A 71389-nucleotide genomic window follows, 5' to 3' on the forward strand; every position below is an offset into this window, starting at 1 on the left:
CCCAAATTGAAATCTTGCTCTTTTCAGAGCTGTCGTTGCCTCAGAGTTGCCCAAGCCTAGATTTCCAAGCAAATGGGAATGACGATTTGCCAACTAACCAGAGGGTTACAAGCAACTTGTGTACATTGATACAGCAGAAGTGGGAGCCATTTCTTGTATGACAGGCGGGGTATATATATTCCAAACAGTTTATCTTAATTAACATAAACTAGATTTAGCAGTCAACCAATAAGGAATCTCCACACTTAATGAATTGCTGAGGTTACTTCACAAACCACTCCCTCTGCAAAATGCCAGGCACCATCTTGACTTGTTTACAGACTCTAACAATGATGAGTGTCCCATTACCTAGACGTGTAGTGAGGTTGAAGTGACTGTCACATTCTTCACACCATGCCTGGCACTTAGTAAACCTTTAGAAAATGTCAGCTATTATTTTAATGCTCATAATACTGCTTTATAATTTGAGGCTTTTAAAAAGACAGTCTTTACTCTCCCCTGTGTTATTCATAAGAAAGAAGAAAAATAGTATGAAAGTTAAAGATAGACCATTGAGGTTGATTTAGGATTTAAGTTTAAAGAACATTGAAATAAAAATCCCCAATATATTATTATTATTATTATTATTATTCATCTTATTATTATTATAATTATTATTATAATAAATACACATGACAATAGAGTGTATTTTAAAAAACAATATTTTATATTTTTAATAGAACACAATGCCTTTATTTTTATTTTTTTATTTTTATGTGGTGCTGAGGACCGAACCCAGGGTCTTGCACATGCTAGGTGAGCACTCTACTGCTGATCCACAACCCCAGCACAGCTGGAAATCCCTGCAGGTGCTGGCAGTGATCTGTCCCCTGCTGTCCTTGATGTCCTCTCTGGAGGTGGGTGCTGCTCTCCTCACCACTGAGCCACATTCTCACACGAAGCCTTACCCTGGCTGCGGAGGGAGCCCAGAGTGCCCAGTGCGGGGTGAGCCTGTGGGACGTGGTTCAGAGGTGACAGTAGATCAATTTTGATACATTGTCATCAAGGAAAGTCCAAAACCGAGGCTTGCGCTGGGAGTCATTTTTTATGCTGAGGTCTCCTGAGTCACTTTCTCCTCACCTCAGCAGACAGGCCCAGCCACAGAAACACAGCTTTGGCTGAGGAGGCATGCGAAAAAGCCAGGCCTTACTCCCCTACTTGCAGGGCATTCCCGAGCACGATGCTGCACCCACCACAGGGCAGGTGCTATCTACCGCCAGACAGGGGAGAGACTCACAGCCTTCTGCTTTCCTTCCTGCCCCCCCGGCTCTGCACACTGGGGTGTTGCAGTCCCTTAGTGTCAACATCCCGGAGCCGTGGCACAGTGGCCCCTACCTGAGCGCAGATGGCCTAGCATCTGCTGCAGTGGACAGAGGTGGGCTCCAGGACCGCTCTGTGAGCTCAGTGGAGAGCAGGCAGGGGACCGAGGCTTCATGGTGCGCCAGGAAGCTGCCCTCTCTCCTTGTCCTCTGCTGGCCTCTGCCCTGCCTCCTCCAGAGAAGACGTCAAAGACAGCAGGGGACAGACCACAGCCCACACCTGCAGGGATGTCACTGATCTTGAATGATGCTGCTATCTTCAGGAGGGCACCAAGTCGTCACAACAGCATTTCTCCAAGTCACTTTCCAAACACTCCACGTGGCTCTTGGACACGACACGGGAGGGCAAGTGGTGGCCGTGTTCTCCACGTCCTCAGGGCCAGCCCAGGATGGCAACATGCCATCTGCAGAAGAGGAAGCTGCAGGCTCCTGAAGGTGTGGCAAGGTGAGGGGCCCAGACCTTGCCGCAGAGTCACCCTGAGAGGCCCCCTGTCAACTACCCTCTGCAGAGGTAGTAGGAAAACACTTCTCTGGTGTTGGCAGTGTGAACTGGAGTGGCTTTTTGGGGGGAGGACCAAACGCAGAGATCTACTGCAATTTCAGATGTGCATAAGCCCTCCGTGCCAGCAAGGCATCTGGTCGACCTTACAGACGCATCTGCAATGAGCACAGAAGGAAGCTCAGGGAAGCCCGCCGGCTTCCCAGGGACATGACCCCAGGAGGGCTGGCTCTGTCCATTCCTGGGCTCCTTATAATGGAACTCTATGCAGCCCGGAAGTTAAGAGGCAGGTCCAGGCCTCAGAAGAGCACTAGATGTATGAAACAGATGCCAAAGGCCACCTCTGTGCTGGAGGGTCTCTGCTGCACACGTGCAGATGGAGCCTGTCCCTGGAACCACAGATGCCTCATCTTCACACATACCCTGGGCTTGGTTGTGGTCCTGCCTCGTGCAGCTGCCTGTTCAGGGCAGATAACACAATCTGCCAGCCCTCCGTGCTCCTCTGTGATGAGCAGGACACCAGGACCTCGTCACAACAGGAACTGAGCAATGGCTTCAGCTTGAGGATCACTCCTGATGGTTCTCAGGGGCCAAGAAATCACAGCATCCACTCTGTGGTTTGTAATATGCAAACTGGATTTATTTCCTTACATGAATTTAGAAGGCTTTCCACGTGAAGTGTGGGGCCCTGTCCTCCCTCTCCGAGGATCTGATAGTCCCATATAAGCGTAAAGGGAATGGGGACTTTCCTGTGTCCCTAATTTGTCTGCAGACCCAGGTAGAACTGCTCACACCCAGTAGGCCCTCAGTATTTTAAATCAGTGATGTATTTCCCTGAGAGGTAATCCCCTGTCCCTGCACCCAGGTGTCATCCCTGTTCCTGACATCTTGCCCTGGCCAGTCTAGTACTCTGAACCCAGGAGACACAAGCAAGTTCTGGGGTGAGAATGGGGGTTCTCTCAGTGGATGGAGATGCTGCAGGCAAATTAAGCACAGCCTGGAGCTTCCCACATATTTATTAAAGTCTGTGTGCGGCAGAACAGCGTTTCTCTTCCTTCCTACTCCCTGAGAACCACCCGCTGGCTTAGGGTCTCAGTATCCATCCCAGGCCACTCTGAACAGGAAATTATTAGTTACATAATGTAATATTAAGGCCATAAATCTCCCCAGTAGCAGCAGCCATAAACCCTGGTTTTTATTATCCAGTTACTGCATGGACCCTGACTGAACCCTTATCGTGGCACAATTATCCCACAATTACTGCTGTATTTTTCAGTAAACAGCATGCCAGGAGCAGCAATTCTGGTGCTCATAAATATATAAACAAACACCGGAGCAAGGCCCCACAGCTACGGGAAGGAGACAGGATAGGGTGCAGGTGGTCACAGCCGCAGCGCTGGGTTCTGTGACACTCGGTCGTCTGCCATGCAGATGGGTCCCTGGCAGCTGCCCCCTCATCCCAGCAGGGTGCAGGAAGCTGTGGGCAGCAGAAGGACAGGGTGTTGGGCACAGGCCGGCCTGGGTCAAGCTGCAGGCCAGAGTGTGGGGGCTCGCTTTGGGCACAGCGGCTGCCGGGTGGGCACAGCACTCGTGCTCATTGTCCCCCTATAGGGACTGCTGGTGGCCCTTTCAGGAGCCAGGGAATGTGAGTGTCACACAGGGAACTCAAACTCTCCTTGTTCTCTGTTCTTTTTTTTTTTTAAAAAAAATATCCATTGTGTCTTTATTTCTAACTATCCAAAATGGGAAACCTCCCCACAGCCCATCAGGAGGAGGGCAGAGGAGGGCACAGTCACACCAGGGAGGACTATCGGTGGCATGAAGGACAGAGCTAACAGCACAGATGGAGCTCGACATGGCGGAGGGACAGCAGCCTTGGGCCAGAGGGCAGAACTCCTAGTTCCGAGACCTTCTAGAGCTGAGGAACAGAACTTGGTTTTGAGAAATCAGTCTGCTGTGTACCGGGGTAGGGGGCAGGAGGGACGTCAAGTGCTGGCACATTCTGTATCCTGATGGGGCTCCTGGGTGCTTCTGCCAACTCACCAACAGACTTCCCCTGGACTCGAGTTTCAGACAAAGTTGGAGGCAAAGGGACAGAGACCTAGTGGCTGAGAGCTTGGCAATATGCAGGCTGGTGTCCCCAGCCACACCAAGGCATGGGCTATGGGTGAAGCCAGTTCTCCTCCAAGGTCATTGTTCCGACAACTCTGTGCTGGTCCTAGGATTTGGAGGGACAGGTGGCAAGAGCATTCCAGGGACCCAGACGTGCTCCTGAGGGGTGCGGCTTGGACTTAGGCTTGGGATCAACCCACTAAACTGGGGTACAACCACAGCTCACTTCAGGGCGTTTGCACTTTGGAAGCATTTCCTTGTCTTTGATCTGTCCTCCACCCCCAGGTGACACTGTGAGGCAGACAGGACAAAGGACTTGGTTCTTGTTGAAGGAGCAGCCACCTGAAGCCCAGAGGATAGGCAGCTCAGACCAGGCCTGAGCGGTGACCAAACCCCAGGTTGGCAGGTCCTGGCTCCTTCTGTTCATCTTCTCTTCAAAATTAAAAGATAAATAGAAAAGCAAGTCTCCTAAAGAGCATCATTGTTCTGAGGCAGAACATTGGCATCATGGTCAGCAGAACAATGAGCCCCAAATATCCACATCATAAGCCTCAGAACCTGGGAGGGTGTCGGGCTCCGCTATGGGGGGCTTCAGGATGCAAAGGGAATTAACGTTAGAAACCGGCTGACCTTGAACTGGCTGACTTGAAGCAACTAACCTTAAACTGAGGGACTATGGAAGACAAGGTGTGCCCAGTGGTCACAAGGCTACCTGGAGATAGAAAGGGCAGGCGAGTCAGAACAGGAGAAGTAGCAGGAGGAGAGGCCACCAAGGCCTCCAGGGGAGGCAGCAGCCATAAGCCAGGACCATGGGGGCCACTGGAAAAGGCAGGTGATGGGCAGCCCTGGAGCTGCAGAAGGAGCCCCTGTCAATGCTCCAGACACTCCAGCCCACGGACCCACTCTGGCCCTCTGATCCCCAAGTCATGAGGCACAGTCTAAGTCTGGGGTTTGCAATCTCCGCAGCAGAACATTCATACAGAAATCCTCAGGGAACAGGAGCCCCCTCTCTGCCCTAGGCTGGGCTACCAGCTCCTTCGGCAGGTGACACTCTAGTCCTCACTCTGGCATCCAGACCTGTAACCAGAGGCTGCTGAGCGGCCTTCAGCCTCCTGATGACCTCATCTCAGGTGAGTGCCACCTGAAGGTCTCCCTGACCTGTGTTCTCTGGGAGGATCAGGTGGGGCCCCAGGGCACTCTCTACAGCTAATGGAGTATTACAAACCCAGACTCAGGAAGGCGACAGTGGCTTCTAGCAGGCCACGCTGCTGCGCATCTGCTGTGCTGCTGTTTAAATTGAACATGAGCTTTTTATAAATCCTATTTGCATTATCTCATCGAGCAATCATTCCCTGGAACATCATAAAGCAAACATTAATTAGGGCTCCAGTTGGTGCCAGGTCCTGCAGAGCTCTTAGCCATGCCACAGGCCATCCCGAGCAGACTCTCATTTGAGAGCCAGCCCAGGTCTCCCAAGCAAAGTCCACGCTGCCTGGCGCCTTTGGCAAAGAAAAGGACACCAAGAGCTGAAGGGCAACAGCCCAGGACACAAAGCAAGCCCACTGAGGGCCAAGAACCAGCCCACCATGACCACAGTTTGGGGCACTCAGCCAAGTGACCACACCTGCCCCTAGGCAAAGCACCCTCTAAGTCCACCACACCAAAGCCCTGCCACACTGCCCAGCTCCAAAAGACATACACATGGTCCAGTGGCCACAGGATGATGTAGTCACTTCAGCCAAGAGACACCATGAGCAGCCCAGACTTAGGAATCAGGCGGCTAAAGGCTTCTCTGACCATCTGTTTCTTCATCTGTATTAATTACTGCCTTTTGCTGCCTGCACCCCTTGGCCCATCCTCACCTCTGGGACCTCATCCCTATCCGCACATCTTCCCAGGCTGTGACCATCCTATGCCACTCTTAGAAGGACCCTGGGGATATTTGGGCACACAGGGTGATCCAGGGTGACCTCCTCATCTCAGGCTCCTGGACTTAACCCCACTTTCAGAGTCTCTGCCTTTGAGGTGACAAGCTCACAGGTGTCAGGGATATGGGCATCCAATAAGGACATGATTCAGCCCAGCACAGAAGAGCATGTGGACGAGGTATCCTGCCCTCACTCAGCCTGCAGAGGGATGTCCTGACCCCCTCCCGGAGTGGTGCACTCAGGGGCACAGCTCTAGGTTGGAGGCCAGGGAGAACAAAATATCCCCCAGAGAGGGCCATGGTCACTTCCTCCAACAGCCCACAGAAGTGAAGTCAAATTCAGGAATATGTGAGACTAAGACGGGAAGCTGGGGGGCACAGGCACCATGGAGATCCTGGAGTGCGGGCCTGAGCAGGTGACCAGAGGCCTTGGCACCCACTGCACTCCTGGTTTTCTACTCTGGGGAACCCGTGGCATCCTGCATCAGGGGACACGGGTGCAGCCCGGTGGGCCACAGGATCTGGGGTGAGCACTCTGGGCTCTGCCTTGGCCCGTCACTGCAGCCCTGAAGGTACACCCTGGGGCCTGTGCTTTTTATAGAAAGCACAGCCTGGGCCAATGGATAGCTGATGTGCCATTTTTGCAGGCCCACCTTGGAGAATGGAGTCTTGGGTGCATGGGCTTTAAGGGAACAAAACCAAGTTCTGGCTGCTTTTAACCATCTCTCCAGCAGGCCAGTTGGCAAATGAGGCAGATCTCAAAACTGCTGAAGTCACTGGGTTCTGTTGGTGACAAAAGCTGGGACAAGGCTCTGCCTCAAGGGGTCAGGGTCCAGCACCATGGGCAGGGACTGATCAGCTGGCCAGAGCACCCCTCCCTCCCCTGTCATCCCTCTGCCCAGCTCTCTTCTCTTCCTCTTTCTCTTTCTCTCTCCCCTCATTTCCAATTGCCTTCAAGGCCAAGAGAAGCAGCTGTGAAAGGCCTGACATTGAACCCTGTGGGGTACTTACCAGTCTCACCAGCAGAGGGTCTCCCGGTGACCCTGAGTCATTAGTAACATAAATTCTGATCCTGGCTTTTGATTCCAAGGCCCTGGATGTGGCAACTGGGGTAGAAGGCAGGGTCGTGCTTGAGGCTGGCTGAGAGGTCATGAGCCCATTCCTGTGACGAGGGGAGAGGGGCCCACTGCTCACCAGGGGCTGAGGAGATGGTGACCAAAATGCCTGCACAGGGACCTTCTGTCTCTGAGCACAGAGGAAATGGCATAGCCTAAACCAATGCCTTGGAATTCCCCTGGGAACAGTGGCTGTGGGAGGAGGAAGATGAAAGGAGACTGGTGCAATTGGGATGCAGAACACAGGGTTCCAGAAGCCAGGCGTGGCGGAGGAAAAGCGCCAGGCAGACACCAGGAGAAGGAGACGGGAAGGGCAAGCTGCCCTTCAAGACTGAGAGAGGCCCAGTGTGAGCCCAGGTTAGATCAGCTTAAAGGGAAAGCACAAGGCTGAGCCACTTGCCCCTGCGAGGAACAGGCTTGCAGAGGGCATGTGGCCAGACACCTGGGAAGCAAGAGCCAGGACGTTCTCCAGATTGAAGAGGGGTCAGAGACAGCTGCAGGCAGCAGTGACTGAGGCTTGAGGGCCAGCAGAGTGACTGGCAGGAGGGAAGTGTCAAGCGGGCACTGTCCTGCGAGTCCTGGGGCAGCCAGGGTCCTGGCAGGGAAATTCAGCCCAAGGGCTCTAGGGGAGGACAGCAGAGGTAGGCAGTTTGCCAGGGTCTGGATCCTGGCTCTGTCACCTAGTGCTGCGGGACCTCAGCCAAGTCCCTTAACCTCTCTTGTCCTTGGTTTCTCCACCTGCTGCCCACATGACAAGACTGATTAAGGACCCCACCAGTACATGCAAAGCACACAGGAGACCCGCGCAGAGCCAAAGCCACACGTGTGTTAGCAAGGAGCCCCTGCAAGGGCGGGTCAGGCAGACAGGACACCCGAGACCAGGCCTGGGCACAGTGAGGCTGGGGTTAGACACCTGCTTTCCTAAGTCACTGGGGTGACCAGGAAAACTGGTTTAAGTGGGAGGTTTTTCCCAAGTGAGAGCACGTTCTCTGTCCTGGATTCGGCACAGGGCAAAGCCAAAGCCAAGAATATCCCCTCTATCCTTGCCCAGCCCCGATAGGTGCTGAATCCTGGGACAGGACTTCACCTTGGATGAACACTTCAGGGCAGAAGCAGCACTCCAGCACTGTTGGTCTAGCCTCCTGATGAGGCAGCCCCTGCTGACCCCTCCTGCTGAGCTCTGCTGCTGACCCCTCCTGCAGACCCCACCTGATGACCCCTCCTGCTGACCCCTCTTGCAGACCCCACCTGATGATCTCTCCTGAAGACCCCTCCTACAGATCCCTCCTGCTGATCTCTCATGCTGACCACTCCTGCTGACCTCTGCTGCTGACCCCTTGTTTCGGTCAGCTTTTTCACTGCTGTGACTAAAGGATTTGACCAGAAAAACTGTAGAGGAGGAAAAGTTTATTTGAGGGCTCACAGATTCACAGGCCTTAATTCATAGAAGGCTGGCTCCATTCCTAGGGGCTCGAGGTGAGGCTGAACATCATGGCAGAGTGTGTGGCCCAGGGAAGCAGCTGACATCAGGGTGATCAAAAAGCAGAGAGAGCCACAAACATGTACTCAAAGACATGCCCCAGTCCCTACCTCCACAGCCACACCCCACCACTCGGTTAATCCCATGGGCTGTAACCCGAACATGTCTCCTCCAAACTTTCCTGCATTGTCTCACATGTGACCTTTCAGGGGACACCTCACATCTAAACCATAACACCCCTCCTGCTGACCCGCCTGCTGGCCCGCCTGCTGGTGCTGCCTGTGGACCCTTCACCTCCCAGGCTGGCCACAGACACGGCTGGAGCACTAAGTGGTTGATGACATTCTCAGATCTCGCAGTAGCTGACTGGGGGACGCAGCCGGCAGCAGTTGGAGGTGTGGTCCAGGACAGCAGTGAGGTCCTCAGCCGAGGAAATGGAGTGGACTCAGTTAACTCAGTCCAGGTCATTCTGCTTGACTCAGGGTGGCAGCATCCTGACAAGCCCACTTTAGTGGGACACGTGTGTGATGCAGCTCACCTGTGATGATCCTGGCCCAACCTCGCCTGCCTTCAACACAGCCACTCACAGCCACCCACAGCTGCCAGCAGCGCCCAACCCTAACCCTATTTTTTCATAAAATATTGGCTGTCTTGGGCAGGTCACCTTGGAAAAGGCAGCTCTTGTGTCACCGTGAAGTTGAAACATTCCACGTTGAACCCTCCCCGTGGGAAGTGGCTCTACTCTCCCACTCATCTTGACTCTCCCCCTGATCACCAGCAGTCCTAGGAGACTCCCACAGCATGACAGGTCAGCTGGGGCAAGTTGCCTCATGAAGGTCAAAGTCTAACCTTGAAGCCAAGCCCCAACTGACCAGTGGCTTAAGGACTAGGAAGACAGGTACGAAGGCCCCTCTTCCTGTTTCAGGGGCGGCATCTCCAGCTCCTGGGCTCCTGAATTTGGGGAGAAGGACTCGGGCTGAGCAGAGCCATCTCTTGCCAAGAGGCTGGACTTCATAGCAAAAGCATCCTCAGCTGACCAGGCCACTGTCCCTAGAGCCCCTCAGGCAGAGGCTGCCAGCAGATTGGACCCACCGGGTCCTTCTGATGCACTCAGTCCCAGCCTGGCTTTCACTACAGCCACGTGACTTCCCAGGGTGCACCTGGGGACCACCAGGAGGTGCAAGTGTTTCCTGTCCCTGCCACCTGCCCTCCTGAGTCCCCAGTGGCCACACCCAGGGCACCTCTATGGGCAGGATTCCTGGTCTCCTCCTGGCCTCATGGGCTCTGTGGGAGACCGAGGCATTCCCCCTCCCTGATGGGCCTCACCATGACCTCTCACCATGATTGGGCCCACCCAGTGTTATGACAGAGGCCTGAAGGCAGTAGCAGTGACCTAAACACCAGTGGGCCCAGGCACAGGGTCCCCTGCCCCACCTGCCCTTTGCCCGTGGCCTCTAGGCCTCATCGCCCCACCCTGGCTGCCTTTTTCCCTCTGCCTCCCTCTGTCCCACCCGGGCCTAGAGGAGCTGGCTCTCTACTCCCCTGTCTTCACCCAGGATAGCCCCGGGGGCTCCCTGGAGCTGGGCTGAACTGGGGGCCTTCCTGCCTCTGGGCCCCACCCTACCTCCACCTTAGCTTTGACTAGGAAACCTGTGAATGGGACTTCTTTCTTGGCCCCTTGAGAAGTAAATCTACACCACGGAAATGAATCCTCAAAGAGCTGGAGCCTATCCCGGCCTCAGGGCCAGTCGTTAGCACCTTGAGTGGCCTACCAGCCTCCCCAGTGCCTCCCTCTCAGGACTCAGCAGACCCAACGCCATCCTCCCAGCTCTCTGGCATGCACCTTGCCTCCTTCCATGCTCCCCAGAACCTGTCCCCTGCTTCCTGAGGTGCCCTGCCTGTGCCCTGCCCTGGTGCCATGGTAACACACTCTAGAACAAGGGGCCACTGCAGAGCAGAGAGGCAGCCTGCACATCCCTGCCTCTAGGACCACTGAGGCCCCGGTGGGGGCCCAGGGAGCCTTGCCCCACCCCGATTCACCCTTTGCTGGGGTGCAACCTGCCTGCAATTCAGGATCCAACCACCATGGAAGTCCAGCCTTGGGTCAGGCGGAGGCGGCCCAGCACAGGGCTGCTTGCTCCTGCTATTCCGATTCTGGTGGAGATATACGGCTTTCCTCCCATTCCTTCCCTGTGAGTGCCCATGTCCTCATCCCTCCCATCACCCTGGTTGCCAGTCACGGGCGATCATCACGCCAGCCCTACCCCCTCAACCAAGGGATTTGTGCTACAGAACAACCACAAGGCTCAAAGCTCACTTAAGTTGTCAACCAACCAGGAAAAGACACCTTCCAAAGAGGCAGGGTCTGTGGCTGGAAGGACAGTCCACCACCTTCCCTGGTCAAGCACCTACTCTGCACTGAGGCCAGAAGAGTGGCCCCCCTCTCAGTCCTCTCTGCACCAGTCCCACAGCCCTCTCTTCTTAGAAGACCCCAGAGCTCTGGTCACGCAGCAGAGGCTGCTGGTTGCCTGCCGGACCCGCTGCGCCCTGCTCTGGTCTTAACACAACCCAAACTTTACTAAGGCATCATAGAGTCGGCTGAAAGTGCCAGGCCATGGCAGTCTCCCTGGCAGCTGGAGTGATCCCCTGACACACTGTGAGCCGGACTGAGCAGCAGCCATGGCAGGGCTTCAGGGGAGATGGTAGGGGCTGCCGGGCTGATGTAAGGAAGGACTGCCACTGGGAGGCAGCCAGCCACAGTTCATCCTCAGGTTCTGGAGGCCAGAATCCCAAAATCAGCCCCACTGGGCAGAAATCAAGGTGTTGGCAGGGCCACATTTCTGAAGGCTCCAGGGCTGTCCCATGCCCCCAGTGGCTGGTGGTTTGTACAGTTCCTGTGGCCACACAGCCCATCTCCACCTGCCCCGTGGCCACTCTGCCTGCTTCTCCTCCCTCTCCTGAGGACACTTCTGATGGTGTTTGGGGCTCACCTGTAGTGTCCTCGTCTCGAGATCCTACACTGGCCCCGTATACAACAGCCGAGTTCCGCGAGGCCACATCTAAGGCTCCGGGGTTGGGATGTTGTGCCTCTGGGCTCCATAGTTCAGCCCACTCCAGCTCCTGACGGGGACAGGATCAGTCCACTGTGCCTTCTGCCCCTGTCCTCTCCCTGCTCTGGCATGACCACAGACACCGTGCAGAGGCCCCTGGTTGGGGGTGAGAGTGGACATCTGGGGCTGAGATCACTGGGAGGCTGTGTCCTACCGGCTCCCTCCAACCAGGGTAGGATAGTTTCCAGGGGCCTGCCTCAGGGCTCCCTGCTACAGGAGAGAGACAAACACTGGTTTTCTTCAACCCACAGCTCAGTGGGGTTTTCTGTTCGACCTGGTGCAGGCCCTTAGCAGGGGCCCATGGCCAGGTGGCCAGGGCCTGGAGAGCCACAGGGGATGAAGCCAGGACTAGCCCTCCCCATCACTGTCCTCAGCAGATTTCCCACCTGATTACTACTCACTCTGGGCTCAGGGCTGTCCTTCAGGAAGGAGGATGGCAAGCATGCGGGCCTGACAGGTGCCCAGAGAGGAGGGGCCCTCCTGAAGAGGGACACGCTGGGCCCTGCCAAGGCATCTGCAGGGCCTGGGGCCTGAAGCCTCCCTGTTCCCCAGACTCAGCTGCTGGCTGACAGGGGATTCAGGCATGGGCACGTACCATTGCTGCATTGGACAGGCTCTGAGCCCCACATGGCCTAGGGATCATGGCCTAGGACGTGACACACTGTCCACCACACTGTCCCTGTGACCACTCAGAGCTACGTCTTCAGAAAATGATCTGTTCCGAGGCCTCTCACCAAGTGGGTCTCTGATGAGCGCTCGACTCACACGGGACCCGCGTCCCCATCTGGCCTCTGCACACTGGGCCCTCCTTGGCCATCTCTTCAGGTCTCTCTCCTCCTCCCTCATCTGTGAGTGGCCCTTCCTGGTCCTTTCTGAGGCAGAGGCTCTGTGAGGTTGGCTTCACAGGACCCGAGAGGTGCCTGGTGAGGCGCGTGGCCGGGGTACGCTGGCCTCCCTCGTCACTCTCTCAGGCACCAACAGCGTGCCTGGCTTGGGCTGTCCCGCCAGAGCTCCCTGGCAGCCACAGGAGTGCTGGAGCCACCAGGCCCCTGTCACAGGAATCAGGCTGACACTGCTTAAGGGACCTGCTTCGGGTACAGCAGGCACAGTGACCCAGGTAAGGTGGCACAGTGAACAACTGAGCCCGGTGATTGGAGTCAGGAGTGTCTACTGCTGTAGTGGTTGGGCTGAATGGAGCCTGGTGGGGCTGGGGAGTGACATGTCAGAACAATGTAATAGGGTTGATGATGGCTGCGGCACGTGATGCCAACCCGCATGCATAACAGATTCAAGCGACCTGCTACCCAGAGAAGGACTCTGGAGTGTCCATCAAATCCCAGACCCACACACGCATGGATGAGCACACATACTCTCTCTCTCTCTCTCTCTCTCTCTCTCTCTCTCTCACACACACACACACACACACACACACACTCATACACACATGGGAACACCTGGGATGCAGGCAGAGAAGAGTTGATGATATTCCAGTCCCTCTTTCCTCGTCCATCATACGCACCCCTTTCAGCCTGGTTGGCACGACTGGGTCACCTTGGCTCAGGTCAGCACCATGGTTTGTGTATATTTGATATTTAGAAATGATTTGGATTTCCCCTTACACTGGCCACTGCAACCAGGAGTGAACCGCCGTCTTCAGCACGTCAATTACCGCTTCCTTAGAATGGTTTCCACAAGTGGAAACAAGTAAGTGAGTTTGTGGATTTTTAAAGTGGATGTGTGTCTGTTGGACCAAATTATCTTCCAAAGGATCTGCCAGCTCCCTCCCAGTGGCATCTGCACTGTCTGTTTCCTCTCTGGTGGCAGCTGAGATTTCTGTCTTTGAATTGACGTCACCAAACATGAGGTGAAATGTGTCCTCGGGGTGTGGGATTGTTTTTATTTATCCTGCTTTTGAAAGACTGGCTTTCCCATCTGTCTGAGTCTTTCACGAGATCTGGAAGATTCCAAGCCCTGGGCTTCGAGTGCTGCCTCTTCTGAGGCTCGACCTCTCCTCTGGGCTTCCTGTTGGGTGGATGACTTCAGGAAGGCTGCCTCGGTCACGTTCTGGGTGCTGTCACCTGTCCTGCTGCTCCTGCTCGGCTGTTGCCTTGCTGTGTTCCTGCTTCATCCCCCCCCCCATGTCACCCTGCTATCTTTTCTTCATAATGTCATGTTCTTGGTTTATGGCGTTCTTCTTCCCTTTATCTCCTGAAATACTTTAAACACACTTGCTTTAACGTTCCTTTGAAGTCGGCCTATTTTCTATGCTTCCCGGTGTGTAATTTATCACTTCATTACCCTGCTCTCTCCTGCGCAGGCCTGAGCTCAGCTCCCACTGCAGCAAGGACGCTCTGCCGGGCCCCCTCAGGACCAGCTCATCCACTCTGTGGACCCCGAGGACCAGTTTTCACTGCCCTCAGGGAATGTTCTACTCTCAGTTTTGGGTACTTGAGGTGTTCACATGTGCAGTGAAGCCTGTGAGTGTGCACATGTGTGATGGAGTAAAATGGGACAGGAGAGGTGGGAGGATGCCTGGTTCGGTCCATGTCCTGCAGCCACCACCTCCAGGGAAAATTGATGGGATTCTGACATGTATCTGCCCATTCTAGCCACCAGGACCCCCTGGGCCGTGGGCTTCCTTGGCTCTGCACCCCACCCCTCAGCTGCTTCCTGTCAGGACAGGGCTCCTACTCCAGTCCAAGTCACTGAAATCACCTCCCTCACCCCAGCCTGAGGCCACGGTCCTTCTGGTATGAAAAATACCCCATTAACCTGCTGCAGGCCACGGGTCCCAGTGGCCTAACCCATGGCGGTTGAAGCACTCTTGAGGGTTCCACCCTTAACCAAGCATGGGGCCAGCCTCCTGCAGAGAGCCCTCTTCAGCACCCTAGTGAAATCCAGTACCCTCCTGGTCCCCTCAGGAAGCAAAGCATGCTGTTGTGGGTTGAACTGTGTCCCCAAATATTGTGGTGACGTCCCAGCCTCCAGACCCTGCAAAGGTGTCCTCACCTGGATATCAGGTCTTTGCAGGTAAAGTCCTGTTTGGCTGAGACACCTACCAGAGAGGACGGGCCTCCCTCCAGCATGACCACGGTCCTCGGGAGAGGAGGACAGAAACAGGGGGCACGCGCACAGGGAGAGGCCACATGCAGGTGTGAACAGAGTGGAGGCCAGCCTCCCCAGCCACACAGCTCAAGGACTGCTCCAAGCCACCTGCAGGCCCTGAGACAGGAGTAGGGCTCCTCGGAGCTCCAGAGGCTCCACCTGCCCACACCTGAAGTTGGGCTTCTGACCCCAAAACCAGGAGGGAAATATTCCCATTATTTCATGCACCAGTTAGGGGTGCTTTGTTAGGAATCCCCTCACCAGGAGGCCACGGAGTTTGATCCCAGCCTTGCTGTGCTCAGGTGCCTGACTAAAAACCTCCCAAGCCTGTCTGCAGAGACGCTGCTCTGGGAACCACAGATGCTGCTTCAGGAAGAACGAGATGAGGCAAGTTTTAAACATGTAGCACCTGAACCAGGTTGGGCAAGTCAGCCATGAAAGATGGAAAATAAATCACTTGAACCTGGAAGGACTCTAACTGAGATGGTTTTATGTATGATCTCAAATTTCCAGTCCACCTCCAAGAAAGCAAACCAGAAATCCAAGACTTAGTGATAAAGTGTGGCTTATGAGGGAGAGTCAGAATTGTAAGAGAAGGGCCAGGGGTCTAACAAAATGGTTTGTCCCTCACTATACAGTGACAAAGTAACATGACCACTACGTATTTTATCTTAAAATGAAAACATTTATGGCACCTGTATCATGTAATGGTATGAATACAAGGGGCCCCCGAAAGCTCATGTGTGAGACATGTGAACGAGTTCAGAAATTAAATGATTGGATCACAAGAAATGACCTGATCAGTGGATGATCCCCTGGCTGGATGTCTAGGTGGTGACCATTGACAGGCAGGGTGGGACTGAAGAAGGTGGGTCACTGGGGATGTGACATTGGGGTTTGCATTTTGTCCCTGCTGAGCATAGCTCTCTCTGCTCTATGGTGCCAGGTTCTGAGCTGCTTTCCCGCATTCTGCCCTCCACTAGCCTCATCTTGGGCCCAGAGCCATGGGCGGCCCTACCATCGACTGACCCTCTGAAACTCCAGGTTTCAGACCTTTCCTCCTCTAAGTTGTTTTGTGGAGTCTCGTGGACCCAGTGGTGGAAAGCAGCCAACATCTACAGCCACTTAATGGTTCCCATATTCCCAGCGTCCACTTAGCTGGTGATGCCTGGCAGGGTTCCACGGCATCTCCCTCTTCCCAGAAGGCTGGCCATGCTTTGAGGAGAGTCCTGAGCAAATGGAAGAGCAGGGAGCACTTCAGAGCTTTGGGTCTGTTTTCGACCATCATCCAACCCTCTTCACACACTCTCCAGTCCCACGTCCTCTGACTGGCCATTGGTCTGCTGTTTGGCTGGATTCTAGACACTCTAAGAAGGGTCCGGGAATCTGTAGAGTTCCAGAAGATCCAACAGGTCCTGTCTCTAACTCTTGTTCAACAGGAGGAATATGTTCTAACTATCCCAGACTGAAAGTCTGGCCAGAGTCAGGGCTATAACATGGGCACCTTGCTGTAGTGCTCTCCTGCCTGTGTGTCAGGTCCTCCCTGCCACCCCTGGTCAGCTGCTCTGTCCTCAGTCTCAGGGCCACCAGCCAGGCCAGGCGGGCTTCTCGTCAATGCAACTCTCACCCTGCACACATGCCCCGTGCTCCCCTTGGCCACCCCTCTGTATGAGCAGCTTTGACCTTATTGTCCCCACTAACTGCAGAACCCTTAACCCAGGCAGTCACCCAGCAGGTGATAGTCAGCACTCCCCCGGCTGTGTGTGTCCAAGTTCCAAGTAAATAAGCCATTTGTCCCCAGGCTGATTTTTATCAAAGCCCATCTATTTTCCAAATTAGGGCTGAGTCATTTATAAAGTGTGCAAGTGTTTGGATTTTAGTAGCAAATATCCATCCATTTAGAATAAATGATTAAAAGGCACTAATTAAATTCCTCAGATGAGGGATTCCAAGGCCCTGAGAATGGCTCAGTCTGTGGCTCCCGGCCCCATTGTCACATCACCTAAGTAGGGCACTGAAATGGGAGAGAGGGCTGCTGTCCAAAGCCTGCACTAGTGGGGGATGGGAGGGTGGTGCTCAAGCCCCCTCCCCAGGGCTGTGGAGAGCCTCTTACCTCGGGTGGTCTCACCGGGCAAACCCTTGGGAGCAGGAGAACCCTCCTGGCCCCCAGGACCTGAGACAGCAGGCGTTCCTTCAAAGCGGCACACAGTTCTGCAGCCTGACACATGTTGGACTCTATCCAGAGGTTGTAAGACTGTCTTGGCTCCTGTCTTGGACAGGAGGGGACAGAAGACTGCAATAGGCCAACCCACCAGGAGAGATCAGAGACCCTCCCCGGTTCCACTCCTTTGCTGGCCAGAAGGTGCCAACACGGGCATTTTATTGTTTCTTCCTCCAGCCAATGTCCACCCTCTCAACAGGGAACACATGTTGGGTGTCACAAGGTGTTGCCAGGACCTCAGACCCCTCCAACCCTCTGATGCCTCTGAGGGCCCTTGTCAACTCTGGGTTCATCATCCCTCCCTGTGTGGGAGTCTCCCAGAGGCCACTGCCACAGGAACAACATAGCTTCCCTCTGCTCCCCCAGCCTCCTGCCTCTGGCCTGCCCACCCCTAGGGCCCTACCTTGGCTCGTGTTCCTGCCAGCCTCAGGGTCCCTAACCGTCCTCTGCCTGGCAGAGCCCAAACAGGCTTCAGGCTCTGCCCTGCCACAGGGCTCCCAGCCAGGGGATCCCGGCCACAGGGCAGCGCCCTGCCTCATGCTCTGGGCTGTCAGGCCCAACTGTTGAAGGTCTTCCTGGCCAGGTTACAGGCCTCGTTTGTCCCACCCCCAGCCCTGCGTGCCACCTCAGGGGACATGGGAGGAAGGAGCTAATAACAGACCAATCAGTGGATGGTGCCTCCAGGACCCCCCCTCATGCCACACCCTCTGATGTGCAGGTGACGAGGATGGGCAGTGGCAGCGGGAGAAGAGGGCCCCTGGTGGTCTCCCTCAGAAGCAGTCACCAGGTCCTGTCACCTCAGGAAGACCCAGAAAACTCAGGGCTCAGCAGTGTCACCCTGAGAAAAGCTGGAGCAGGAGGACATGGCTAGATGGCGACTGCTGGACCCTGGCAATTCCCAGCAGCCGCAGTGGCCACCCGTGTCTAGCCTGTCCTCCCCTGGGTTGTCACACCTCTTCAGATGGCTCCCAGGAAGCCCACTAGGATAACCCTCTCCCCCATCTCCAGGAGCTGATCTGGGGACACTCTTGCAGGAACAATGTTGCAGAGCTGTGTACTCGTGGACTTGACCCCAATTAATATGACTGGACAGTAGTGGTATTGTCACCAAGCTCATCCATGTGTTGTGTTGCTGGAGCCCCTGTCCGTCAGCACACTGAGGGAGCCCACTGGGGATGTGAGCCATCTGAGGGGCTGAGGGGGCCACGTCCAGAGCCGATGCCCAGCCCCCTGCCCCAGGCCGCTCCTCACAAGGGCCCTTGAGGACAGAAGCCCCACCTACCTTTCAGCCACAGGGATGCTCAACTTGATTGGGTAACCTGCTCGGGTCAGAGGGCTGAGTTCAATCCCAGGATGGTCAGAGTCCTGCGTGTTTGGTGGGCACAAGGGTTTGATTTTAAGACATCACCAGACACTGGACAGCCTCAGGCTGGAGCCTCCCAAGCTTCGGGCTTCTCAGCTCAGAACTCGGGCTCCTTATGAACACAGGAGAGAGGACAGGACTGTCCTTCAATGGGGACACTAATGGGATCTGACAGTCTTTGTAGCTGCACCCCAGGGCCCCAGTGGGAAGCTCTGCGGGCCTCACTCTGCCTCCCTGAGGAGCGTGGTCTTACAGATGGCTCTTCCCACAAACTTACTGATTCTCTCCCTGAGGGCAGGTCCCAGGTGGGGCAAGGGGCAGCCGGGGGGCATGGGAGATGGCAGGAGTTCCATGGCAGGCCCACACTTGCTTTCCAGCAGATCTCTTTTGCTCCCAGAACCCTAGAAACAATCTCCTTGGAGTTTGAATTAAGGACAGGCCTGCAGCCCTGGAGCTGATTCTGATGAAGGAGTCTCAGCCCCAGGAAGACATACAGCGGGGAGAATGGGATGAGAAGTGGGGTGATCTGAGCTCATCTGGTTCCTGGGCTCGCTGAGGCCAATACAGGCAGACAGGCTGCCCCAGAGCTGTTCCAGGTCCTTTCAAAGAATGAAACCAAGAGTGACCTAGGGTTGTGGCCACAGAGCAGGTACTGGTAGCATGTCCCCTTAGCAGCCATGTCCCCACAATCTTCTGCAAGTCACTGGGCCTCAGCTTCTTCCACTCAGTGGTGTTAGCACCCACTCCTCTCCAGGGTCAAAGGGGAGGCTGCTGAATTGCCTGAGACTAGGGCAAGGCACCTTCCTTGAAGGTTGCTCTTCACAGTGTTCTAAGTGCCCAGGCTACCCAGTGGCAAGGTGCCCTCAAAAGAATCACTTGGGTTTCTGGCTTAGGTTTTGGATGCAAGCCAGATGTGGTGGTGCACTCCTGTCATTACAGGAGCTTGGAGGCCACGAACAGCCTGGGCACCTTAGCAAGACCCTGTTTCAAACTGAAATAGAAAATAAAACCATGACCTGAGGTGCAGCTCAGTGGTAAGGCACCCCTGGGTTCAATCCCTAGGGCAAAAACAAGACAAAAATCTTGGTGCAAACCCAACTTCTGCTCCTTCTAGGCTGGAAGGGCTGCCTAGGCGTTCAGGTAGAGTGTGCAGGAGTCCAGCCGGGGCCGCGGTGGTACTCACTAGGCAGGGCAGCTCTCGCCGCAGGGACAGAGGCTGAAAAATTTGGCCTCCCCTGGCCCACTCTGCACAGGAGGTGGGTACTGTCCTCACCCAGGGGATGACAGATGGGGAACTGAGGCTCAGGGAAGTACATCACTTTCTAGGCCTGCGGCACCCATGAGGACTTGAGCAGGCACTTGAAAGTGGACGAGCTGCCCTTAACCTCACAAGCTTTTTGCTAGGTCTCTCTACCACAGCTCCACAGACCCTGGGGACATTCTGTGCAAGCTCCATGTCAGCAGCATTCTGCTTCTACTAGTAGATGCCCCTGGCTGTGACCACCAAAACCTGTCTACATTTAAAGCACACAATCAGAGGTTTAGGTCAACCATTAGCATAGTCAATGGCCCAACACTATTACGCTCCCAGGGAACTGAGTGGGAGGGGAGGAGGAAGAAGCACCCACCCCAAATCCCACACAGTGTCCCCTACCCCAACTCCTGCCCCAACCACTCACCATCTCAGGTCCTAATGCAGGTGACCATTGTCCCTGTGTAACAGTGTAACAGTGGCCCACTTTATGCTTTGAATACAACCCTCGCTGCTCTGCCACTGCTACTTATTTTTGAAATGGCCACTTTTCTGTCCCTCCTCTTCCCTTTCCCCTCCCTAATCTCAGGGGGAACAGGATCACCTTTTTTCCCCATCCGAGGTGGAATTATCTGTCCTGAGTACACACCCGCCATAGGAATGAAGTAATCCAGACCTTGGGGGTGGTACCAGAAGATCTCAGAAATTTGGGACTATCTCCCAAATTAACAAGTGGATTACAACTCCAGACAGAGAATCCAAGGAATGAAGCCTTTGAGTCACCTCTTTAAAAGCCCCTGCTGATGGGCAGAATCACAGCCTCTGGGACAGAAGGCCCCTGGTTCCTCCTTTGCTAGCAAAACAATAAATCTATTTTTCTTTTTCTCAAAATCATGTCTTCATTATTGGCTTGGCGTCAGGTAAAGGACCGAGCTTTTGGCAACACCGACACCTGCAGCAGCGGCTCTGGGTGCTGCTGCTCTTACCAGTGAAGAGAGAAAACTAAACCTGTTCTTTTCCCTCCACAGGCTGCCTCCTCTGGGGTCCCTTGGGCACCTGTTCTGGACAATTCCTCTTGTTCCCTCTTCTTTTCTGTTGAGCAAGTGCAGTGGGGGTGGCTCTGCTGGAGGTGGGGGCAGGTGGAAAGGAGTGTGTACATCCCCCGGGGGACTCCCCTGAGTCGGCACCCCAGGAGGGTCACCATGTCTCTTGTCTCAGAGCTTCCAGGGTGCTTGAGGAGACAACCTCACAGAGGCAGAGCCCACAGGACCTGGATCCTCACAGGACAGGTCCCTTGGAGCCAGCAGAGTCCTGTCACCACTGTCTCCCAGGCAGGCTCCACAGACACGCTCCCCCAGACAGCTCAGAACTCAGGTTTCCTGGACAGGTAGGAGGCTTTCTGCCTGCTCTGCTCCAGAAACAAAAGAGACAGAGTGGCGGCAGGTGCCTGCGCCTACATGAGAATGCGTGGGAGGGGAGGGAATTACCACTGAAGCACAGCCAAGAGAGGCCGGGAGATGGAGATCAAGTGTGGCTGGATCCAAAGGCCCTGGGGAGGGTGGCCTTGCGTAGCTGCAATCCCTAGAGCACTGTGACTGCCACCTCTCTCCCTCTGTCCCCACCTGAACATGGCACTCTCCTAGTGTATGCCCATTTCAGGGTCTATCTCCTCTTTGTATAAGGATGAGGGCCCTGCCCTGATGCACAGAGGCCTCACCCTAACACCTCTCCAGTCCCCTATTTCTGCCCGAGGGCCCAGCCTGACATGGACCAGAGGACTCACTCCACCTGGTATGAGGAGCAGGGGCAGCATTGGAGGCCCTGGCTCTCTGCAAGACAATGCTGCAGTCAGGTCCTCAGGCCCAGCCAAACCACCTGTCAAAGATGGCCACAGATGCCTGCTGAGTATGTGCCCTGGGCCTCTTGTCCACTGTGTACAGTCTAATGCCCCCAGCAAGCTGTCTGGCACTTCCCCAGGTCTGGGCAAAGCAGTCCCTGTCAATGTGACCTTCATTTGTATTTTGAATGACAAATGGCTGCAGGCACTCTCAGCCATCACAGTGGACCTGTGAGGACAGGGTCTATGGCTCTTAAAGGATGGAGAGGAGACTCTCCACCCCTGCAAACAACGGCCAAGGAAAACGTCCAAGAACTCCGAAGAACCTGAGGATCCTTGTCCACCCTGGGAGCCAAGTCCTCATTTACTCCAGGATGCTGGGATTCCCAAATGCTCAGGTAGGAAGTAATCATTCAAAACATGTAAATTATGTTACCCCAGGAGCTTAATAGATTAGCCATCGACTTCTCCCTCCTGTTGGATCTTAACCTTCCACAGAAATTAATCACCAGGTGGGTCAAAACAGCCACCAATGATGAGCATGTTCTGTTCGCAGTGTGGGGAGAGATTCTGGCCAGCCCCTGGAAGGGGAAGGGCCTCCCCATCTGCACTCCCCTCGTCCCTCCCTGAAGCCCCCTGTCCGCCTGCCTCTTCCTTCACAGCCACTACCCGAGAGTAGGAAGAAAGCTCTGCCATTTACCAGATGCCAGCCCCTACCACTGGAGGGATAGGTCAGCCACACAGTGCTAGAGAAGGGCTCTGTCCCAGGGAGACAGGGGAGGAGGGTAGGTTCAGCGCTCATGGTCAGCTGCCAGGGCAAAGAACTTCCCACAGCTATTCTTTTGTATATTTACATCCAGAACACTTATTGAGCACCTATGGTATGCTCAGAGTTGCATTGGTGCTCAGGATATGGAAGCCAGCAAGGTCGAGTCACTGCCCTTAGATGAGGCCCAGTCTAGTGGACACACACTAGCACCTGGTCCCAGGAAGTGCACCTGCTCCTAGGGAGAGCAGGAGGGCCCCTGGAGAATGGGCCCCTTGGCTTTGTCTGAGGCATGAATTGATGTTTGCCATGGAAGACTGGTCGGAGGAAAGGCCCAGGCCAGTTCAAAGGCAGGATGGTCCCTGGGCCAGCAGGACCCTGGTTCAAGGACAGGGCAAGCCACTCCCCAGCACCTGCCTCCCAGACCCAGAACTCTTCCTTTGCAGCAGTTATGCACAGGAGCAGCTATTGCTGCTCTGGCTGCTGTTACTGCTGCAGGTTTCCCGAGGGGCAAGGCCAGAGGCTGGAGGCTGGGCTGAAGATCATCCATTCTGCCCTTGGTGTCCACAGGTTCTGCATCCACAGATGCAGCCCACCATGGAGGGACAATGTTCTGTGAAAACATTGAGTCATTCTGAACCTGGGGAGAGTTTTTCTTATTATTCTCTAAACAACACAGAATAACAACTATTTACTAGCATGTGCATTCCCTAGGCATTATACAGAACCTAGAGATTACTTCAATTGCAGGAGCATTAGTGACCATGTACACTGTTCTGTAAGGGGCCTGAGCATCCATGGGGCACCTGTAGATGCTGGGTGAGCAGCGGGGGTGCAAAGGGGAAGGGGATTGAACCAAAGACAAGACAGCCTCCTTATTCTTCTGGTCAGAGTTGTTGGGGTTGATGGTTGACCTTGGCCTGAGGCTCTCACCAGCTATCTCCAGGGCCAACTCTTCACCACTAACCTCTTCACATGGAGACTTGGCCCCCCTATGAGTCCACTCTTGGTTCCTGAATTGGAGCCCTGTGGCTGTGAAGTGCATCCCACATGCCAGGCCCACAGAGGACGAGGATCAGTGGCCACACAAGGGTTTGCCAACAGCTCATTGGGGGCATAAGTGTTTTACTTTGGAGACTCAAGGGTGGCACTGGGACCCACATGAGAAGCTCAGATTCACCTCTGTGCCATATGTCTTCCAGCACAGGCCTGGGCTGTGCTCCAGCACCTGTCCAGCCAGCCAGCCACCAGGCAGGGCTTGCACCAAGCTCCAGCTGCAGCTGTTGATGCCACAAGCCTCAGAACTGAGGGCAGCAGGCAGAGGACAGGGCACATTTAGCATTTCTCCATGATGGGCCTAGGATGATCTTCAGGCCCAGGGTCCAGATGAAAGCACCGCCTCCAGGCCCTTTTCTCCCTGCAGCCTGAGACCGGCTGCCAAGGGGACACTGCAGCAGGACAGCAGGAGCAATGCATTGATTTGCTGAGGATACCAGTGAAGAGCCAGTATTGACAAGTATGGGCAACTGTCAAGGATGGTTTTGCTTCTGCAAGAAAAAATAAATAAAAGATTCTGCTAAAATGGCAAGTATTTACAACCATATATCCACTTAAATGTATTACATTGGGATTCTGCTCTTTATACATAACAATGACATTACCAGCCCAGGAGCACTAGGTAAAATTTGCTTTCAGTTCCTTTATGGTTAACTGTTATGAACTTTTCCACAAAACTTTCCACATCCTCTTGACTAATCCTCCCTGTAACCTAAAACAAGGTTTTTTTTTTGTTGTTGTTGTTGTTGTTTTTGTTTTTTTTTAAAAGCTGGTTAATGGATATCAAGATACAATCTATGGCTGTAAAATGTACTTTTCTGTGTTCATCACATCAGTATTGGTGGAACAGGGTAAGAAAAGGGTATTCCCACTAAACTGAAGCACTGTTTGATTCAAGAACATCTTAAACCTTAGCTATATCAAGAGCCATGTTTCACCTAGAGGGTACCTCATGCCTTCCTAACCCATAAGAGCATTTGAACTAATTTGATAAGCCATTTGGTATGAAAAATGGCTCTGAAGAGTGGGCTTTATTCATTTAATAGTTCAGATTTGAAGATCTCCTAGGTATGATAAGATCCTGTGGGCAATGAAATTACTTTCAAACCTCAATATGTGTTGAAATCACTTGGAACTTGGCTTAAAATAGAGCTATCTAGTTTATACTCAGACTTACTAACTCAGAAATCTTACTCACAAGAGGGGGTTGGCAGTCATAGGAATCTGGATTTGTAACCAGTCACCCAGAGAATCTGTTGCAACCTGTGAACCCATTATCATTGCAAACAATGAAGAGAAACAAAGATAAATTAGATCTGAAACATGCCTTAAAAATTATAGAGAACATCAGGTCATTAGTATAAGATTTATGCATTAAGTGTTTAAGTTACATGGACCACAACAGATGTAGAGTATATATAATTAGGCCATTGATCTAAATGATACCTTGCCAAGACACCCTAAGCTAGTAAATGAAGAGAATTTTAAATGAAAGATTTGAAAAACAAAAGGAAAGAGCAAAGGATAACTTTTTCCTCTAAACTATATACCCTTCTCTAAAAAAAAAAAAAACTTTTCCACAGCTTAAATGACCACAATTGAATCTGCACCTTCAATTATCTATACCTAACCCACCATTTATCCAGAGCTCTAGGTCCCAGTGTTCTATGAAAACACTTCAATTTGAATTACACATGCCTTCACACAACTTGTCAAAAATCCAATACAGTCTCCCCACTCAGCTTCCTAAATCATCATTGAGACTCCCTGTTTAATAGCTGCCACTACAGAACCCGTGACCAGGCCACAAAGCAACTAAGACCAATGAAGTCCACCCCCCATTGCTCCATTTTAGGCTCCTCAACCTGTAATCTACTGAGAATCTGACCAGTCAACACTACCATAAATTCTTCTATCTTGGCAAACCGACATTATATCACAATTATATCACAATGACTCTCCCCACCCTCGATAAAAACCAACCCTTCTTGGCACCTAACCTTTTATATTGATGCCCTTCAAATGCACTCATCTTGGTCAATCCCAGAAGCTACTTTATACCTAGACTTAAGTGTGGGGGGCACATTAATATGTTGATCAATTGTTAATGTTGAATGGCCCCTATACTAATTCACTGTGACCAACCTCAGTGGTCACAGTGAATTAACAATAAACAATCCATGACATTTGTTGTATTTGGTTTTCAGGTGACTGTTCTGAATTCCATCATTTTTGACATTATCCTTGCTCAATTCCCACATCTTCTATTCTCACCAGATGCTCTTGATATTGCTTAAGACAATATATAGATATGCATAATTATGGTTATCTTTGTCTTTGGAGTTACTTAAGCAAAACAAAATAATAATGATCTCTCTCATTTTTTATGTTCCGTTAATTTGAACATTCATTTTCACTCAACAGTTATCCCCTATGTAGTCTTCCCCTTGCTTCAATCCTTCCCTTCCTCCTACTGGAGATTGAACCCAGGGGCACTCTACCACTGAGTTACACCTTCATTCCTTTTAATTTCTTTTTATTTTTTAAGACAGGTCTCATGAAGTTGCCCAGGCTTGACTGGAACCTACCATCCTCTTCACTCAGCCCTACAAGTCTCTGGAATTACCACCTAGTTTTCCTATTTATTGCTTTCCCTCTTCTTTAATTTCAACAACCTCTTCAACATGATGTTTCTAAAATACTAAATCTGATTCCTCCTCCACCCACCTCTCTCTCTCTCTCTCTCTCTCTCTCTCTCTCTCTCTCTCTCTCTCTCTCACACACACACACACACACACACACACACACACACAGAAACATTCTGTAGTTTAAGTGGGAACTTACTTTAAACAAATAAGCAATCCATGTCAGAGATTTCTGAAGACAGGATTAAAGAATATATCAAAGGTACTAAGAAGGAACTGCTAATCATTGGTCTCAGATAGACATCTAGGAGCAGTGGTAAAGAGAAGAAGCCTCCTGAAATGAGGCACCTGTGAAGTTATCGATACTTTGCTTATTTTTCAATAAAAACCTCAAACACTGGGACTCACCCTGCAAGGTTAAAGGGAGAGTACAGAGAAAAAGGGTGCTGGTTCTTTGTCTTAACCTTGTCACCCACTGGCACTCATGTGGAATGAAAGTCTGAACACCTAGGATCCATGAGGTTGGAAGGGAGTTGTTACAAAGCAGGACTGTGGGGTCAAGAAGCCCTGGAAGTGAGTCCATACTTCATCATAATCTGGTGACCAATGAAAAAATAAATAAATAGAAGGGAGGCCAGTACAATAGAGGATGAAAAATTGGAGGAGGGAAAAGGGGAGGTATACTAGGGATTAAAATGGAGCAAATTATATTCCATGCATGTATGACTGTGTCAAAACGAACTGATTGTTATGGGTTACAATGAACTAACAAAAACATTTAAAAGAACTATATTATAGTGTATATATATATACTATAGTTTATAACATATATATGTAACTATTATATATAAAACTCTCTCTCCATATATGTGTGTTGTGTGTGTGTGTGTATGTGTGTGTGTGTATATATATATATATATATAATATATATATTATATATATATATATAAAACCTTTGGTGAGGATTAAGTTGAACGTTATATAAATTTCAATATTATAATGTTATAATGTTCAATATTATAATTCACTCATATTCTTCAATGCAAAACTATGTCAAGACTAGAGCAGAGGTGTACAGTTAAGATCACTTATGTTATTATTTATATCTTGCTCTCCCTGATAAAAAGGCTACCACAAACCTTTTTATGTCTGTATTAACCATCTCTTTTAACTTTGCATGTCCTGGGACTTAAAAACTAACATTAAAAGTTTTAGGTATTCAACTGGTATTTTAGTTAACCTGCCAGAGTTCATAGAGGGATCTATAAATAAAGAGATGATTTAAATTATTATATGAGTTTTTAAATGTGGTCTTCAGAGTATCTGTAAATTTCAATGTAATAAACACTGATGACAGCATTCATTGAGAATAAATAATAAAATTGTTAAAAGATTTACATAAACTTAGTCTTAAGCAGATGGCACTCATTAAATAATGTTTATTGTTGTTTTATTCTTTTCAGTCACATACAACACCAGGATACACCCTGACATAATCACAAAAGCATGGAACAGAACCTGCTCCAATTCAGTCCCCAGCACTCCCCACCTCTGCTCCCTCTACTCCACCTATTCTTTTTCAATCCATTTAGAGTTTACTTTTTTTTAATTAGCATCCTGTGAATACACCCAGTGCCAGGAACCACCATGCCACATCCATGCATGCTCTTAAGAAACCTCAGTCATACTCATTCCACTGTTCTTCCCTTTTCCCATCTCTTTCTCCTTTTAAATCCTCTTCTCAATCTCAACTCTACTGATGTCTCCTATATTTTGATGAAATTCATCTTACTTTTTCCCCTTTCTCTTTCTCCTTTTTTAAATCCCTCATCCCTTATTTTCTATTAGCTTCCACCTATCAGAGAAAACATTCAACTCTTTACTTTCTGAGTCTGTCTTACTGCAGTTCCATCCATTTACAGGCAAACACCATAATGTCATTCATTTTTATGGCTGAGTATTGTGTATCTGTACACAATTGTGTGATATATATATATATATATATATATATATATATATATATATATATATATACCACTCAATTGTGTACATATACCACCTTTTCTTTATTCATGCATCTATTGAGAGTCATCTAAGTTGGCTCCTTAGTTTGACTACTATGAATTGTGCTCCTATAAACATTAATATGTTGCATTACTATAGTATGCTGATTTAAAATATTTTGGACATATACTGAGGGGTAGGAAAGCTGGGTCATATGGTGGTTCTGTTCTTAGTTGTTCAAGGAATTGCCACACTGTTTTCCGAAGAGGTTGCACCAATTTGCAGTCCCACCAGCAATGTATGAATGTACCTTTTCCCCCACATCCTCACCAACACTTATAATTTATTCTGAATAATTGCCATTCTGACTGGAATTAGATGAAATCTCAAAGTAGTTTTGATTGCATTTCCTTAATTGCTAGAGATGTTGAACATTTTTTTCATTTATTTGTTGACCATTTGTATTTCTTCTTTTGAAAAGTATCTGTTAAATTCTTTTTCCCATTTATTAATTCGGTTATTTGGATTTTTGGTGTTAAGTGTTTTGAGTTCTTTGCATATTCTGGATATTAACACCCTGAGGAGCAGGTAGGAAAGATCTTCCTCCATTCTGTAAGCTCTCTCTTCATGCTCTTGTTTCCCTTTGAAGCAGAAACCTTTTAATTTGATACCGTCCCATTTATTGATTTTTTTTAGTTTATTTCTTGCACTTTAGGAGTCTTGTTAAGGAAGTCATTTTCTTCTAGCAAGTGCAAGGTTTCTGGTCTAATTCCTCGTTCTTTGTTATACTTTGAGTTAATTTTTGTGCAGGGTGAGAGGTAAGAGTCTAGTTTCATTCTTCTACATATGGACTTCCAGTTTGCCCATCACTGTTTATTAAAAGGGCTATCTTTTTTCCAACATATATTTTGGCACCTTTATCTTACTATCAGTAAACTGTATTTACATTGATTTGTCTCTATGTCTTCTACTCTATACCATTGGTCTTCATGCCTATTTTGGTGCCAATGCCATGCTGTTTTTGTTACTATCTTTCTGAAATATAATTCTAGATCCTATTTCCTCTGTGAAAATCAAGTTGAATTTCAATTTCCAGGCATGTTCTATTATTGGCCACTTTTATGTTGTCAAACAAAATAAAACTTTTTTTTAGGTCTCTAAATGCACTGTATTTTATTTTTTCCTTCTCCTCTGGGTAGCTTCTTGCCATGACACTCCAGCCCAAAGTTCAACAGAGTATGAGAGCTGTCTTTGGAAGCACATATCAAAACACTCCTAGGGCTGGGGCTATAGAGTTCAATGGTAGAGCACTCAATTCTCATGTGTGAGGCACTGGGTTCAATCCTTAGTACCACACGAAAATAAAATTCATAAAGATATTAATAAAAAAGACCCCTAAAGTTCAGAATCAGCTCCCCTTTTTTTGGTCCTATTCAGAGTGTATCTTCTATTCATTGAATACATAAAAGTTGGAGACATGGCTGGTTACAACTTTTAAAAGACACTTTGAAATAATAAGAATATATTGCTAACAGTACTCATTCATTTTTCTTAATGGAACTGTTAGGCTTTTTTCAAACAATTCGCTTAATTTGCCAAACAGGTACAATGCTTTGGCCAAATAATTCTGAGTTATATCATGTCAATGTCAATTTGCATCACATGTTGCTTGGTAAACAGTGAAGAAATGCATGTAAGGTACTATTGATGCATTAGAAGATACTTACTTTTCACTAGGAGAGCCACAGGTAACATCAGTCAGCAGAGAAAAGGCAAAATCTTCAGTCACTTCTGTAAAGTGGCTGAATCCTCTTGTATCCTTGAGCTTTGGATTAACAAGAGCACAAAGAATCTCATAGAAAAGAGTTCTGCTTTTGGTACTGAAAACTTGATTTTTTCCTTCAACAGTTATCTAGAAAAAATTCAAGTATAAAAATATATACTTTAAAAATAAACTTCTTAAATTACATGTCATCTACATACTACATAAAATCTTTATTAACAGTTGTTAATGTTTACAAACATGAACCTATGAAGCATTTAAGAGAAACTGGTATTTCAAATACATACATTTGCGCTTTAAAATGCAAAAATAAACATTTAATTTTAAAAAAGACACAATAGCCTAAATATTTTCTATTTAATCTTTAATAGCCAAATGGTCACCTGGATCACTTAACTACAATAGTTAGCCTGATGAATTAAAACAAGTCCCATTTTTACACCACTTCCAAGAACATACATTCTTTTGACTAGCATATAAAGAAATAAATGCCTAGAGAATATTTTTTTATAATGGAAGTAGGATTATTTTTGTCTGTTTTTCAATGAACAGAAGCTACCATATGTCATTAAATTCTAATAATCAAATCAAGAAATTATTTTCAACCAATAGTACTCAAAACCACCTGGCATTCTTGTCTTTTTCAGAAAGTATGACCCTTCCTACTTTGGAAGACTACATTATTCATTATTGGAGGAATAAGAAAAATAGGGGGGAAAATCACTTTCATGGTTTTTTCTTGCCAGAATGAAGGAGCCCACATCTCAACTAATACCTAAGCAATGGTATGAAGCCACTGACTTATTTTGTTCTATTTTAATATATCTAATAAGTTCCTGTTAATTTTTTAAACTCCAAGTCATCACTTTCTCATTATTCTACATTATGCTCTTCCTGCCAACATACATTATCAACTTGCACATAAACTTATATTAGCCTTAAAATGACTAACCCGTTTCTCCTACTAAAGGAGCTCATGAGGGAGTTCTCCATATTTTTGTGTGTGTGTGACTTAGTAACATTCCAAACTCAAAGAAGAACTCAAGATCTGAATTTATAGTAGCCACCTCAAAGATAGGAAGGGAGAATGCAGAATAATCCACAGGGGAAATACAACGAAAGGAACAGAATAACAATTTAACAATGAGAAAATTACAAAGGAAGATGAAAGAACAGCTGATTGGACACTGAAACAAGCAAACTGGTCATAACAAATGGAAAATAAGCTCAAGAAACTCTCCTAGAACTCAAAGAAAATCTCTCAGATACAAGCATACGAAAGAACAGATACAATAAAAAAAAATACCACAGTTCTTTAATAAGCTAAAGAGACACTCCTGTCAAAAAGTTTAGAGATTACTTTCAATCAGAGAAAATTAAGAAAACAAAAAACACCAGACATATAATATCTGAGTGATTTTTTTAAAATATTAAAAAAAGTCATACTAGAAATCAGAAAAATAAAACATAGTAACAGAGAAACAAAAATTCAATCTGACATGAGGCATTTCTGAAAATGAAATGCCAGAAGCCAACAGAGACACAGGTACATAAATTTAAGAACTAAAAGTTATGATACAAAATTTCTAGAGTTTTTCAAACTGTTATCTATGTTCAAGGAAAACAATTCCTTTTAGTAGAGTGCACAAAATAAAACAAAAAGGGCATTTATATAACGCTTGGTTATTGTGGGCACTTCAGAGTTCTTACAACTTTATGTTAACTTCTTTAATCTTCACAAGAATCCTCTGAGGAAAGTCCTAGTATGACCTTTGTTTCATTTCCAGGGAAAGAAACTGATTATGAAAGAAAATAACTTAAGTCAGCCAGAACACAGGGTTGGTGACTGGCCAAACCCAGGAGGTGTTCCTGACAGATACCTGCACTGACTGCCCAAATCCCCCACAGGCTTGTCAAAAAACAATACAGATTGACTCAGGTCACAGACAACTTAGTTAAAATTATTGCAATTATAGAATAAAAAATCAGTCAGTAAAATACAGATTGAAATCTAAGCCAATTAGTACTATTATAAATTATAGGTACAAGATAATCTTAGCATCAAATGCATAATATTAAAAGTGTGTGTGATAAAAAATAGTCTGGCTTTTTAAGGACATTTTACATAAACAGATACAAAATAAACACCCAAATTATAGAAATTGACTTAAAAACAAGCAGAAGGCTTAAAGCAACCATGGGAAAAAATTAAAAACCTGTCAGGGTTAAAAATAAAAGAAGCAACCATTGGAAATGGGAGATGGTCTACCAAACTTCCACAAAACAAATTATTCATATGCTCTTTCAAGTTCTCCAGAACACAAAATTAGACCTCCTGACTCATGTTTTATTAACCTCCAATTGCCAGGAAATCTAAATCTGGTAAAATTAAAATTGTAATATCAAATCCAGCAGGGTTTTAAAAGACTGATAGTGTTATTAAGGCAACTGACAGCTTTTAAAATTATTTTTACTGTACCATGCATGGGAAAATCAGAGGCCAGAATATCATGTTATTGCAAAAATATGCCCAACCCCACTGTTGGATTTTATCTAGAAGTCTTCATATGAATCATTTAAAGCTATTTCTTTTTTTAGGACAATATTTGTATCATGCAAACATGAATAAATAACACTTCTAGAGTGTGTGATCTTATTTAAGATATTGAGATTTTAGTAAAAAAAAACATTATGGAAAATAAAACAAACATTATGTAGGGCGGGTTCTGTTTCAAAGAACTTGGAAACTTAGAACTTAGAAACAGTTTTACCTGCAATACAAGATTTTATGTAACCAGTTCTATTCAGCCCTGGTAGATTTAGACTGTAACTTCTGAAGCTGAGGTTGAAGTGTTAGTTTAACATGATATATATGAAAGGTTACTAGATGAAGTATAGGATTCCTTAAATTTCAGATGAGCACATAATAACTGGTTGCTAAATAAGTATGGCAAGTAAGTATTTTATGATGTATATATGCTTAAAATTTAGTTGTTGTTTATCTGAATTTCAAACTTAACTGGGAATCCTTGAATTTTATTGGTTAAGTTTTATAACCTTATCCATATGTGATTATCTATATCTTCAGTGCTTTGTTTTATTATTCTTGTAGTCTAATTATATAACTATGTCTAAAAAATGAAATATTTATTTTGTGGCATACAGTCATGCATAACTTAACAAAGGAGATATGTTCTGGGAAATGCATTGTGGATAGTTCTGTCCTTGTGAATATCACAGAGTACTTACTACCTGGTAAGTACCTACATGCAGGATATATGGTTTAGCCTACTGCTCCCAGGCTACAAATCTGTACAGCATATTACTGTACTTAATACTATAGGTGACACATGGTAGTATTTGCAAGTGTAAACACAGAAAAGCTACAGTAAAAATACTAATAGGAATTTATAATCTTATGGGAACACCATAATGTGGTCCATTATTGACTAAAATGTTTTTGTGTGGTTCATTCATGGCTGTATTTCATCAATACACCAGAATTTATTGAACTAGGCCCCCCTCGATAGCAATTTTTTGTTTCAATTTTTGTTATTACCGTAAGTAATGCTAAAATAAGCATTGCTGCCATACATGGTATTTGAACAAATGTTCCCAAACCCATTTGTTCTGTTTGAACACAACATCCATTAGGTATTCATCTAGAACAAGCTTTATAAGTTATAACCCAAGAATTTCAGAGGTACCCCAATTTTTCCCATATTAAAAGGAAATAGAAAGTTCCTTTTGGTAAAGCACACAAATAATCATAACAAAACAATCAAGATATATTATTTGATAACCACTTAAATCAGTGTTGATTCTTTTTAAAAAATATTTATTTTTTAATTATAGGTGAACACAATCTCTTTATTTTATTTCATTTCATTTCATTTCATTTTATTTTATGTGGTGCTGATATCAAACCTAGTGCTTCATGCATGCTGGGCAAGTGCTCTACCTCTGAGCCACATCCCAACCCTCAGTGTTGATTCTTGACCAATGGTATATAACCATCTTATATAATTTACTGAGGAAAAGGGGCAGCAGAATTTTCTTATATCTTCTACAAAACATTTGATCTGAAGTTCTCTGCTCTACCCTACATTGTTCTCACATATGCTTTCCCTTGTCTTGGCCAAAATCAACTTGCTGATGTCCCATGCCATTTCATCATTAGAAAATTTAAGTAACATGGACTGGGGTCATGGCTCAGTGGCAGAGCAAATGCTTCACACATATGAGGCACTGGATTCAATCCTCAGCACCACATAAAAATAGTAAATAAAACAAAATAAAGATATTGTGTCCATGTATAACTAAAAACAATATTTTAAAAAATTTAAGTAACATTATTTTCTGGAGTGAGATCACTATTTTTTAGAATGTTCTGTATGTAAAATAACAACCACTTTTCTGCTTTACAAGCTACTTGGCATGGCCTCTTCTTCTTACCTGTATACATAACAATTTTCTTTTTTATACTTTGAGCTTTATATTTTAAGAAATATCATGGGAAATAGAATAGACATGATATTCTAAGTCCCTGCTGTAAACATTTTAAATATTTAAAGGTCACTATGTTAGAAATATAGTATTAATAAATTTATACATATGTGATCAAAACTTTTTATACTTATACGTAAATGTGTTACTATAAAATATCTTGGTAAGAATCCCACACACACATTCTCATGTTTTCCTCTAGTACTAACTCTTTTTATTTATCTATTTGCATGTATGTCCTTGGGCTCATATCTCCATTTAACTCCATCATTTGCAGAAGTGTAAATAAATAAATGGGTTTAAAACAAAAGCTAGTTGGTCCACGTCCAGGCCAAATTGAATGCCTAAAGTTATCTGGCCAATCCATAGCTTTTCCTTTTCTGGGAGAGTTTCCAGTGCCCAAGAGGAACAGAGAACAAGCAGTGGATTTGTTCCTGTTTCGTGGCATTTAAACAAAAAGCACTATGTGGATGAATACCTACTCCAAGTCCTCTTTTTTTTAAACTAAATTATTTATTTATTCTAATTTGTTACACATGATGGCAGAATGCAATTCACAGAGCACAGTTTTTCAAGTCACTGATTATACATAAAGTATTTTTCACACCATTTGTGTCTTCATACATGTACTTAGGATAATGATGTCTAACTCATTCCACCATCATCCCTACCCCCCTATTCCCTCCCTCGCAATCCCTTTCCTTTTCCCTTTCTAAATTTCCTCCATTCCTCTCATATTCCACTCCATCACCATTATGAGTCAGCCTCTTCATATCAAAGAAAACATTCAGTTTGGCTTTTGGGGATTGGCTTGCTTCACCTAGCATTATATTCTCCAGCTCCATCTATTTACCTGCAAATGCCATGATTTTATTCTCTTTTAATGCTGAGTAATATTCCATCATGAATATATACCAAAGTTTCCCTATCCATTTATCTACTGAAGGGCATCTGGGTTGGTTTCACAATTTAACTATTGTGAATTGTGATTCTATAAACCTTGACATGACTGTGTCCCTGTAGAATGCTGTTTTTAAGTCCTTTGAGTATAAATCGAGGAGGGATAGCTGGGTCAAATGGTGGTTCCAATGGGAGCAAATCTTTACCACAAGCACATCAGATAGAGCACTAATCTCTAGAATATATAAAGCACTCAAAAACCTTAACACCAAAAAACAAATAACCCAATCAATAAATGGATTAAGGAACTGAATAGACACTTCTTAGAAGAAGATATACAATTAATCAACAAACATATGAAAAAATGTTCAACATCTCTAGCAATTAGAAAAATGCAAATCAAAACTACTCTAAGATTTCATCTCACTCCAGTGAGAATGGCAGTTACCAAGAATACAACAAAAATAAGTGTTGGCAAGGATGTGCAGAAAAGGGCATACTCATACATTGCTAGTGGGACTACAAACTGGTGCAAGTCCTCTTTTTATGACTGCAAAAACAATAGAAGTCAAATGCCAAAGACAAGTGAACAGCTTCTGGAGAATCAGAAAGAGCCTGCAGCTTCCAACATCTGTTCTGCCTTTCTAGACTTTGAACTATTTTTTCTGCTGCACAAGATTATGCAAATTGAATACTGAGGGTGTCAAACAGGCATCCCTCACATCCAAACAAAAGTTCATTGTCAGGTATGATGAATTCTACTCTTATATTTAGAAGTTTAGTGTTATCATAATTCTATGTATGTGATATAATAGAATGCGACTTTTGTGTTGGTTTTCTAATTTGTCAAGTTTTATTAAACCAAGTGTTTCCATTTGCAAGTTTTTCTTACCTTTTCTATTAGATGCACCACAGCACTGAGCTGTTCTTCCATGTTCTCTGTGGCTACATTCATGTTAATGTTGTGGGGCACTCTGTTAAGAATGTCTTCATCAAGGGGCTGATGTAGCTGATCAGCAAGGCCCCAAATCGCCTGTGACTCTGCATCAGAGACAAGAGTGATGTTGGCAGTACCATATGCTTTATCAATTCTGGCATCAACTTTTGGGCCCAAAAGCACAATCTGAAAGCATTTAGGAAATGGACTTGAAGACCCTATATCTGGCGTTAGGTTGACATCCAACATGCTGTTGCTCTGGCCAGGTTCAAAGACCAATGTGCCTTCATTTCTCATAAAATACTTTCCAGAAACAGCTGGAGATATGAGAGTACGACCAATTGTTTCAGCACTCCTCAACTCCTGCAAAGGAAACAATAACATATAAGTGAAACTATGATGTCTCTGAACATGCCATAAACAAAATTTTATTTCGTAAAAATAAAATTCTATTTTTGTTAAATAAACTGATGGGCAATATAGGGCTTTATATGTTTTCTAATCTAATTAAAAATTTGTAGAGATAAACATACATCATACAGTAATGGAGTTTGGAAAGACAGGTTCCTTTGAGTGAACATATCAAAGAAGAGAATTAGAAAAGAAATGTTGCTTTTTCCCCATAAATGTCTCCCAGGTGAACACACTAAAAGTTGTGCTTTAGCTTACACATGCTGCAGACCATACGTATGAAGGAACAAAAAAAAATATTAACATTTCATTCCTACCTGGAAATTTGTTGGGGAGGTAGTTGTAAAGTAGGGAGGATAAGGAGGAGGCAGAGAGAAGGAAGGAGAAGGAAGAATAAACTGGTCTCTTGCTCACATTTAAATACAGGAATGCAGGAATGTGTTATAATGTCCTAAGTGCATATATCTCTCATATTTTCAGTTTGAATACTTAGTCATGGAAGAATAAAAGGAATTTACATTTATTTACAACTGAGCCAACAACTGTGAAACTCATAGTATAGCCCAGGATTGCAAAATATAGATGCAGAATTAAAGAGCAGGTCACTCATAGGAACTATTATTCTAGTGAAGACTTACAGAAAACAGAAGAGCTATGGAATTAATTATCAGAGAGGGGTTCATGGCCCCTAGTTTTAAATTCCTGGTAAAGCTGGATTTCTCACAGAGGTGGTGGTGTTTGATTAGTATGAACTGCATATATACATTTGTCCACTGTTTTCTGGTAGAAATTGTTTTGTAATTCCAATATTTAAAGGAAGTAAAAAAATAAAAATGTTCTTATATTTATAAAAATGTGGCACAAACAATCAGCAGTATGCTATTGGAAAGTCAATATAGAAACATTTGAATAAACAGGCATTATAAGAATAAGAAGTAAATTCACAGTGTTTCTTGAACTTGTGTACTCTGAGCTATTGCACAAATATATAGATGATTAGCATCTGTTTTGAAATTTGGTTTAAAATATAGATGATTAGAATCTGTTTTCAAATTTGGTTTAGCTATAGGCCTATTTAATGGAAGCATAACTAGAATGGGTGATCTTTTCATTATTTCAAGTAATTAGGATGAAAAATTTCTTCTTTATATCATCAAGACTTAAATATTGGAGAATATATGCTGCCTGTATTTATGTATATGGGAATGTATTTATGTATATGGGAATGCTGACCTAACAAAGTATATGGATGTTATAGTGACTATTCTAACTTCATTAATCTCTCCTAAGTAAAGTGAAAATCATTATCATCATAACAAAATGGTGACTTGGTTCATTACTGTGTTCTCATCTTGCCAGTTCTTGGAAAGCAGAATTACACAGCTTTATCTTCTAGCAATATGCCTAAAATTCAGAAAGAAAGAAAGGCAGGGCAAAGAAGCAACAGAAAGTTATGCAAATGAAATGAAACACCAGAGAGGTAAAATTATATTTTGATTTTTTAAAATCATACTTGTTACTTTTCAATAATTGTAGATTAGCATGCATTTATAAGAATAATAAAAAGAGATTTCTTGCACCCTTTATTTAGTATCCCTTATTGGTGGCATCTTGCATAACTATAATATAAATCATGACCAGGATACTGGCATCAATATAGACAAGATTATCAAGACATTTTTTTCTTTTTCTTTTTGGTACCAAGGATTAAATCCATAGGCACTTAACCACTGAGCAATGTTCCCAGCCCTTTTTATTCTTTATTTTGAAATAGGCCCTTGCTAAGTTGCTGAAGCTGGCTTTGAACTTGTGATCCTCCTGCCTCAGCCTCAAAGAATCCTTCAGTTGACTTTTGTCTGCACTCTATGCCACCCCCTCTTTCATCTTTGGAAACCACTAAACTCCAATTCGATATTATTTTTAATTTTAGGAATATTATATAAATGATATCATACAGTATATAATTTGGGGATTTTTTCACTTAGCATGATCATGCAGAGGTGACTCTGGTTGTCATATGTATTAATAGATTATTTTAAATTATTACTGAGTTGTGGTTCAGGGCATGGAGACACTACAGTTTAACCATTCACCCATTAAAAAGAAAATGTTGTTGGGGCCTCAGTAGCTCAGTTGGTAGAGCATTTGCCTTGCATGTGTGAGGCACTGGGTTCAATCCTCAGCACCACATAAAGGTATTGTGTCTACAACTAAAAAATATAAATAAATAAATAAACATAAAAAAATTAAAAATATTTTAAAACAAAGTGGATATTTTCTTTTATAAAAAATCTGCCTTGCTTTAGTTTTGTGCTATTATGAATAAGCTGCTATAAACATTGATGTGCAAGATTTCATGTGAACATAATTGGCTGCACCAATTTGCAGTCCCACCATCAATATGATGTCTCTGGGTGAGGTATATCAAATATATGTTTATTCAGTGCAAAGTGTTTGTTTCCTTCAAGAAAATGTTTCATGATACATATAGGCCAGTAGCCAAAACCTAGAGACTTTCTAAGTTGAGAGAAGCCGGGAACTTTGTGTTTCATTGGAGAATTTCTGCCTAAATCTCAAAAGCAGGACCTTAATGACATGACCAGATAGTGGGTTTATTGGAGAATGTCCCCCATTCGTAAAATGATAGTATGGACTATATCCCGCTAGGCCAAGGGTAGTTTGGGCTTCTGCCTTCCATTTGATGCCATATTTTCCCCCTCTGCTCTCCCGCACCCCAGCTCACTCTTGAAAGGCCTTCTGTTCTGCCAGCCATAGTGACATCTGCTGGCGGACATGGGAAGTCACGAATCTGGGGGACCCTCTCAACCAAACCTTGTTAATGCTGCCATTTATCACAGGGGCAGGGGTGTGGGCTCTGGAGGGCTGGGGTTCCTGTCATTTCTCCCACACCCTCTCCCAAGAGAGCAACCGTGTCTCAAGCAGCCAGTTCCCACCTTCCATTCACAGAACTGAAAGTCAGGCAGATGCAAACCCCAATGCTAGCGTGGGCCCTGGAAAAGAAGACACCACTTCAGGTGACAATAGACTTGACTGGATGCTTAGGAAAGGAAGCAAGGCAGTTCTCACCCACCTCTGCTCCCTCCTCATTTTCAGCAGGCCTCTGCCTGTGGCTAGGAGAGGAGTGGAGCTCTGTCCCCCACCTGGCCCCGCTGTCTCAGCGCTGCTTTAGGGGCAAACTTGCAACTAGGTGAGTCGAAAAGGGATTATTCCAACTCAGAGTTTCTTTTCTTCTGATCTAACACAGAAGATGTCCACTTTGTGTTTCTGAGAACTTCATGGTGTCCTAAGAACTCCACTTCACTTTGGCTATTCAAAGTGGAGTCGCTTGGTCAGCAGCACCAGCATCCCTGCTCAGAGCCTGTGAGAAACACTGCCACTCAGAGGTGCTGGAGTTTTGCACTGACAGAAGACACTTTGAAAGAAGCCCCGAGGCTATAACTGCACACACCCAAGTTCATGTGCTTGTACTCCACACTGGGTTCCTCACCTTGGCGCCCTTGGCCCATCAGGCCAGATCCTTCTTAGTCTGTAGAGGTCTTCCCCGTGCAGTGTAGACATTCAGCAGCACCCATGGCCTCTACCTGAGTTGTGCACCAGCACCCCTGACTTGTGATAACACAAAAGGTCTCCAGGCATTGTCAAATGACCCGAGGGGAGGGGGAAAGTCACCTCTGTTGAGACCCATCAGCATCAGGGCACATTCTCAGACCCCACCCCAGACTGGCAAAACCAGGAACTCCAGTGGGGCCCAGGAAACTGGTTAACTCTCTGTGAGACACAGGCACTCTGAGGTGGAAGAGGACTCGGGAAAGGCCCTGCAGTGAATCACTATTTGGTGACAGAGAAGTCACAGTGGCCACAGCATGACCAAGAGATTACAGGCTGTGGATGATAAAGAGCCCAAAGCTGGAGCCACCTGGGAGGGTTTGCAGCCAACACTTCCCCCTGTGCTGTCTCCATGACCTTGGCCAAGTGACCTGATCTTTCAGTGCCTCAGTTGTCATCTATGGAAAATGGGGATGACAGGAGAATTTGAAATAAACAAATGACAGGAGAGTTTGAAGTAAACATGTTTGGATGAAGAAAGGTGCCTAAGCTAGAAAAGTGTGTGCAATAGATAAGGATATAAGGTAAACATATTTTGATGTATTTTAGTACAAACAAAGGTGAGAATTTAGATAAGCAAGATGTAAGCAAGATGTGATGCAATATAGACACAATCTGTTAAGATAGGATAAGAAATAGAAGTTATGAAATAAACAAGTTTTTGGTTTGAAGTGTTGTAAACAACGATAGTATTTAAAGGCCAGGAAGGCTGAGCTCTTTGGCCAGTTCAGACCCACTATGTCAGTGGGTCAACATCGAGCGAACTGAGTCCCGCCAGCCTCTGTTCCTGTGCCTCCTGTGATGTGATGAACCTGGTGTGAATAAACCGAGCATTCGAAAAGGCATCTCGTGTGTAGCGGCTTTTTCTTCAGGACACAGATCGTCGGCCGGGAGCGGTTACCTGGGGCAGAGCCGATCTTGACTCCAGGACCACCCGGGAGTGATTGAGGGACCTCGCCGCAGTCTCCTACTCGTGTCAGCGGACAACCAAAGCACTGTTCCTCCTGCAACTATTGAGGGATGAGGAAGCTTTTATGATAAGGTGCTTAGAAGAGTGCTTGGCTCCAAGACCTTCAGACAAGTCAAATAACTGGTCTTGTCTTCACCATCACTGGCCTGTCTTCCCCCCAATTTTTGAGTCCCCTACAAGCCAGCCAGGCATGTGCTTCATTCTCTGCCACATCCTCAGCAGGGAGCCCTGGCCTGGCCTGGACCAGGCTCTCAATGAACATCGGTGGAGAAAGGCATTGCAGTGCCCACGAGGACATGAGGACAACAGACTAAAGATGGGGGTGGGGTGCTTCACAGATGCTGTGGGTTTTCTTCTTCTACTTCTAGGATTCTCTCTACCCACCTCCTGAAGTCAGTCATACAACTATCCCCATTTCAGATATGGAAACACTGAGGCCCCAAGAGGTTACAGAACATCCCCAAAATCATTGTCCAGTAAGCAGTGAAAGTGTTCTTCTCATGCTGGTCTCTGATTCCAAACCCATACCTGCCTTTCTTCCCAGGGCACTTCCTGGTCTGCACACAGGGATTACATGCCTTAAGATTGGGAGGACAATCCTAATTTCAAACCTTCTACCTCACGTTATGATGAAGACCATCCTTAGTAGCAGAGCACGTGTCTTATTTGGTTTAAAAACTCCATCTCTGGTAGTAATGAGATCTCCCTGCCACAGCCCCATCAGACAGCCATTTGGGACCACAGGAGTGTGAAGAAAGAGTGACCACAGGAGTGTGGAGAAAGAGTGACCACAGGAGTGTGGAGAAAGAGAACACAATTCAGGAAAGCAAAATACGAAGAAGCAAGAGCTGAATACACTAGAACAGACAGGACCAGCAGAGAGCCCAGCTGAGAGAGGCCTGGAGCAGGGCTGGGGTGAGCCAGCGCATTCCATGGGTATTGATGAAGGTCTGCTGTGTGCCTGGCACTATGCTGAGAAGTAGACGCTGCATTGAGTACAGTCTCTGTCCTTGCCCTGCTAAAGATCCCAGTCTGGGGATTCAAAGCTGGATGACATTGTCCAGCACTATGCCATTTCTTCACACCCCAGCTGACCTCCAGCCCCGAGCACCATAGCCCATTTGCCTACAGTGAAGGCCAGCAGCAGCTTCCCGTCATGGCTGGCAGGAGGGGGTGGAGAACTCCCAGCTCTCTCACCCTGTAAGAGGGCTTCTATTAGCAGCATGATCTACATGGACACCCAGCACTCCTTAGCAGGACTGTGCTTAGTCACTTAGTGACAACAACTGGCAGTTCCTAATCACTTCCTGTTCCCACCTGGAGTTTTCTAGCATAACCTCCCAAGAAAACTACTTGCTAACAAATCTGGATCACAGAGTCTCCACACTTTACCTCAGGGAAGCCAGAGCATGAAAGAAGGTTCTAGAAAGATGTACAGTGATCCCAGTCTATCTGGCCATTTTATGCCTGAATTTATAGTACTCCTTGGCTGCTCTGACTTCCCTGATAAGTTTAGGAGAAAAGACAAGCCATATTTTGGCACGTAAAATGCATTCAGGCCGAGTCACTTTCACAGAACCTACCAAGTAGGGTAGAATCTCATGAAATTTTAAGTACAACAGAATGTCAAATGACTACTCATTCCAGTGAAGACATGGTGAAAATAAGACTTAGAAGATGTACTGCAAACAAGACTTAGAAAAGTGTCCTCAGAGAAGATTCTATCATTCTGCATTTGCTTATGAAAGTTGAAGCACACAGTTCTAAAGAGCCCAGGAAGACAAGGTTGATACCCAGTTGAGTTGGCATATGATGTGCCAGAGCTCAGGACTTCAGGGCTGCTGTCAGGTGGTTCCTGGGCTCTTCTGGTCCTCACCTACACTCAGTGTCTTTTTGTTGGTGATGTAGTTAAGCAATAAATTACTGGCCCAGAGACTTGTTCAGTATTGCTCAGCAGTAGCAAAACACTGTCACCAGTTGTAGGTAGCCAACTCCAGGTGAGAAACTTGATAGATGTTAATGCTCACGGCTTCACACCAGAAACCTGTCCCTCAGTGATCATGCTCTCTAAAATATACACCATGCTAAATTGTGTGGAAGCATTCTACGTCTAGCCAAACCACACGAGCTTTCAAAAGCAGCCCAATAACATTTAGAGGATTCACTCTCCATAGCAAGCTTGCCAATGCCTGAGTGCCCACACACTCTATTGGCGCCAACTTCACCTCATTTTAGAATGCACACATCCACCAAGATATCACTGCATGTGGTGGTTGAGTGGCCTTTCCAATGGATGAGGTGGATGTGAATGTAACACGTGAATGAATTAGCATTTACCAACAACTGGAAGAAACAAATTCACACTCTATGATATGATGATGGAGCTCCTCTGTAATCTAGACCCTCCACCTCTCCTGCATCCTCTCTCTTTTCCTCTGCCTGGATGGACCTCCAACTCAACCCAGAAGGATGTGTCCTTTCTAGTCAGAAGCCCTGTCATGGCTTCCAATTCCAGGCCCTGATTCTGGTTAACGCAGCCAGAGCTCGCTTTCAAGGTAGTCTCTTCAGATCCCTTCCCTACCCTAACCACAGTGTGGGCTCTGGCCCCACCCTTACTCTCTACACCACCATTCCACATTATGGTCTTCCTGTCCCTCTCTGTGACCCAGGACTTCCCATGACCGACCCCACCCAACAACAAGCTGTAGAACCAGGTGCCATCAGAGGGAAGAAATGACCAGAGATGGCTAACTTGAAGATTTTACAGAATAGTTCATGATACGAGGAATATCCTGAACCAGTGAAATGACATAAGAGGAAGTCAATGAATTCTAACCTCAAGGGAAAATCCTACGGTACATTGGCTCTCAAATTCAGCTGCACACTGGAGCCACCTGGGAGCTGTACACAGTACTGACCGCTGGATCACCCACTGGCCCTGGGCTGATGGAATGGCTCTGGGCTAAGATGGGACACTGGGGTTTGTAAATTACCAGTTGAGTATAATATGAAGCAAACTTTGGAGACATTGCTTTTTCTCCCACATGAAGAACTGTGTGCATACACATGCAGAAGTACACAAACCTGCAGCATAAGGCTCCTTGAGGCCCATAGATTAAAAGCACTGTAGTCACCAGTACCCTGGCTACAAACACCACCAGACTCCTGGAAGCCTCCTATTTCCACCTTCCAGGTGATCACAGCCCTGCCATCCAAGCATGGAGGAGTCCTCCCTGCTGCGAAATTTCAGTGTGCAGAATGGAGAGCCCTCTGTCCTTGGAGTCCCTGCTTTGAAAACAAGTGCACTGGAGAAGTTTAATTCAAGTGGGAGGCACATGGGCAGGCTTCCTGGATGAGGCCCTATTGAAAGGAGGATGGGATCTGAGGAGTGGACCAGAGAGAGGAAAGATGGGAAGTACAGCAAGTACATTCAGAGCCGAGGTCAGGCCCAAAATACAATGTGGGCTGACAACAGAGTCCTTGCACCAGGGTCACCAATTTTGAGAAGGCAATGAGGACTGCTGAAAAGAACAATTACACAAAATTCCATGGAAACTCACTCATCAGACTTTTCTGAAAACACTGGAAATGCAGGTTTCATGCAAGGAACTCTGGGTGACAGATGGCAAAGTTTGCCAAATGCAAATATGCCTACCAGCTCTGAGAAGCTGTTCTCATTCACACTGCTTCAACCAGGGAAAAAATCCCCATGTGCTTACTGAGAACAAGTTAGCTTGTGCCACTTGAAGCTGCTTCCACAAACAGCTTCACTTCTGCACTTCTAAGCTGTTCTCCTCAAGAACTTTCAGAGCACAGTTCAGGCATGAAACACGAAGGGTGCCAGAAAGAGTTCTCTTGAATCTAGCATCATCAACTTGCAGGGAAAAAGAGGACCAGCTGAGAAGATCAGTTCTCCAAAGTCTCACTGACATCTATTTGTCACACTTGTTTACAACATTCACTTGAAGTGCAGGTACCCACATGAGTGAACTGTTTTTGATCAATGGCACAGAGGCTTCAATGTGAAAGCATGCCTGTCACCTGTAAGAAGCATTTTTGATATCTTCTAGGTCACACAGAAAACAAATAGCATGTGCTCACTTACAACAAAGTTAATCAACAAAGCAAATTGAAACTTCTTGCAGCAAACAGCTTTCTTTCTCCCATTCCCCAGCTATTTTCAGCAATCACATCCAGAGTCGAATTCCAGCCCAATATAAAATGTGTGCTCCCAAGGAAGTCTGTATAATTGACATCACCCAACGTGGGGAGGCAAGGGGAATGCTAAGAAGATCAGTTCTTCAAAACTCCTACTTTTTCAGAAAACTCATTGAAAGGCAGGGCCCCACTTGCAGCCATCAGTGGTTGACAGATGGCACAGAGGCTTCAATGTGAAACCATGAATGTCAATCATTACAAGTGCTTCTGACACTCTAGTTCAACCAGGGACAGCCCAAAGTGCTCAACAAGAACACACTTTGTTCCTGCAAGTGGAAGCAGCTTGCATGAACTGTTTCAGTCAGGAAATTCCAAGCTCTTCTCAGCAAGCACATCCAGAGCACAGTTCTGGCCCAAAAGAAAAAGAGTCCTAGCAAGAGGGTCCAACACCTATGATCACCTTCATAAGGTAGCTTCCCATCTTCTGTGTAGAAGTGGGTTTCTCCTTGGCATTTATGCTGTGGAGGAGACCACTAGGAGCTAAACTTCATGCAGGACCATCTGACCTGGACTTTTTGCAAGCCCTATGAAGCCCTCACACAAGATCAAATGCTACAGGATTTTGCAGAATAGTCCAGGCAACAGTAGACATTCATTCATTGTCTAGAGTCTACAGATTCCTAGATGCATGGCATTCATTTTCATCAAATGCACAATTTTGATCAAAAATCATATATATATTTCCAATCTGAATCAAAAAAATCAGAAATATTCCCATATCCAAAGAGTGGATCCCCATTGTGATGCTACCAGTGGAAAATTCCACAGCTGACCTCAAGGGATGGTTCACAGTCAAAACACAGCTCCATGAAAAATATTACATGACATGACCTTCTGGTTATGTGTAAAGTGGCATGGGAAGTACACATGCATGTCTTCTTCAGACATGGGATTCATTTGCAGGACACCTTATGCAATTGAAAATACTCCAAAATGGGAGAAATCAGAACCATGTCTCCAAAGTATTTCAGAAGAGACCAACTCCAACAGTTTATCTATCTCTCATTGTGTTTGTGTGTGCGCTCTAGTGTGTGTGTGTGTGTGTGTGTGTGTGTGCTCTAGTGTGTGTGTGTGTGTGCTAGTGTTTGTGTGTGTGTTCTCTAGTGTGTGTTTGTGTGTCTTTGTTTCTGTTTGTACCATGATAGCTGATACTTCATTGTCCCCATTGGAAAACTGACTCAGATAATGCCATCTGCCAAACTCCTAAAAACCAAACTTCTTGCTGATACAAGGAAACATTCCTTCATGTTGGTTTGGATGTGTCCTTTAGGAATCACTGCTACATTTAGTATACTCAAATCATCACTGTAGATCAGGTAACAAAAACATATATATTTTAAAATAATAATATATTAATGGAAACAACAAATACAGGATAGAGTAACAACTGTGTTACTAAACAAGGTCAAGGACAATGGCAAACTATAGATTCAAACTTTGAAGCAAATAGTAATCAATGTAAATATTCCTGGGCTGCCTCAGCCCCGCCCAGGCACACAGCAGCAGAATGGTTTTGCAAGCATCCTCAGGAGGGCTGCAGCCTTCTTTGTAGGATGAGAGGGAGGTTGAGGCTGGATCCACTCATCATTCTTTTGGGAGAGGTTCCTTTTCCTCAGCACAAAGTTGAATTCTGTGTGAGGGTTCTTTGCATAAAATACGTTGGCCTGCGCTGGAATCCTCAGCTCTGGGGAGAGAGGGGTGTACAAAATAAGGTGGCTCAGGAGGTGCTCCCTAGGACACCCCAACATCTGAGAGCCTGTGCCATAAAAGGCCAGAGCCACACACCTGGGAGCTCTCCAATTCAGCACCAATACCAACAAAGACCACCTCCACAGTCCTCCCTGAGGAAGAACTAGGCAGAGCACTTCAACAGACCTAATGTCTGTTTCTACCAAAGGCTTTGGACTCCAGAACATCCCAGGTCCTCTTGCATCTGCCAAAGCACACCACTAGATTTACATCTGAAATCTCCCACAAAAGGCTCCTGTGCCGAAGATTCAGACCCCACATGAGCCATCTTCACAGGTGGGTTTGGAGGGAAGCATTGGATGGTGAGTGCTCTGATGTCAACATGAAATTCTTATTCAAGATGAATACTCTACTAGGAGGTGGGAGGGACTGGAAGAAAGGTTGAGCATGGTTGGAGGAAGACCTAAACAGGGTTGCGCCCTGGGAAAAAATACCTTGTTCCTATTGGCTCCACTGAATCCTCATTCTCCATGTAGAGGTCCTCCTTCTCCTCTCCATATTTCTCTCTCTCCCTCTCTGCCAGCCTCGTTCCCTCTCTCCCACTCTATGCCTTTGTGGCAAGGGCTGAGGTGCTCTCCACTGCCACACACTAGAGCTTTATGGACAGCCTCAGTGCACAACCAAAGAGAAAGCTATAAAACCCGGAGAAAAAGGCCTAGGATTCCTCTTCTGAGTTATTTTCCTCAAGTATGGCCACAGTGAGGACAGGCTACCCAGCACGGATACCACATTAGAGCCATGCTTCTGTGTTGGTGGAGCCCACCTCCATGTGGACCAGCCTCAGAGAATGGAGGCCACATTCCAAATGCTGCCCTATTGAGAACAATGGTTCCAAAGACCAGCAAAGGGAATGCTTCCCTCCAACATGGTGTATGGCCCAGTGGTGCCATGACCCTGGGTGGGGGAATACAACAGCCAGCTTCTCCTTCCTCTGAACACCTGTTTCCTGTCGCCCTCCTCTAACCTAGAGCCTGTTCTCCATCCCTTCTGGGTTGGATGTGGGGATCTCTGCTATGAATTTCTAAGGCTACCAAGGTCCCAGACAGACTTCCTCTTCCATAGATTCTACTAACCTAACAGTAGGTTAATATAGGAGAAAATTGATCCTAGAACTCATAGGGATGGTGGTCTTCAGCATACATAGGCTGGGATAATGGCTGCTGTGGTGTTTGGCTCACAAAAACCAACCAGTCAACCAACGAAAAAGTGCTGGCATTATTATCAGATGAGCTCTGTGGCTACGTGCTCAGGAAGCCCTCATCTGACTTTAATTTGGGATCATAACCTGGCTATTGTGATCACTCCTTGGCAGGTGGACTCAGGTACAGACAACCAGGGAATTTGCCCAAACACAGATGATTCAGGCTGTCCCCCAGGCTGTGTTTTCTTCCCAATTTCATCCTGTTACTGCTTGCTAGAATCCTGGCAATTCTCTTCCCAGGCAGTGGTTTTCTGATCATACAGAAGGCTTTTAATCCTACTGCTTCAATCCACAAAAATGCCAGTTCCCTCTTTAGCCCATGCATTCCCATGTTCCTCTGAAACCACTCCTATCCCAGACCACAGAACCATACTGCTCCTGGAAAGAGGCTTTTCTCCTCACTCCTCACTGATGTCAGCTTTAGATGCCTGTTCATGTCCAGGGGAGGCACCTGGTGGGGAGCCACAATATCCACTGGGGTATACCATTGGACCTTGAGAACTTCCACCAGCAGAAGTGTAGTTGGCTTTGTGCACGAGCCCCAACACACCCTGTTGGAGTGTTCTTGGGGGTCAGAGACTACTCTTTGGTGCTAAGAGTTAACTTGAGTCCACATCCTGACCCTTGCTCCCTGCCATCTGATTGTCCCACTTACTCTGATGGTGAGAGATGATTTGGCCCAGCTCATATTCCTCCGGCTTCTCCTGAGTAAGCAAGTGTAGCTCGAGGGCCCTGCGGATGACGACAGGAGCCCTATCGTGGCAGGTCACCTGGAACAGCATGGGAGACAGGCCTTCAGGAAATGGGCCTTGAAGTGACTACTCAAGGACAGTGGGCAGGGGCATTCTGGAGGCACCTCCACTCTAAATACAAGGGCAACATCCATGACCCTACTACCTGAAGCTGGCCTCCTGCTCATCGGGCGGGCTCTTCCCATAGGTTACTAGCCAAATCCTTGTACATAGGACTTCCTGGACCTGCCATTGCTCTTTGTGGAGCTGCACTCCTCTCGAAGTGAAAGGACCCCACTACCTGCATACAGATGCAATCTCATCCCAAAAGTTGGGAGGAATGGGACAATAGCCTCCAAGATCCCAGGTCTGACCGAGGATGCAGGTGGCATTGGGAATGGCCTAGGCACAAAACCTAGAGGCTTTGGTCTGGATTCCAGGAACAAATACAGACCCAGAAACATGACCACACACAGGAGTGACGAAAGACAGTCACGAGAGCTCCTTGCCTCCAGAGGCTCAGTGCTGGCTGGGGTGTAGGAGGGCACCTCATCCGGCAAGGGTGGTCATTGGGTTACCTGGACATTTAGTGTGCTTGCTCCACATCCATATCGACTCTGCAGAGAGACCCTCTCAGCTCCTTGTTCAAGGAACATGCAGAACCTCACACTGCTGTCCTCCTCCATAGACGACAACATCCCATACAGGGGAACCTGCAACCTAGGTCCTGTCCTGTTCTCATCTGTCACCCATACCCGCCTCTGCCCTTCTGGACTGCATGCTGCCTTCCTACACACAGATTCCCTCAGACATGGTGGTGGACAAGCTGCTGCTCTCCCTCATCTCAACTCCAGCCCTTCACACTGACCTCTCCCTTCTTGATTCCCATCTATCCTCCTGATCTTCCAGAAGCTCCAATGCAAGAGGGCATGAGTATTCCATGGTATTGGACCAGTGTCTGCTCCCCACCCAGGTGTAAGCACCAGGGGACACCCCTGATCCCAGGCTTACCAGGACCTTCTTGGCCATCTTTGGACTTTGTGTTTCTAAATGGATGTGAATTAAGCAGGTGTCTCCCACCTGCTTGTGGGAAAGCGGCCTGGAGGACTTGCAGGTTGATTCTGAGAACTGTGGGGGATGGAACATCAGCAAACCCAGAAACAGAAAGCCACCCAGCCTGTCGGTTGGCTCTATGGGCTCCTAGCACATATGTCTAGGTGATGAGGCTTCTTATTTCCCCAGATGGGAGTGGAATGGCAGTACAAGTACAGCTTGAATAAGGTAGGTGTTTACCTCCTTTCCCTTGACTTCGGGGCGTTTCCTCACAATGAAATATTTTATTCCCGGATTCATGGACAGATACACGAGTGAGTGGTCAGGGACCTTGATTTCTGCAAAGCGAAGTGGACAGAATTGTTAGGTGGCACTCAAGGATTATACCACAAAACACCCACACCCCCTGAGAGTCTCCGCCAGGGCGAGCCTGCACCAGAATTGAGAGCCCTCCTATCCAGCTACAGTGCCACCAAAGACTCCCTCAGTGATTCTTCCCTGGAGAAGATGATGTACAGGATTCTAAACCAAAAGAGCACCTGGCAATGGAAACAGCACCTTGGGCCCCAGAACTTCTCAGTGCAGGTTGGATCTGCCAAAGGGACACTGCTAGGCTGTGCATCAGGATTCGCAAAGGCTCCTGTGCTTAGGCCTTTCTCCCCAGGGCAGCCATGCTCACACATGGGCATTCAGGGAAGCGTTGGATGGTGGGCGAATTCATCCCCTTGCCCTGGATGAATCCACTCATGGATGAATACACGGAGGGGAGGTGGTATCCATCAGAGGTGTGTTGGGCATGGATATGGGAGGACTTCAACAGGGTGGTTCCCTGGAGAACTCTATTGTTTTTTAGGTTCGCTCTCCTTCCCCTTGTTTCTCATCATGAGCTGTCTGCTTGGTACTTGTATTCTGGTTCTTGTTCTACTTCTTGCTCTTCTTTCTGTCCTGCATCTTCTTGTAGTTCTTTCTGGGTCTTTTTCTTGTTCTTACATGATTCCTTCTTGTTCTTCTTCTTGTGTATCTCCCTCCACCCTTCCTTTTGTTTCACCTCCTGCTTTTTCTTCTTCTTCCTCCTGATCTTCATCGTGTGATCCTCTACCCACTCGGGAGTGTCTCTTTCTCCTCCTCCTCCTTCTCCTTCTTTCTCTGGCAATGGTGGGGCGTCCTCTGAAGAGTTCAAATCTATCACACTTTTCTGCCCAGATGCAGCTTCTGTTCAGTAGTCCAAGATGAAATCAGTTCTCAATCAATGGCTGGGAGTGAAACCAAGACCAAAGACAAGTGACTTCCTTTCTTTGTCATTGTCACAGTCAGGAAAGACTGGATAACAGACACCACATTCTGGATAGGCTTCTACCTGTGGTAGTCAGCACCTCATCTGGACCAGGATTGCTAAAATAGATTCCACTTCCATAAAGCTTCTCCAATGAAAACAAGGTTTCCAAAATCTAGGAGAGGGCCAGCATCACTGCCACCCTCCTGCCATAAGGCATAGATGCCATCACACCTAGTGGGTTCCAGGCCCCCAGTAGTCCTCCCTTTTGACGTCTGTTACACACAAACCTCCCCTGGTCTGGAGCTTGCTCTCAACTGATGCTTGGGTTGAAAGTCTGATTCTGAAATCACCTTCGTAGATTCTCAGTTTGGTAATTTCTTATTGATTGACTTAATTTTTTACCAGGGATAAAACCAGAGGCACCTAAGCACTGAGAGCATTTCCAGGCCTTTTTACTTGGGTACAGGGTCTCCCTAAGTTTCTGAGGCTGTTTGGAAATCCCCATCCTCCTGCGCTGCCTCCCAAGTCCCTGAGATTCACAGCTCCTTGCACCTCAGTCTTCCTCATGTGTGAGACAGAGCCAACCCAAATGAGGCGGTGTGTGAAAATGGGAAAACTCACTTACATGCCCAACAGATGGTGGGTTCTATTGTGGACAAGTTGGGATGGTGGAGGCTAGGAGTGTCTGGCTCACAAGAAAGGAAAGAGCACTGGCATTGTGGACAGCTCAGCATTGTGGCCTATGTTCTTCAGAGCCCTTCTTTGTTGTTGGAAGGAATAATAACCTGGCCATTCTGATATCTTCAGTAGATGGGCACCCAGGCACAGAGGACTTGGAATTGTTCCCAAAAGAACCCAAACAGGCTGTCCCCTGGCCTTGACTTCCTCTTCACTGAGTCCTGTTCCCAGTTGCTGCAATCCTGACATTCTTGAGTAGGCAGGACTTCTCATATCCTGGCCATGGATCAGAACCCGTGCTGCTTCCGTCCACAGCAATGCTGATCCAATCAGGACCCATGTTCTCCTCCTCTTCATTTGAAGGCATCCTTATCAGTGAACCATAAACCAAACTGATGATGGATTGAGCCTCTCTCTGCCTTGCCCTCATTGATATTAGCTTTGCATTGCCAGACCAGGTCCAGGGGAGAACACATTTAGGGAGGTCCAGCAGCCCCCTGGGGCCTCATTGAGCCCCTCCACATTGGACACGCCCATCACTGCACTTGGTTTCCTGCACCAGGCCCACCACACTTTGGTATTTGGGGGCCAAGGTCCACTTTCTCTTGGCTGTGAGTTATCCTGAGCCCACTGTGGATCATGTCTCCCCCCTGTCTGATTGTCCTACTTACTCTCATTCTCAGACATCATTCTCAGCAGCTCAAAGTTGTCCACATCCTCATGCTGCAACATATTTTGGTCCAAGGCCCTGTGGATGAGGCTTGTCACTGTCTCCTGACAGGTCACCTGGATAAGGGTGGGACAAATGTCATCAGAGAATGGCTTTTAGAGGAGCTACCCAGAAGACTGTGGTCAAACATTCAGGAGAAATCTCAGCTACATATACAAGGGCACAATCTTGTTATCCTGCTACCTGAGTGTGGCCTCCATATACCCCCTGGGTTCTTGCAATGTGCTACTAGAACAATCCTGGTACAAATATCTGCCTGTACCTGCCATCTCCCCTCCCCCTGGGGAGCCACATTCCACTCAGGTCAAAGGACCAAACTGCCTATGCACAGACACACTCTCATCTCACTGAGATGGCATCAATGGGCAAGGGATCTGCACACAAAGTGTGCTCTGGGATGCAGGCTGCCTTTGTGGGTGGAAGAGGCAAATGCACTGAAAATTTTGGTCCTTTATGCCACTACACAAAACAGACTCAGATACAAGAGTGTGCACTTGAGTGCTTCATGATAGCTTTGATAGGCCCTGGCCTCTGGAAGCTCGGTGCGAGTCTGGTTGTAATGATGTACTTGACTCAGCACTGGCAGTCACTAAACATGTCTCCTCTGCAGCTGGACACCTGTAGCATTAGCGTGTCTACTGCACATCCATAGAAATTCTGCCAAGAACCCCTTTAGCTCCCTATTCACATACCTGCAAAGGCTGACATTCCAAACCTTTGGCATGACCCCCAGGTGATCCCGACCCCAAATTCCTACACCTAGTCATGCTAAGGAGGTTCTCTTCCCTGCCACCAGGAACACATCCCCTCCTACACATGTGACAAGTCACTGCCACCTCCTCTGCTCCAACCTCACTCATTGAGAATACCAAGTTGTAGGCACTGCAGCCTGCACCCTGGACATGTCTCTGCCTTCATCTGTCCACAGCACTTCCTTCTGCACTTCTGGCCTGTAAAACCCACAGTACACAGGCCAACTCACCGCTGGAGCTGGGCATGCTGATGCTCTTCCTCCTCAGGTCAAGCCCTTAAGACAGACCTCTCTCTATTTCCTACCACAGCCCCGGGGTTGGCTGTGTCTCCTGCCTTCCATTGTGTGGACACCTAGGAGGCAGCCCTGCTGTCGGGCTTACCAGGATGTGCTTTGTCTCCCTCAGGCTCTGTCCCTCTAGGAGGACGTGAACAAAGCGGCTGTCTTCCACCTGCTCGCTGGAGTGAAGCAGAGAGGAGCTGCTACTGGTGACTTTTCTCATGCACCACTCATTGCTTTGGGTGGCCTGGGGCAATGATCCTGCAGCCACTGTAGAGCTGCTGCTCACAGCTGTTGGGATCCTGGATGCCACTGCCACAGAAGGCTCCAAGAACTGTGGGAGATGACAACATCAGCAACACCCAGCAACTGCACCCCACCCAGCCTGGCAGTTGGCTCTGTGGGCGTTCTACAACATCCATCCAGAACCTGAGGTTCTTGTCCCCTTGGAGGATGTGGAGTGGCACCAGGAGTAAAGACTGAAGAAGGTGGCTGTTTACCTCCTTTGGCTTGACCTTCAATGACTTGCTGGCATCTGTTTCCCGAAGAAGAAAGTTATAATTCACTCCTCCATCCAGGGCGTAATATACTTTTCCATCAGCAGGGATCCTCAGCTCTGGAGAGGCAGGGGCAGAGGCGTGGTAGGTGACACTCAAGGAATACACTACTCAACATCCCCCACAACCGAGAGCCTCTGCCAGCTCAGATCTCACACACAGACCTGAGAGCCCCCAAATCCAGCTATTGTTCCACCAAAGACTCCCCACTGATTCCTCCCTGAGGACCCTCTATGCACAGGAGGTCCACTACAGGAACACCTTTCAAGGAAATAGCCCCTCGCACCCCAGAACCTCTTAGTTCACGTTGGACCCACCAATGAGAAACAGCTAGACTTTGTATCTGGATTGGTCCCCAAAGACTCATGTGTTGAAGGTTTTCTTCCCACTGCAGCAATGATCACATGGGTTTGGGGGAATCACTTGATGGTGGGTGCCTCCACCTTGCCAGTGGATTCATCCACTCATACAATGCTACACTAATTTGAGGGGTATGGTTTGGAGGTGTGTTGAGCGTGGGTGGAGGATGTCCACAGCAGGGCTGTGCCATCCAGAGCAATATATTTCTCTTGAGTTCCCCACTTCTGCATTTCCTCCTCATGAGTATAATTCTCATTCACATTTTTAATCAATTTATTGTTATACTACTTGTTCGGCTTGTGTTTCTCCTTCTTGTTCTTGTTCTTCTTCATCTTCTTCTCATGCTTCTTCTTATAGTCATCTTGACCTTCTTATTCATTGTCTCCTCCTTCAACTTATTTTCATTTTTCTCCTCCTCCTCCTCCCCTCTCCCCTCTCCCCTCTTCCCTCTCCCCTCTCCCCTCTCTTCTCTCTTCTCTCTTCTCTCTCTCTCTCTCTCTCTCTCTCTCTCTCTCTCTCTCTCTCTCTCTCTCTCTCTCTCTAAGAAGAGTTTACAAGCTGTGGAGGGTTCTATTCTACCACACACTTCTCTCTAGAAATGGCCTCTGGTCCTAAATGGACTCAGTTTGCAGTGAATAGAAAGATTGGAAGCCAGAAATGATTCTTCATTGAACTGCTTTTCTCATGTACTCATCTAGGTCAGGAAAGGCTGCCAAAGTAGGCACCCTGTGGTTGTCTGTCTTCTTTGACACAAGACAAAGAAGCCTCTCTTCTTGGCCCCTCATGGATAATAGCTTTGCAATGCCTCCTCAGGCCAAGGAAAGAAAACATGATAGGCAGGTCCACAGCCCCTGGGGAACATGAAGAACCTGCAGATTTATGCCCCATCATTACACTTTGTTTTGTGCACAAGTCCCACCATACTCTTCCTGGGCATTGGGCCAACGCACACTGTGTTTTGGCTCCCAGTTATCGTGAGCCCACTGTGACTCACTGCTCCCTACCCTCTGATGATTCCACTTACTCTGATGGTTCGAGACAATTTGCAGAAGCTCGTAGTTTTCTGGATCCTCCTGCTGGAGCAAGTGTGCATCTAAGGCCCTGCGGATGATGACTGGAGTCGTGTCCTGGCAGGTCACCTGAGCAGGGTTGGAGAAAGCTCATCAGAGAGGGAATTTGGGAGTAGCTACCCAGAGGACAGTGCTCAAGGACAATCAGAGACAATTGAGCTCTCAACACAAGGGCACCATCTTGATACCCTGCTACCTGACTGAGGCCTTCATGTGATCATGTGGGGTCTTCTTATTAGCCTCTAGTCCAATCTTGGTACAAAAGTTTGCTTCAACCTGCTATGCCCTACAGGGACAAGGGAATAAGGACCAAAAGGCTTTGTACAGACACACTCTAGTCCCATCAATATGGGAGGAATGGTCCAGTGGACTTCCATATCCCTGCTCTGGTCTGGGATGCAGCTGCATTTTTGTGTGGACCAGGCACAAGCCCTAGGTGCTTTGGTCCTGACAGCCAGGGCACAACACACACTAGGACTCTTTAATGATAGGCATGGAAGTTGCTGGGCTCGAGAGTGTCAGTGCTTTCTGGGGTATCAGGAGGTTCGGACCCAGCAGGTGCAGTGGTTCAACATGGCTCCCCTGGAGGTGGACACCAGAGTCTCATGATGGATACTCCACACCCAGGAAAATTCTGCAGAGAGAGCCGCTGAATCTCTATTCATATACATGCAAACTAGGACACTAATGGGCCCCTCCAAGGCCCCCAGTTGTCTGTGACCCACACCTACCCACCCTAATCATTCTACAATGGCTCCCTTCCCTTCAACCAGCAACATATCCCCTCTCACACACAAGAAAATGACTGCCAACTCCTCTGCTTCAACCTCCATGATTCAATATACTCCTCCTCAATACCAAGGTCAGTAGAGGACGGCCTGCACCCTCGATATTTCTCTGACCTCCTCTGAACCCAGCACTCACTCCTGCACTTCTGACCTGAACACCCCAAAACATGCAGGCCCACTCGCACCCACACCTGGCATGCTGATGCTCTCCCGCCTCTCTCTTCCTCACTTTCTGCTCTCCTTCCTGACCTTCCAGAAGCTCCAGTTCAAGAAGACAGGCCTAGTCCAAGGTGTTTGCTGTGGACTCGGTCTTCCCCAGTGTGGGCTCCCAGGAGACTCCCCTGCTCGAAGACTCACCAGGATGCTCTGATACTGTGTTGTCCTTTCGTTTTCCAGGTAGACGTGAATGAGGCACCTGCCTCTCACCCGCCTGTTGTACTGGGGCCGTGGGGAGTACCGAGTGGAGACCCCTGATGTCCTGGACTCCAGCTCTGCCCCTTCCCAGGGAGAAGGCTCTGGCTCTGGGGTTGGCTTAGGAGCCGTGACAGGAACTGAGCTTGTAGCTAGAGGAGAAAAGATGCCAACATGACTGCCTTGCCCTGACCTTCGCACAGACAGACAATACCCCTGCTCCCAGGAAGAACTCAGGCCCTTAGCCCACACAGGGCCTCTTTGCAGACTGGGGTCACTTCCTGAGTGAACAAAGGCTTATCCTAATTTCCAGCCCAACATCAGGCATACAGACTCCCTGCAGTGGGACAGCAGTCGGACCTTTCCTCATATACCCTTAGGTACTCACCACAGTCCGCCTGGCTCTCAGGCTCTGCCTGGCTTGATATGCCATCTTCAGTTGGGGCCAGGAGGTGGTGTTCTTGGTGCTCCAGGAAGAGATACATATACGGCAGCAGCAGCTGCAGACTCAGAGAGCCTGGAGGCTGATGGGAAGCCTCGATGAAGAAGTTCACCCAGGTCCGCAGGAAGGAAGGTGAGGCACTGTGGGGAGGCAGGTGTGGAGTCAGCAAAACCCTGGCCTTGCCTTCGCCACGGCCTCCAGAGCAAACCTCTGACCCTACACTCCTGAACCGTCCCTGGCTCTGAACACACCAGTCCACCCCAGACAAGTCACAGTGGCTGTACAGGCAGGGACAGGACAGGTCGCCACAGGCAAAGAACCTTCAATGAAGGAGCGCTAGATCCATGGTTTGACCAGCTCTCCCCTCCTCTTGGCAGGCCTGACACTCTTCTTCCTCTTGGCTACCTGCTCTCCAACCTGGAATGCACCTTCCAGGAGTGTCTGTCCTCCTGCCCACTCTTCTCAGGGCTCAAGAGACAACTCCTCCCCTGGCGTGGGCTGCAGTGCTACCTCATTTTCTGTGAGCTCTCACTGAGTCCCTTTGAGTAGCAGTGGACCTCTCTTTTCCCATGAGTGCAGACCACATCTCTGTGGCCCTGGGGGAGGACAGGAAGGTGTGGTGTGGGGGTATCCATTGTCCCTTGGGCTCTCCCAGAGGACCATGACTACCTACAACTCCCCGCCTTACCCCTCCTACTGTTGAAGCCCCACACCTTACACTGCAGGCAGAAAACAGAATTGGGGAGAGCAGTCTTTCCTCAGCCTTCCCAAGTCAAATCACCTTGCAGGTCCCTATTGTGGAAACAGGAGCCCACCCTCTTGACCCCAAGCCCATTCCATGTTGAAGTTGGTCCAGGGGTCCACCACAGTCACTGAAGAGGACAACATGCAGTTATGCCTCATGGAGTCAGGAATGCATTCACATGTAGGATATGTACTCATGGCACCTGTGGTTTTAGCCTGACCCCCATGAAAAGGGACACAATGGCAGTCATTTGCACCCCATTTTTCACTGAATTATGAAACATGACTGGAAACGTGTCTTCACACAGTGGGTGCTTTCTCTGTGTTCATCAGTGAATGAGCCCAAACTGCTGATTCCCACATATCTCTGGGTGTGGGAGCTGCCATGTCCAAAGCCCCTGTCCAGCTATGTCCCAGCTAGGACGCTCTGTCCCACTATGGAAACTAACATGTCTTTATTAATCCAAAAGTGCTTTTCCCAAGGCCCGAGTTTTGAGACGCCTCTGGCACAGATCTACGTTCTTCACAAAGCCAACATCACACCAGAAAGACCACCTGGCCTTGCTGAGTCCACCTGGGAATGAGCTCAGTGCACACCATTGAGCTGTGGTGCCCAGTGTGTGGGGACTGCTCCACGGACCTCTGTGGATCAGCTGGAGTCAGGATGGTTTCTCTCCCTGAGAGGGGAGTTCACTTCCCTTGCAAGGCTGTGGCAGGCACCTCCAGGACTCGTCCCATTCGGGGCTGACTTTCCACTATGAGTGTGGTCCTCTATCTCATTAGGTATTACAAACCTTTGGGTCCCTGAGAGGTACATGGCAGCCCCAAGATCCAGGCATGAGGGGGCTAAACACTTGGGCTTGGTGGTCTGGTGCTTACCTTGGGAACAAGAGATCCAGCACGTGCTGGGTGGGGATGAAATCCCAGGAGATTAACCCCATGTTGCTGCTGAAATGTAGGTTCCTCCCACCAATGTCAGGCAGGAGCTCATTCCTAAGCTGGTCCTGCCTGTAAGGTTCAAGGCTTTGTATGCTGAAGGGCTCCTCCGTGTTCTGATCATTTTCACCCTGGGTTGGGACCAAGAATGGTGGGTTCAGAATGGAAATGGTGACAAACAGAAAAATGACTTGTGCCAATACACTAGAGTCAAAGCACAATGGGACAGTTCCCATCAGTACACACACACACACACACACACACACACACACACACACACACACACAGTCAGAATAGGAGTCCTGGGCCATTCATCAGGGATCAGACTAGAGGGCCTGCTGGGCTCACCTGCCCTGTCCTACTCACTGTTACTCTTGTGCTCCTTTGCGACAATCGCCAGAGGATCTGGCGTCTAAGATGAAGCCTCACCCAGTGTATCCACAAAAGGGCTACTTGGCCCCCCTGAGATTCCTGGGAGCCTGAGGCTCGGCATTGTTTGCAAGGACAGGGGAACATCCTTCTCACTCCAGTTTCTCCAACCAAATGAGCTCGGATGGCTTGGTCAGTGAAGTGGGTGCCTGGATACCAGGGTTCCATGTTCTGTTTGATCCATTGTCAAGGCAATGATGTCATTTCCTGTGCCCATACCTGAGCCTCTTTTCACATAAGACCACTTTCAAAAGCCCTGTGGGCTGCTGATTTCTCCTCCATGCCTACCCATCTCAGGTGTGCATGTGTTCACCAACAACTACCCAAACATCCCCACCAGCATCTGCCCTGCTTGGTGCCACTAGAGTTCCAGCTTGGAGCCTTCAAAAATGCATTCACAACCAGTCCTTCCCTCTCAGCAGCTTTTGGACCCTGGTCCCATCATTGTGCAACTCATGGTGTGCCCAATCTTTTCTGGAAAGTAAGGTAGCATCTAATCTCTAGGGTTTATTGTGTCTATTGGCCCATAACACCCTCTATTCTCTCTGAAACCAGAGATGGGACTCACAGGTGGCTAAACCACAAATGTAGAGATGGGACAATCAGAAGAAGGAGAGAGAAAAATAATGCACCCTAACTCAATCACGCCTGTGTCCCACACAGGGCCGTGGCCAATGTCCGTCCTATCCTGGCTGCAGTTCCCTCTCTACACCATGGCAAGTTGGAGGGCACTGAGATGCAGAGGCTGCTCCCCTCTGCCATACAACTTCCCAAAGCTTCTCCTAAGATTTCAAAAGGGCCAAGTGTGTCTAGTGTTGGGGTCTCACAGAGACTCCGAGGTACCACAGCATCCTGCTGCCCAGAACCGGTTCACCCCTCACCTCAAGGGGGCTCATCCTCCTGATTCATGGGAATTGAAGTGGGTACAGGTGATGGGATATCATCTCCAAGACCGAGTTATGCCAAGTCCATGACCCCTGTCTGCATCCCTGTCTCCAGCACCACTCCCCCCTCTCTTTCCTCCTCAGAGCAAACAAATCCATTTAGCAAGTGTGTCCTGTGATAAAGACATGACAGTCACCCATCCTCTCATTACAAAAACACTGAGGCTCAGCCAACATGGATCCTACTAGGAACACAGGCATAAACTCAGATTCTGATCCTCCCAGCTGAGACTCAGTGGAGCCTGGACTCCCAGCCTCCTGAGTCAAGGAAACAGAGGTACCTAGCCGAGCCACCTTGGATGCAGCTGCACACAAACTGAACTCATCAATGCCTCTTGCTCTCAGTTGTGAGTAAGAGGGGAGGCAGTGTTTCACAACCCTGGACATCAAGTGCAGTCTCCAGGCTTTGGGGTGTGCCCTGGCCTCTCTCTATCTGCCCAGGCCCTCCAACCCACACTGGCCTTTTACCCAACCTCCTCCTAGGTCCAAACTCAATCCTGCCTCTCAATTTCTGCTGCCTTCCCCAACACACTGCTCCCCAAATTGAGCAGGACTGGCTCTCTGTTATCATGCTGGTGCCAGCAGCAATGCCACCCCACTGACATAATTCTGAGTCCCAACCTAGGCACTCCAGCTGTCTTTGCCACACCTGGCCTGTTTGGGCTCTGGCTCTTGCTCTTTTCTTTCATGTGCATGTGTTTCGAGGTTTTGAGTTTCTCCCACTGCAGAACTGCAGCTGTAGCAGGGTAGAGCTCATGAGGGTGACATTCTGAGCCACATCCAATCCCATCAGGACTGTTAACTGGGGTGATGCCAGAACACAGTGCTGAGTGAACACATGGGAGGTGGTTGGACCCACCTTGCCTCTGAGTGGCTTCCTTTCAGGACAGGAATGTAGGGATGGGAGCCCCTGGCGTGGGATGCTTTGCACAAGGCGTGACCATGGGCTCCCTTTCCTGGCAAAAATGGCTCCACTCAGCATGGAGAGCACTGTCTTTCCTGGTGGCTAACAACAGCCCTGGACCCCAGAAAGGAACCCACACTCAAGATTTACGTCTGAGTGTGCATGTCCTCGAGGAAATGAGGTCTCCTGATCCCAGGTGCAAAGAGGTAAGTCCTCTAACTCCAGGGGCCATGAAGGGACATTTGAGTTTCCCTTGTCCTTCTTTCCCTCTTCTGAACCCATGGTGTCCTCACACTAACCACAGTTAGGACCCTGGCCTCATTCCCCAATGAGGATCATTAGGCTCCATAAAGAACAGTCTCTAAGATGCTCAGTGGACCAACAACCTCTGCACAATGTATAACCCTCTTCATCCAAGATGCAAGAGGATTTCTATTCAGGAAAACCAGGAAAGGGAGAGCCTTTGTCAAGGACACAAGGACATTAGTGAGTGAGTAGTGATTAATGGATGGAGAACTATTTCCACCACCAACTTCCAGGAGCATATATGGCCCTTTGGAGAATTCTGCAGTGTGTTGGTGATTAAGGAGAACGTGTGAATCCAGGTGTCACTAGGTCCTCTCATCCATAAGGAGGAAAACTGCCATAAAAGAACTAGGACAAGGGTGCGAGGAATGCTCACTGGGGAGAGATCGGGAGGAAGGAAAGTGTACTCATTACAAAAGTGTCGCCTGAAAATTCTTAGCCAGCCAAAAGTCGTGCAAACTTGTGTGGAAAAAGAGTCTTTGCACAGTGATGAAGCTAAGAGCTCACATGATGGAACACAGCCTCAACTGGGACCAAATCCAATATCTGATATTCTTGTAGGAAGAGGAGAGTCTGGACCCAGATACCAGGGAGACTGGGGAATACCAGCTATGTGTGGAGCCAGGACGGGATGCCCATATGGGAACCACAGATCGTGGGCAGCAATAGGAGAGTGGGCAAGGGCTGGGAGAGTTGGGAAGACAGTCCCCTAGGAACCTGTGAGGTGTTTTGGCAGTGGGACCGCCCAACACCTAGTGTGTGCCTTTGCTAAGACCTCTGCTTTGACAAGTATGATGACCAGGCCAAGGTAGTTTTTTTCTCACTGTTTTCTGCTGGCAGAGGGAATGACTGCTCTCCTTGACCAGAGGTAGTTGTTTAGTGCTCAGGGTGGGTGACTGTGCCCTCAGTCGACAGAGCCAAAGTACTGATTTATGGAAATCTCTGCAGCGGGAGGGTTCAGGGCGGATCAGCGTGTAAACCTGGCCCCTCTTCTGTGGATCTCAGAGGTGAGGCACATGGCCTCTTCCTCCACAGAAGCAGGATCATTGCTGACTTGGCTCAGTGTGGATCCTCCCTGGGTTGTCGCCCAGAGAAGCTAAGGAAGAGCAGTTGGAGAGCTGGGCTCTGCCCCTTCTCAAATGTTGCTTTTAATGGTCACTGAAGTCTTGGGCTGTGGTTCTGCAGGGAGGCCTTTGTACCTGGGGAGCTGAACTAATTTGCAGGGTTGGGGTGGGAGGAAGCTTTGTGCTATGGACCCATTACTCCAGTTCGGAGGTTTAGTTACTTTTATCTGAGGTAAATGTTAGGTATTTATTGAATAAGGAGAAGGCTATAACAGAAAAAAGACTCATTGATCTCATTAACTAGTGATCATTATTTTCACTTTATTGTATAAATCTCTAGTAGTGGCTCTGGTTGAATACTTGTTCGAAGCTATAAGCAAACAAACAAGTAGTTTTGCAGTACTGGGGATTGAACCCAGGGGTACTCTACCACTGAACTACATCCCCAACCCTTTTTATTTTTTATTTTTTTAGTTGTTGATAGAACATTATTTATTTATATGTGGTGCTGAGACTCGAACCCAGTGCCTCACACATGCTAGGTAAGTGTGCTATCCCAGCCCTTCCCTTATTTTTTTATTTTGAGACAATGTCTTGCTAAGTAGCTAAGGCTGCCCTTAAATTTGTGATCCTACTGCCTCAGCCTCCAAGTCACTGAGATGAGGTGTGTGCCACCATGATAGGCTTGAAGTTCTATATTTTATTTTTTTTTTTTTTTATTGATTGTTCAAAACATTACAGAGCTCAAGACATATCATCTTTCATACATTCGACTCAATTGAGATTTGAACTCCCCAAATACATAATACAGACTCACTTCTGTTACATACTCACGTTTTTACATAATGGCATATTAATGACTGTTGTATTCTGCTACCTTTCCTATCCCCTACTATCCCCCCTCCCCTCCCCTCCCCTCCCAAGCAGGGAGAGGCTCGGCTGAGACCAGGTGGAATCCCGCCAGCCAAGCCCACACTGACCCCCGGGCTGAGATCGGGAGTTTAGACGGGGAAGGAAGAAGTTCTATATTTTAAAGACTAAATATCAGGAATATTTTCTCCAGGCTTAAATGTTTATAAAGGGATGGTTTAAGTCTTTAAGTCTCTCTCTCTCTCTCTCTCTCTCTCTCTCTCTCTCTCTCTCTCTCTCTCTCTCTGTCTCTCTCTGTCTCTCTCTCTCTCTCTCTCTCTCTCTCTCTCTCTCTCTGTGTGTGTGTGTGTGTGTGTGTGTGTGTGTGTGTGTGTGTCTTTGATATCAGGAATTGAGCCAAGAGGCACTTAACCACTGAGCCTGATCCCTAGCCCTTTTTATTTTGAGACAAGGTCTCACTAAATTGCTGAGGCTGGGTTTGAACTTGTGATCTTTCTTCTTTAGCCTCTGAACCACTTGGATTATAGGCATGTGCTGCTGCACCTGGCTGATTTAAGTTTTAATTAAAATCTCACTGATATTGAGCATTTTAAGTTAGTTTTTCCCTAACACTTTGTCAGATATCCTTATATGCATAATGTTTATGCATTTCTTTCCTTAGGTTAAGTTACCAAGTTTAGAGTGCTCTGGATATGCAAATTATTCAGACTTCTGCTGTCACTTTGCTCCCCGCCAAAAGGCATTCAATTCACATGTGAACCTGTGCTTGCCTTTCTCACACCCTCACCAACATGAGATGCTGCTTTCTATTCCTGTAACCATGTACCCATGTGGTGTATAAGGATTGCTTTGGGTTCATCTGCATTTCTTTGGCTGAAAACTTTTCACAGGTTACCCACATGCATTCGTTTTGAGTTTCCTTTCTTTTTTTGATGCTCTGTTTGATAAATGACCTTGGTGTGGACTTTGAGCATGAGTAGGAGTTTATACCTCCAGGACTAGGGCTGAGGCATTCCTGGGCAAGTGCAGGTGTGATTCCATGGAAAACTGCTTCCAGTGGACATGGCCTATGTTTTTGACTCTTCATCCCATCCTGATTATGAGTTCTGGAGGAGAATATTGCAGTGGCTCTCGGGCTCTGGGGCTCTCCAAGGCTGCCTGAGCCCTTGCACAGCCGGCTTAGCTACCATGCCCTGGCTGCCCTGTCTGTGGCCCAGTGTGCTGGGTACCTACAGCTGGTAGGATTCAGAGCAGTTTAGTGTGGCTGAGAACCCTTCAGGAACATCTTCCAGCAAATGGAAATTATTTTATTTTTTTTTATTTTTTTTATTTTATTTTTTTTTATTGATTGTTCAAAACATTACAGAGCTCAAGACATATCATCTTTCATACATTCGACTCAATTGGGTTTGAACTCCCCAAATACATAATACAGACTCACTTCTGTTACATACTCACATTTTTACATAATGGCATATTAGTGACTGTTGTATTCTGCTACCTTTCCTATCCCCTACTATCCCCCCTCCCCTCCCCTCCCCTCCCATCTTCCCTCTCTACCTCCTCTTCTGTTGTTCAATTCTCTCCCCTTTTTTCCCCCCACCCCCTTGCCCCTCATAACCTCTTATAATTTTGTGTATCACTGAAGGTCTCCTACCATTTCCATATGTTTTCCCTTCTCTCTTCCTTTCTCTCCCCCCATTTGTCTTAGTTTACTGTTAGTCTTTTCCTCATGCTCTTCCTTCCTGTTCTATTCTTAGTGGCTCTCTTTATATCAAAGAAGACATTTGACATTTGTTTTTTAGGGCTTGGCTAGCTTCACTTAGCATAATCTGCTCTAATGCCATCCATTTCCCTGCAAATTCTATGATTTTGTCGTTTCTTAGTGCTGCATAATACTCCATTGTGTATAGCTGCCACAATTTTTTTATCCACTCATCTATTGAAGGGCATCTAGGTTGGTTCCACAGTCTAGCTATTGTGAATTGTGCTGCTATAATCATTGATGTGGCCGTATCCGTATAGTGTGCTCTTTTAAGGTCCTCAGGGAATAGTCCAAGAAGGGCAATAGCTGGGTCAAATGGTGGATCCATTCCCAGCTTTCCCAGGAATCTCCATACTGCTTTCCAAATTGGCCTCACCATTATGCAGTCCCACCAGCAGTGAACAAATGTGCCCTTTTTCCCCACATCCTCGCCAACACTTATTGTTGTTTGACTTCATAATGGCTGCCAATCTTACAGGAGTGAAATGGTATCTTAGGGTGGTTTTGATTTGCATTTCTCTGATTGCTAGAGATGGTGAGCATTTTCTCATGTGCTTGTGGATTGATTGTATGTCCTCCTCTGAGAAGTGTCTGTTCAGGTCCTTGGCCCATTTGTTGATTGGATTATTTGTTATCTTATTGTTTAATTTTTTGAGTTCTTTGTACATTCTGGATATTAGGGCTCTATCTGAGGTGTGAGGGGTAAAAATTTGTTCCCAGGATGTAGGCTCTCTATTTACCTCTTTTACTGTTTCTCTTGCTGAGAAAAAACTTTTTAGTTTAAGTAGGTCCCATTTGTTTATTCTTGTCATTAACTCTTGGGCTACGGGCGTTCTATTAAGGAATTTGGAGCCCGACCCCACAATATGTAGATCGTAGCCAACTTTTCCTTCTATCAGATGCAGTGTCTCTGTTTTTATATCTAGCTCCTTGATCCATTTTGAGTTAACTTTTGTGGCTGGCGAGAGAAAGGGATTCAATTTCATTTTGTTGCATATGGATTTCCAATTTTCCCAGCACCATTTGTTGAAGATGCTATCCTTCCTCCATTGCATGTTTTTAGCCCCTTTATCAAATATAAGATAGTTGTAACTTTGTGGATTAGTCTCTGTGTCCTCTATTCTGTACCATTGGTCCACCTGCCTGTTTTGGTACCAGTACCATGCTGTTTTTGTTACTATTGCTTTGTAGTACAGTTTGAGCTCTGGTATCGCTATACCTCCAGATTCACACTTCCTGCTTAGAATTGCTTTTGCTATTCTGGGTCTTTTGTTTTTCCATATGAATTTCATGATTGCTTTATCTATTTCTACAAGAAATGTCTTTGGGATTCTGATTGGCATCGCATTAAACCTGTAGAGAACTTTGGGTAATATCGCCATTTTGATGATGTTAGTTCTGCCTATCCATGAACAGGGTACATTTTTCCATCTTCTGAGATCTTCTTCTATCTCTCTCTTTAAGGTTCTGTAGTTTTCATTGTATAAATCTTTCACCTCTTTTGTTAGGTTGATTCCCAAGTATCTTATTTTCTTTGAGGATATTGTGAATGGAGTGGTTTTCCTTATTTCCATTTCAGAGGTTTTGTTGCTGATATACAGGAATGCCTTTGATTTGTGCATGTTGATTTTATATCCTGCCACTTTGCTGAATTCATTTATTAACTCTAGCAGCTTCTTTGTAGATCCTTTTGGGTCTGTTAAGTAAATTATCATGTCATCTGCAAATAGCGATAATTTAATTTCTTCTTTTCCTATTTTTATGCCTTTAATTTCTTTTGTCTGTCTAATTGCTCTGGCTAGTACTTCGAGAACTAAATTGAATAGAAGTGGTGATAGAGGACATCCCTGTCTTGTTCCAGATTTTAGAGGGAATGCCTTCAGTTTTTCTCCGTTTAGGATGATGCTAGCCTGAGGTTTAGCATATATAGCTTTTACAATGTTGAGGTAAGTTCCTGATATCTCTAGTTTTTCTAATGTTTTGAACATAAAGGGATGTTGTATTTTGTCAAATGCTTTTCCTGCATCTATCGAGATGATCATATGGTTCTTGTCTTTAAGCCTATTGATGTGGTGAATAGCATGTATTGATTTCCGTATATTGAACCAGCCTTGCATCCCAGGGATGAATCCTACTTGATCATGGTGCACAAGTTTTCTGATATGTTTTTGTATTCGATTCGCCAGAATTTTATTGAGAATTTTTGCATCCAAGTTCATTAGAGATATTGGTCTGTAGTTTTCTTTCTTTGAATTGTCTTTGTCTGGTTTTGGGATCAGGGTGATGTTGGCCTCATAGAATGAATTTGGAAGAGCTCCTTCTTTTTCTATTTCTTGAAATAGTTTGAAAAGTATTGGTATTAGTTCTTCTTTGAAGGTTTTGTAGAACTCCGCTGTATACCCATCAGGTCCAGGGCTTTTCTTGGTTGGTAGTCTTTTGATGGCTTCTTCTATTTCTTCCTTTGTTATTGGTCTGTTTAAATTGTGTGTGTCTTCCTGTCTCAATCTGGGCAAATCATATGCCTTAAGAAATTTATCGATATCCTCGCTATCTTCTATTTTATTAGAATATAGGGTTTCAAAATACTTTCTAATTATCTTCTGTATTTCTATAGTGTCTGTTGTGATATTGCCTTTTTCATCCCATATATTAGTAATTTGAGTTCTCTCTCTTCTTCTTTTTGTTAGAATAGCTAAGGGCTTGTCTATCTTATTTATTTTTTCAAAGAACCAACTTTTAGTTTTATCAATTTTTTCAATGGTTTTCTTGTTTCAATTTCGTTTATTTCTGCTCTAATTTTAATTATTTCTTGTCTTCTACTACAATTGCTGTTGTTTTGTTCTTCCTTTTCTAGGTTTTTGAGGTGTAGTGTGAGTTCATTTATTTGTTGGTTTTTTCTTTTTTTTTGATGAAAGAACTCCAGGATATGAATTTCCCTCTTAAAACTGCTTTCATTGTGTCCCATAGATTCCGGTATGTTGTGTCTGTATTATCATTTGACTCTAAGAATTTTTTTATCTCTTCCTTTATGTCTTCTGTAACCCATTGATCATTCAATAACATATTGTTCATTTTCCATGTGGTGTAGGATTTTTCCTTCCTTTTTTTATCATTGATTTCCAATTTCATTCCATTATGGTCAGATATGGTGCATGGTATTATCTCCACACTTTTATATTTACTAAGATTTGCCTTATGGCATAATATATGGTCTATTTTTGAGTAGGATCCATGTGCTGCTGAGAAGAACGTGTATCCACTTGATGATGGTTGGTATATTCTATATATGTCAGTTAGGTCTAGGTTATTGATTGTGCTGTTGAGTTCTATAGTTTCTTTATTCAGTTTTTGTCTAGAGGATCTGTCTAATGGCGAGAGCGGTGTGTTGAAGTCACCCGTAATTATTGTGTTATGGTCTATTTGACTCTTGAACTTGAGGAGCGTTTGTTTTATGTAGATTGCAGCTCCATTGTTTGGTGCATACAAATTGATAATTGTTATGTCTTGTTGGTGGATGGTCCCTTTTAACAGTATATAGTGTCCTTCTTTATCCTTCTTAATTAACTTAGGTTTGAAGTTGATTTTATTTGATATGAGTATGGCCACTCCTGCTTGCTTCCGAGGGCCATGTGAGTGGTATGATTTTTCCTAACCTTTTACTTTCAGCCTGTGTATGTCTTTTCCTATCATATGAGTCTCCTGAAGGCAGCATATTGTTGGATTTGTTTTTTTGATCCAGGTTGCTAGCCTATGTCTCTTGATTGGTGAGTTTAGGCCATTAACATTTAAAGTTACAATTGAGATATGATTTGTACTTCCAGTCATGCTTCTTTATTTATTTATTTTAGTTTGGCTAGTTTTACTTTTTTGGTTATTTTCCTCCTCCTTTACTGAGATACCTCTTGTTGTTAGTTTTGGGCACTATTTTTCAATTCCTCTTCTTGTAGTATATTGCTCAGAATGCTTTGCAGTGCTGGTTTTTTTGCTGCAAATTCTTTTAGCTTTTGTTTATCGTGAAAGATTTTAATTTCGTTGTCAAATCTGAAGCTCAATTTTGCTGGATACAGTATTCTTGGTTGAAATCCATTATTTTTCAGCATTTGAAATACATTGTTCCAGGATCTTCTCGCTTTCAAAGTCTGTGCTGAGAAATCAGTCGTTAACCTAATTGGTTTACCCCTGAATGTAATCTGTCTCTTTTCTCTGGTAGCTTTTAATATTCTCTCCTTGTCCTGTATGTTGGCTATCTTCATAATTATGTGTCTTGGAGTTGGTCTATTATAGTTTTGAATGTTTGGGGTCCTGTAGGCTTCCAGGATTTGGCAATCCATTCCATCTTTCATCTCTGGGAAGTTTTCTACAATTATTTCATTTAATATGCTGTCCATTCCTTTGGTTTGAATCTCTGTGCCTTCTTCTATCCCGATGACTCTCAAATTTGGTTTTTTAATGACATCCCATATCTCTTGAATAGATTGCTCATGGGATTTAAGCATCTTTTCTGTGTTGACTATACTCTTTTCAAGTTGATAAACCTTGTCTTCATTATCTGATGTTCTGACTTCTACTTGATCAAGTCTATTTGTAATATTCTCGTTTGAGTTTTTAATTTGGTTTATAGTTTCCTGCAATTCCAGGATTATAGTTTGATTCTTTTTTAAGATCTCTATCTCCTGGTAGAGCTCGTTCTTTGCCATTTGAATTTGTTTGTTTAATTCATTTTCAAAATATATTTTTATTGCTTGGACTTGCTGTCTCATGTCTTCTCTAATATTCCTTTTCATTTGAGTTAGGTATGCCTTGAGTTCTTTCCCTATCCCTGCTTCTGATGTTTCTATGTCCTCTTGTAGAATTAAGTTGTCTTGCATTGTTTGTACTCCTTTTTTCCCTTGTTTTCTCATGTTGTCCCCGTTGCTTTCCAGCTCTATTTGATTGTCGTGTTTCTACTCTCTTCTATAGATTTGTTTTGGTTCTGCATTACTCTGATGCCTCTCCTTAGTGTTGTTAAACTATGCCTGCTGACGTGGATTCCACTGTGAAGGAAGATCCGACGTCCGAGCTCCAGTGACGACACTACTTTGCTATGACCGGCCCCAGTTCCTTGCCTGGGTGTCCTGATGAGGTGGTGTGACTGGACTGTCTCTGTTTGATTTCAGCTCCCAGTCGCGGCAGGCAGGCGGTCTCTAGCCGCCCAGTATCACAGGCCGCGGGCGGGTGATCGGTCACCTGCGGCCGGGTGTTCTCCTACCGCCCAGCTATGCGGGCAGTGGGTGAACTGTCGCCGGCAGGCCTGCAATTTCCAGCTGCCCAGTCTCGAGGGCCTTGCCTCTAGCCTCCTGGTTTCTCCTGCTAGCCTTCTGTAGCCGCAGGGCAGGCCACACGAATCTGCGGGCCTGGATCTCCGGGGTCCCACAGTTGGCAATTGGGATCCCAGGCACTCTGTCCTTTGGATTTTTCCTGCTTGCCCCACCCCCAGCTCTAGCTAGACAGGATTCCTTTTGGCTGCAGATGGGTAGGGGGGGTTGCAGGTCAGGTGCCTCTAGTTCCCCCCTAGTCTTTATGCAGGCTCACTCTGATTCTCCCTCCCCCAGCAAGCCTAGGAGAGATTTTATGCGAGTTCCCGATGTATGGGGGATGGGCTGAGTGCCACACACCTGTTTTGTTGTTGAGATCTGTCGGAGAATGGGGTGGATATTTCAGCTGTTCAAGATGCTGACTGCTGATTCCCTTGGTGGAGTGTCCGCTGTGGGGGATGGGACTATACCACTTCCTTCCCTGTCTAAACTCCCGTACTCAGCCCGGGGGTCAGTGTGGGCTTGGCTGGCGGGATTCCACCTGATTGCAGCCGAGCCTCTCCCTGCTTGTTAATTAATGGCTTCCCTGGGGCGCCACGCCTTCTGTAGCCGCAGGACAGGCCACACGAATCATTGGGCCTGGATCTCCGGGGTCCCACAGTTGGCAATTGGGATCCCAGGCACTCTGTCCTTTGGATTTTTCCTGCTTGCCCCTCCCCAGCGCTAGCTAGACAGGTTTCCTTGTGGCTGCAGATGGGTAGGGGGGGTTGCAGGTCAGGTGCCTCTAGTTCCCCCCTAGTCTTTATGCAGGCTCACTCTGATTCTCCCTCCCCCAGCAAGCCTAGGAGAGATTTA

The 71389-nt window shown here is 46.9% G+C and overlaps 2 protein-coding genes across 3 annotated transcripts; both read right to left on the bottom strand.

Moving 5' to 3' along the window:
* Positions 1–23253: 23253 nt before the first annotated feature.
* Positions 23254–37070, bottom strand: LOC144373455 (adhesion G-protein coupled receptor V1-like). Its single transcript, XM_078036524.1, has 4 exons — positions 37026–37070; positions 35932–36339; positions 29578–29675; positions 23254–23692 (listed from the first exon to the last, which is right to left on the bottom strand). The coding sequence occupies exons 1-4, from the start codon at positions 37068–37070 to the stop codon at positions 23515–23517; spliced, it is 729 nt and encodes a 242-aa protein (XP_077892650.1). The 3' UTR covers positions 23254–23514.
* A 9449-nt stretch (positions 37071–46519) lies between these two features.
* On the bottom strand, positions 46520–53980 carry LOC144373467 (uncharacterized). Of its 2 annotated transcripts, XM_078036527.1 has the most exons (6): positions 53754–53980; positions 52562–52676; positions 50177–50274; positions 49895–50011; positions 48808–48922; positions 46520–46886 (listed from the first exon to the last, which is right to left on the bottom strand). In XM_078036527.1, exons 1-6 carry the CDS (start codon positions 53871–53873, stop codon positions 46681–46683), a joined length of 771 nt encoding a protein of 256 aa, XP_077892653.1. In that variant the 5' UTR covers positions 53874–53980; the 3' UTR covers positions 46520–46680. The 2 variants fall into 2 exon arrangements, with proteins under 2 accessions (XP_077892653.1, XP_077892654.1); XM_078036528.1 differs by lacking the exon at positions 49895–50011 and having other exon boundaries at positions 53754–53977.
* Between the last annotated feature and the right edge of the window lie 17409 nt (positions 53981–71389).

The sequence above is a fragment of the Ictidomys tridecemlineatus genome, unplaced genomic scaffold (genome assembly GCF_052094955.1).
Source record: "Ictidomys tridecemlineatus isolate mIctTri1 unplaced genomic scaffold, mIctTri1.hap1 Scaffold_40, whole genome shotgun sequence".
Classification (NCBI taxonomy): domain Eukaryota; kingdom Metazoa; phylum Chordata; class Mammalia; order Rodentia; family Sciuridae; genus Ictidomys; species Ictidomys tridecemlineatus.

Excerpts from the sequence above, each read along its gene's own strand:
- LOC144373455 (XM_078036524.1), bottom strand. The coding sequence starts at position 37,070 with ATGAACCCCTCTCTGATAATTAATTCCATAGCTCTTCTGTTTTCT. Across the intron at positions 36,340-37,025 it reads CCATAGCTCTTCTGTTTTCT|GAGTTGAGGAGTGCTGAAAC; the intron begins GTAAGTCTTCAC and ends TTTCCTTTGCAG. Across the intron at positions 29,676-35,931 it reads TGGTGCATCTAATAGAAAAG|CTCAAGGATACAAGAGGATT; the intron begins GTAAGAAAAACT and ends GTTAATCCAAAG.
- LOC144373467 (XM_078036527.1), bottom strand. The coding sequence starts at position 53,873 with ATGAGAAAAGTCACCAGTAGCAGCTCCTCTCTGCTTCACTCCAGCGAG. Across the intron at positions 48,923-49,894 it reads AGATGGCCAAGAAGGTCCTG|GTGACCTGCCACGATAGGGC; the intron begins GTAAGCCTGGGA and ends ATGCTGTTCCAG. Across the intron at positions 46,887-48,807 it reads AATCATCTCTCACCATCAGA|AGCTGAGGATTCCAGCGCAG; the intron begins GTAAGTGGGACA and ends CTCTCTCCCCAG.